At 25.3% G+C, this 72,089-nt stretch overlaps 2 protein-coding genes and 5 non-coding genes across 7 annotated transcripts; 3 read left to right on the top strand and 4 right to left on the bottom strand.

Moving 5' to 3' along the window:
- Positions 1-26,422: 26,422 nt before the first annotated feature.
- LOC145834259 (fibrinogen-like protein 1) lies at positions 26,423-32,221 on the bottom strand. The gene is made up of 9 exons (XM_082941642.1): positions 32,060-32,221; positions 31,652-31,799; positions 31,135-31,204; positions 30,584-30,690; positions 30,180-30,307; positions 28,904-29,000; positions 28,323-28,419; positions 27,169-27,236; positions 26,423-26,819 (listed from the first exon to the last, which is right to left on the bottom strand). The coding sequence occupies exons 1-9, from the start codon at positions 32,219-32,221 to the stop codon at positions 26,605-26,607; spliced, it is 1,092 nt and encodes a 363-aa protein (XP_082797768.1). The 3' UTR covers positions 26,423-26,604.
- Positions 32,222-37,572: 5,351 nt separating this feature from the next.
- Positions 37,573-37,644, top strand: Trnat-ugu (transfer RNA threonine (anticodon UGU)). The gene has a single exon. It is a non-coding gene; the product is annotated as a tRNA-Thr (tRNA).
- A 6,578-nt stretch (positions 37,645-44,222) lies between these two features.
- Trnav-uac (transfer RNA valine (anticodon UAC)) lies at positions 44,223-44,295 on the top strand. Its single transcript has one exon. It is a non-coding gene; the product is annotated as a tRNA-Val (tRNA).
- A 455-nt stretch (positions 44,296-44,750) lies between these two features.
- Positions 44,751-44,823, bottom strand: Trnav-aac (transfer RNA valine (anticodon AAC)). The gene has a single exon. It is a non-coding gene; the product is annotated as a tRNA-Val (tRNA).
- Positions 44,824-48,592: 3,769 nt separating this feature from the next.
- On the top strand, positions 48,593-48,665 carry Trnav-aac (transfer RNA valine (anticodon AAC)). The gene has a single exon. It is a non-coding gene; the product is annotated as a tRNA-Val (tRNA).
- A 455-nt stretch (positions 48,666-49,120) lies between these two features.
- Positions 49,121-49,193, bottom strand: Trnav-uac (transfer RNA valine (anticodon UAC)). The gene has a single exon. It is a non-coding gene; the product is annotated as a tRNA-Val (tRNA).
- A 4,238-nt stretch (positions 49,194-53,431) lies between these two features.
- On the bottom strand, positions 53,432-68,588 carry LOC145830155 (uncharacterized). The gene is made up of 15 exons (XM_082938053.1): positions 68,506-68,588; positions 66,560-66,778; positions 65,891-66,147; positions 65,199-65,371; positions 61,552-62,082; positions 61,180-61,300; positions 60,666-60,772; positions 59,910-60,070; positions 58,742-58,998; positions 58,199-58,415; positions 57,462-57,591; positions 55,429-55,448; positions 54,759-54,851; positions 54,437-54,519; positions 53,432-53,957 (listed from the first exon to the last, which is right to left on the bottom strand). The coding sequence occupies exons 1-15, from the start codon at positions 68,548-68,550 to the stop codon at positions 53,906-53,908; spliced, it is 2,466 nt and encodes an 821-aa protein (XP_082794179.1). The 5' UTR covers positions 68,551-68,588; the 3' UTR covers positions 53,432-53,905.
- Between the last annotated feature and the right edge of the window lie 3,501 nt (positions 68,589-72,089).

Here is a 72,089-nt window from a genome sequence, read left to right as displayed (position 1 = left end):
ATATTCAAGTTTATTGTACAGTTTTTAGTTAATTTAACTACATTTATGTTTTTTTAAACAGCTTAAGTGATAGTTTTAGAGCTATTTGTTTGATATTAAGATTTTATCTTTAATATTTGCAACAACTTGTGGTACTTAAGTTATTTAACAGCCTTAGTTTAAAACAGAACAAGTTAAAAGCTCTTGAAAATTTTCATAAACAAAATTTGTTCACGAGTTTCATCATGCTCTTATTGTAAATAAAATAGCTTAGATAAACTTTAAAAAAGAATGTAAAGAGTTCAGAATGAGTTCATTTAACGAGAAAAGTTTCTCGTTGAAAACTAACGAAGCGTAAAAAGATGATTGTGTTGTAAGGTTAGGTAGAGGTGAAAAACCTTTTGTTCATTTTTTATTTATGCTTAAATTTCACAACAAACCTAAAAGCAATGAAAGACTTATTTATTGAATTTATGTGTGTGTTATTTTTAAAAACTTTCTGTACAATTGAAATGCTTTATAACTGCAAAAAGTCTTATTACTTATATGTTTTTAATTAATATTTAAAACAATGTTTTTAACATTTTATTTTACTTCATATTATGTTGACCCTTGTATTATTACTAGTACTTGCAATTAACTTTTAGTTAAAAATAATTATGTCTTTAAAACAAACGTAATTAAAAAAAAAATTACAGTGGATCTCGTTTTTAGATGTTTTTAGTATAATGCTAAAAACAAAAACTAATTCAGATGTTGTTTGAAGAAAAATAACAATAGACGTTAAAAAAGTTAATATTTGTTTACAGTATCTTTTCATACAGCTTTAGTGAAAGGAACCTAAGATCATATGTTTTCTTAAAGTTTGTTGAGTAATGTTTATCAATGTATAGAAAAAATTACAATTTATAATAATTTATTTACAGCTGGTCAAAAAGTAAAACTTTTAAAAGCTTAATTGCAGTCTTTTATAGAGAAAAATAATAAATAAAACCATTTAAAAACTGTCAAAAAAATGTATGATTGAGTGAAATAATAAAATCTTTTTTAATAAAGCTGTAACTTTTTTTTCAGATTTTTTTGCATGTTTAAAGTAAATCAAGTTTTAGTTTAGAACGGTACAACACAAAAGTTATTGAGAAAACAAGCTTTTTGACAAAAACATCAGAAAAACTAGTCGATCGTTATTATAAAACGTACTTTTTTGTTTGTTTAAACGCTAGAGGTCGTCCTTGGGTGAAAAGCAGTTGCTGTATACTAACCAATGTATCAACTAAAAACACATCATTAAAAACATAAAAGTATGGAGACAATATTTTATTGTAAAAAGATTTATACTTAAATTTAGATAAAGCAAGTTAATGATAACTTGAAGATCAATATATTCTCAACTTAGTTCACAACAGCTTACAAAAAACTTATTTTTACTAGGTTTTTTTGCACTTTGATATTAATACCATTTGTGCATTAATTGTTTAAAACAAAACATTAAATATGTAGTATAACTAAGGGTAATAAATTAAATATGTGTTATTAGTTAATTATTTAGAGAAAATGTATATTGTTTTATTTAATGCGTCTTTTTATTGTACAGTTTAATAGTACACTTTGCAACTGAATTTTTCAATAACAAACATTAAAAAACAGAATTTGTTTTGGTGTTTTAATGCTTCTTACTTACATAGTTTTGACATTGATTTTAAAAAGGTATACTTACTTTGAAACTTTCAAAACTTATCTGCCCTCTTCGACGTATTCATAAGTCTGGCAAAATTTTCAGCTGCTAAACCTGGTCTACGGACTAGAAAAGTTGCCTAATCCTTTTGAAGGTCTTCCAAGAATATTTAATATTTATAAATATCCAAAACTTATACACACATAGACGATTTTGTGTATGTATAGCTAAAATAATCAAAATCAAAGGCTTAAATACATAACTGTTTTATCAATGTATGCGCCTTTTTCACAATGTTTACGATGTCAAAAATAATTAACCCAAGTGAATAAAACTTTAATATACATTTCCAAAACAAATGGAAATTTATTCAATACTTCTGAGTTTAGGTTACCTATTACAGTTTTAAGGAACTTAAAGGAATCTAAGTTTAATTTAATCAAAAGTTTTTCAAAATGACCCCAATTGTTATAAGTTTAATTGTATTAATTTCTTAAATTTGATGTAGGAATTTATATCAGGGAAACCTTAATCATATATGGTGTGAGGCTTTATAACCAAAAGGTCTTTCTCCACATTAATCCATTGACCATAGTTGTGAGCGTTCACATTTTTATTTTTTACTCCAGCTTTATAGTTTTAAAATTTAAGTTAAAATTCCCCAACTAAGTAACATCGCCAACCATGGACGCCTTAAGCTACCAATGGGTACAAAAGTAAGTGCCGTAGTAAAGTAAAAAAGCGCGGTTGTTTATCAAATTTTTGCCAGTGGGTGGATTATTAAATTTATTAGAACTGTGAGATTATAATTGAATTAATTAAATACAAAATATCAAACCTTATTTCAAAGTCTATAAGAATCCTGAACTTCTGCCATTCTTCAAGATAAATCTGACGAAAAATATTTTCACTGCTTGAAGTTGCTGCCCAAAATTAAATTTGGACCAGTTGTTTTAACCGATTTATTATATTGATACTGCTTAATTTATTGTTATTTATTAGTTACAGTATACTACCGCAAAAGTACGCACTTTTTTTGGTACGCACCCCGGCTTAAGTACGCACTTATCCAGAAAGACAAAAAAAAATTTAAAATTTATATATATTTTTTATATATTTATAACAAATTTAAATAAATTTATAAACTAGGATGAGTAGTCCTGAGTAGTCTAAGTGGCCTGAGATTGTGACAGTCTTGTAATTAAATGTTAATAAATTAAATACTTATGTAGTGGTTGCAGAAAAGTGAAAAGAATAATGTTATTTGATCTGTAATGCCATAAAAAAATATAGATGACAATGTTAAAAAAAACCTACAAATACAACATAGTTAAGTCATAATTTATCTTAAATGTATACACATTTATATTTTGAAAATGTTTGGTAAACAGAATGTAGTTTTTTACTTTCCCTCTAACAAAACAAAATGTAACTTAATATTCTTTTTTATATCATTGACTGACATTGAATTTCTGTATTAAATGTATGTATTAATTATGTAGAAACTTTTTATAAAAAAAAATAAATCATTTCAAAATCTATTAACAAATTTTGCAGATTATAATTATGTATTAAATGTTGTTTAAAATAAAAAGACTTGTTTATTTGGTTTAATTGTTTGGTGGCTAGATGTAAGATAAAAAAAACAACTAAATTTCATATTATACTATGTCGTCAAAAAGTACGCACCACCCGTGCTAAGTACGCACGTTTTAGTCGGGTTCAATTTGCGTATTTAAGCGGTAGTCTACTGTATATAACTTTTATAAAAACTTAAATATTCTAAAAAAACCTATGAAATTTTAATTTTTAAGTACTAGAGAGAGATTTTCTATATAGATATTGTTTTGTATTTGTAATAGTTACTAATTGTAGCTTTTTAAAAGAAAAACTACAATAATTTTTTTATATTTAGTTGATGTGTGTTTTTAAAACTAGTTTAATAAAAATGCAGAAACTTTAAATAATTTTTAGTTTAACCAAAAATGTAAAACCTCTGACCATTTGTTTTATTTGATGAGACTTCAGGTTTAATATTATTGTTTAGTATAAGTTTAAAAAAAAATATGGTATATACTAAGTTATCTGAATAAATTTAATTGTATCAAAAAATAATTAAGTTAAATATTCTTAAAACAAGTTTGACTCTTGTTTTAGCTTTTATAATTACAGTTTGACTTATTAAAAAATCGACTGTATTCGCTATAAATTATTTCATCAGTTTTTTCTTTCTAAAACTTATAAAGCTTTACATTTGAACAGTAGTAATTTTAAGTGTTTACATAAATATTTTCAAAAATATGTTTATGTAGTAAGAAACGTTTTTTATTGGTTATTGATTCAAACATGTTGAAACTGTTTTTTTAATTACATTTTTGGTTGTAATGAGATATACCTTTAAAATGTTGATTTTTATACTTAAAGTATGATACAAAGCTACGTTTACATATTTTCTTATTAGTTACTTTGAAATTTAATGCAATAAAATTTTGTTTAAATAATGACAACTTTGAAAAAATTTGCTTTGATTTGAACAAACGTTTAATGTTGGCTCGGTTACTTATTTTAGTTATTTGATATATTAATCGTTAAAATCATGTTATTAGAATTAGTAATTACTATATTCTAAGACATACATTTTTACGGGTAGCTGTCAAATTTGCACAAACATACAAAATTACACGAGGGGACAAATTTTCAAGTCGGCTAAATTTGCCCGATGGGTTACTTTTGCACGAAGACAATTTTGCACAGGTTGAATTTTTTTTTGTGATTTTTTATTAGTTTTTAATTTCTTTTAATTTTATTTTATTCATTAGTTTTTTTTCAATAACTGTTATTAGTATTTTTGTTTTTTACTATCTTTGTTACCTCTAACCCTTACCCTCAGTCAGTATTTTTTGTTTTTTTATTAAACTATTTTTAGTTTTTTTTTTTCATATACTTTATTTTCTGTTTTTACTCTCGTTCAAAAATTGTAACTTGTGCAAAACTGACCCTTGGTGCAAAATTGCCTTCATACAATTTTGTCTTCGTGCAAAAGTATCTTCGTGCAATTTTGACCCGTTCCCAATATTTACATTATTAAATGTTTGTACGTTCTTATTATTTATTGAACAAAATATTATAAGGTTGCGTAAAACTTTTAAACAAGACAACTAATAAAAGTTAATAACCTAAGATTTAAAAAAGTTTTTACATGAAAATGAGGTATATGTCATGTAGTACAATTTATAATGTAATTTTAAAATGTTTTAAAAGTTACTATCGTATTAAAACAATGATTGTTTCATAATTTCTAATTTTTAAAATGTTGACAAAGTTAATAAAACTAATTTTCTATTTAAACACGCAAACTTAAGGATTTGGAAAATAGTTTAAAAAAATTCAAAAGTTTTTGAGACATTTTTGACTATAGTTCTTAGCCTACCATTGGTACCACACCATTTCCTTATACTTGGATTTTTAGGCATTACTCTGTTGCATTTTCTACAAGAGCAATCACAAAAACTGTTTTTAATAACTTTTTTAATACAATTAAAATTATAATCTAAAAACAAAAGAAAAACACAAATTTTATATATCAAAAGTAGCTTATACTCAGTAAATCTTCATGAAAAGAATAATAATAAAACATATTGTAGTTGACCCGTTAAATTTATTTTTAAAAACTACTTATGCTTACTAATAGTATACATCTAGAATTTTCAATTTTTATCTCAAGTTAAAAAAAAAAACTTATCTACTGAAAAGTTTAGTAAATGCACTAAGTTCAGAAAAAAAACAACTTTTTTATCAATTCTCAACTTTGAAATAGTTTACAACTAATATACTGCAAATCATTTAATAAAAAAAAACATGGTAAGCAACATTTTCAAAGCTATTGCTGCCAATATTAATTCTGCATAATTGCCAACAACAAACTCTTTTTCTCTTAGTGTTAGTTTTCTACATTTTCAAATCTCACATATGCTGTCTATTCTACAGTATTAACTAAATCAAACTTAAATACAACTAATTATAGCTTAGTAAATAAAAGTTATTATTTTTGTCTGAATTACACACTATGAGCTTATGTGAATTGAAAACCGATAAATCATACAGTTACATTACAAAGAATAAAAAAGTAAATAGTTGATGATGAATGTAATTGTTTATATCGTACAACTTGAGTTTATAGGTTGCAAATGTAAATAATCAGGTACTTAAAGTAAGTCTACATGCTTATACATTATGATAACGACAGAAACTAAACTATTTAAAATTTAAGTAGAACTGATAAAAGAATGTTTATCAAGTTGGCTAAAATCAAACTATTAAAACCAGCAAGCACACAAAAACTTCAACTAAGGACTAATATTGTTATTGTTTATTGAACAACAAAAATATACGCTCGAAATGTTTGGTCCTACGACTTGGTGTACAAAAAATCTTTTGGTTATCGAGTCATACACCAGAAAATTTTAACGTCATGCCAAGGACGTTGTTTGTTTAATATTATATTTACTTTACTGAATTTACTTTTACTAAAATGTATACAGTTACTTTTACTGTAAACTAAGTATAGGGTTAAAAATTTTAACATGTTAAACTTACCTTGCTTAGTTTGTAAACTTTTAAAACTTAATTAACATACCTATTTACTGTAATTTAGAAAAATTTCAAAGCCAAATGTTGAACATTTCAGTTACTTTTCTTCAGTAAAAGTAACCGAGTGCTCTGCAAGCAAGTTTTTTTTTTTTCAAAAGTTTTGTAATATTTTTTTATAAAATTTTTTTAAGGTCAATGGTTTTTAAGGATTAACTTGTTTTTTTTTATTTAAATTTTGGGTTTATTCCAATGCACTGAAAAACATTTTTTTACGATAAGTGTGAATTTAGAAAACATGGATAAACCACAGAAGTTGTTTTGATATAATTTTTTTTTGGTGTATACTTTTTTATTTTTAATTATGCATGTAGTTGTTTACCACAAAATTGACTTATGGTGTGACAAATTATACTAATTATAAGTTTTTTAATTAAACCAGGGCTCCCCATAATGGGTGATACTTGATACTTGATATCCCTTGAAGGCGATACAGGGTATATATATAAATAATTAGCAAGGGGATTTAAAATTAGTGTAACTAATTTAACTAGTGAAGTACCAATGGGTAGCTTTTTTATTTAGCAGCGCTAATGATAAAAAGAGCTTAAAAAATTTTTATAATTACAAAAGTAAACTATTACTTTGAAAGTGAAAAGCTACTATTTTAATCACATTTATATACGTTATAAATAACATTTTGTTCACCGAAAGTTTAAATTTTGTTTGAAGTTAAAGAAACAGCTCATGCATTATATACAACAATAAAATTATGTTAAAACGTATCACTAATAGATAATACAAATTAAACTATTTGTTTCATAAGCTATTTGGGTTTTTGTTTTCTTCAAGCATAAAAACTAATTTAAGTTTGTGTTATTTAATATTTAACGTATTACAGACTTAGTATTTAGTACAAATTAAATAAAAAATTAAAATCATGTGGATGCTTCTATCAGGAATGTTAGTTTTTAACTTAAGTTCTTTTAACATAAATAATAATAACTTAGAAAGACTTTATCTGCTGTTTAAACTACAAAACGTAACAATAAAACCTCTTTAAAACAATTAACAAAAACCTGTTTAAATTATTACTTAAGTAGTTTTATAGAATTCCAAACGTTAATATAAAAAAACAAATTCATTTTTTCAGGTATTTTCTCTTTAAAGGTGTCTCTTGCAATTTATTTTTGATCATAATTATAACTTCTAATGAGTTCTGCACATTCAAACGTATATAAAATCTTTGATATTATATTTTAACAGATTTCTCTTGAACGACGACGACGGAAGAGCCCAAAGAAAAGCCGAGCTACAACGTCAATACGATCAAAAGATTGAGAGATTTAGAGAAATTAGAAAGGCTTGTTTGAGAACACACAGAAGGTTTTAAATCTTTATATTATTAATGATATTATATATATTTATACTATAATTTTATAGCCTGCCATTAGCACCACACCATTTCCTTACACTTGAATTTTACACATTACTCTCTGGCATTTTCTAAATATGCAACCATTAAAACTGCAAAAAACTGCTTTTTAATACTTAATTTTTTATATAACTTAAATTATAATATAAATACAAAGAAACTCAAACTTTATATATCAAATAAAGCTTACACTCACAAAATCTTCTAGATAAATCTTGATAAAAAGTGATAAAGTAAAAATTATTGTAGTTGACCCACTAAATTAGTTTATTAAAATTATCTCAATTTAAAAAAAAACTACTCAAAAGTATAGTAAATACACAAAAAAGCTACACATAAATTTTGTTTAATTAATTAATTGTTTAAGGACACACAGAAGGTTTGAAATGTTTGTATTAATAATATTTTAACTAACAACTAACTTTGGGTTGTTGATACCAGTCTTCTTTGCAAATAACTTTTTAAATTTGTAAAATTTTGCAACTTATTGGCTTATTTGTATCCATTGGCTCAGAGTAAACTTTTTTTTTTCTTTTTATTGATGGGGAGCTTGAGACGAATGAGAGAGTCTTGTTTTGTAAGTTCATAGAAGGTTTGGTATCTAACCATTTTATTGACAACCTATAGTTAATAGAGTAAAAATTACCTTATGCCAATGGATGCTTTTTTAAACCTGGTAAAATATTTGCACCCGTTGGTTTGGGGTAATGGTCTTCAAATTGTGCATCAGTGCACACAAAGGTACACGGAATTTATTTTGGGGTGCACGAAACATTTAGAGTGCATGAATAGTAACTTGAAAAATTATGTTAAATATTGAAACTTACACTAGATATTCTAGAGTTGACGATGAAGAGTAAAAAAAAATTAGGCGTTTTTAATGGTAGTTTTAAAACTTGTACTACGTATTATGTTAAAAATTTTTTGAAACTTACAATAGATATTTTAGAGATGATCATGAAAATTAAGAAAAAATTAAGCGATTTTATGGTCGTTTTTTGAGAAAACTTTGGGAAACCTGTAGATATTACAGGAAGTTTAAAACTTTTACTAGATAATAGCACATTGGGGTACACAGAGTTTTGATAAGCTTGAAGACCACTGGTCTAAGGCACGCACATTATTTTTGGTATCGTTTGTTTTTAAGTTCAGATATTTAATAACTATTATTCAATATTTATTAATACAGGTGGACAAAACTAAACAATATCAGACAATGTATAAAGTATTAAAGCTTTTCTCAATGTGGGTTTAATATATTGATTTTTTTATACGGATTTTTTGAAATATTTATCAATATACACGTTAAGGCGAGAAGAACTGCTCTGCAAGGAAGAAATGTCACCCCATGACGAAATGTTGGTGGAAGTCCTGAAGGACACCATCACTTTTTACAACAGCATCGTGACACTGAGCAACAGATGAATGAGCTCGTGGAAACTGCAGCATTGAGAGATGAAATTCGAAGACTCTGAAGCCTGAGTTGTAATTTGCACTTAAAATACAAGATATGTGCTAAAGACGAAAAAGCAACTTCATTTCAGTGTTAATAGACAATTTAGTTTGCGAACGTATGTTCTATTAGACAATGTTTACTATCAAAACGTTTCCAACTTTAAAATTTTGTTTTTAGATATTTGATGATTAACAGTTAACTTCATAACTTTCAAATTTATATTTTTAAGTGTTTTATTATGATATTCAATTTTTTATGACAACTGTTGTCTAAATGTACTGAGTCGTTGCTAAAAGTTTTCAAGTAAAAATTAGTTTGTATTTTTACACAGTTTAGATTGTTTTACAAAGTATTTCAAAAAAAGTTGTAGAATTAAATAATTTTTATTAAAGCTTATCTTTAACTCTAGCTTTCTGCAGAACTTGATATATTAAAGACATAGTTAAGATGAAGACAACTAAAAGACTATAGAAAAATTTCAAATATTCTTTAATAAAAGACAACTAAATATTTGCCACACGCAACATGAAATTTTAATTTGTACTTTTGTTAATGAATTATATTAGTTTAGTTTTGACAAACCTCTAAAAAAAAACTTGATGATATTTAAAGTCTGTAGTGCAAAAGATAACTTTTATTGTGGTATGACCAAAAGTTTCTAACTTCAAATATTTAAAAATCAACTTATGTTAAAAGCTGTAAACATGTTTTATTGTTTATCTGTATACTTCAATCAAAAGATCTTTGTTGAACTATTTTGATAAAAAAATGTACTGACATTAATATGAAAAATTAGTTCTTAGAAGTTTAAAATATATACTATAAAACTTTATTAGAAAAAAATATCTTAAAAATTAATGTATTTTGATTTATCTCGAAACCTTTTTTAACCTGTGCAATATATATGTGGTGAAAGTTATGATGAATCGAAATGATCAGGGATAAAATTCTAAACGGCTAAATCACTTCAAACATTCTGTTTTTATACAAACAAAGTAGTCTAACTTACAAGTATCGTGTATCTTATAAAACACATTTTCTATTGAAACTGGCAAGTTAAGTAGGAAAGTTATGAAGTATTAATTTTAACTGTTTAAACATTGTTTTTTGAATAATTTTTATATGTTTGGGTAAGGTGGGTTAAGGATTTGGGTTTAAATATATAAAAAAATAAAATAAACTTTAAAAATCTTTGCTGACTCAGCTTTTTTAGCTCAGACTACCTTTAAGTATACTTATCAGTTTTACATATTTTGTGAAAACTTTCCATAATTGGGTATAAAAGGTGTTTAAGAAAAACAAATATACATTAGTTCTTTTTTTTTCAACTTACATAAATAATAAAATTATTTTAAGATAGATTTTTTGATTTTATTAAAACGGTATTTAAATTTGTAAGTAAACAAAAAATAAGAGAACGGGTCTAAATTGCACGAAGACAAAATTGCACGAGGTTACTAAATTGCACGAGGGGACTAAGCTGTACGAGAACAAAATTACACGAGAACAAATTTGCACGAAGACAATTTTGCATCAAGGGTCAATTTTGCACGAGTTAAAATTTTGCACGAGAGTAAGAAAATACAAAAAAAAAGTAAATAAAATAAAAAGTTACTAACCGAGGGTTAGGGTTAACAGTGATAGTAAAAAAAAAACTTAATTAAAATAAAAAAAGTTAACTGTGCAAAATGTTTTCGTGCAAAAATGTCTGCTCGCGTAAAAGAGTTTTCGTGCAAAAGTGACCCTTCTTGCAATTTTGTGCCCTCATGCAAATTAGTCATCGTGCAATTTTGGGCACTCGTGCAATTTTGGGCACTCGTGCAATTTTTAGGCTCAAATTAGACAGCTTCCAAAAAATTACAGTTGCAGCAAAGCCATGATGAATAAAATACAATGAGCGTTAACTTAGCTCGATTACCATTTTTTGCAATTTAAAAAAAAAATTAAACTTTAGATCCAATCATTTTCCTTATCTTTAAAGCTAACTAGGTTTTTTTTCTAGAGAACGCTCCTTTGCCTTTAATTAAAAAAATTTCATTGGATTAGGGTTTGACTTTTTAAGTGGGACCCCTTAGAATAAAATGTTTTTTATTGATGTTTTTACTTTAATGTTAAAGGTTTTTTTTTAATTATATTTTTACTTTGCTGTGTTTTCAAGGTTCGGTTTTTCAAATTACAAGTATTTTACAAATATGCCCAATTGTAAATTTCAAAGACCCTCAATTTTCCAACCGTCACTGTAAATTTAATTTTTTTAGTACACTTAACTATGACTACTTCAAATGGTCCACGAAGTATGCTAACAAATAAATCAAGCTTAACAAGTTTAATAAACTTTCAAATAATTAGATATGTACATTTTTAAATTTAGTTAGTATGATTAAGTAATATGACCCTTAAATCTAAACAGCCAGGTTTAATTATAGTAAAATTCAAACTATTAAATTAGAAAATTTCACCATATAGTTAATTTTTAGATTTATGTTAAAAGGGGCACAGATTAAAATAACAACCACAGCTGTTAAACATTTGCAAACATAAAATCTAAATTTAGCTTAACGTTTTATACTAGCAACGACATTGTTGACAATATTGTAACAAAATCGATTTTTTATAAATTGATTCAAGATTTATTCGGGGTTTAATGTTCAAATAATGATTATTTTAGTAAAACGTGCATAGGTCGTGTATTAAATAAAAAAAAATTAGATAAAAAAGCGTGGTCCATTTAAAATAGTCATGATTAAGTGTAATAAAAAACTTTTTTGTTTTGCTAGAGTACCACAGTAAAAATTTACAATCGGGAATATTTTTAAAAGTATTAAGAATTTGAAAAAAAAACAACGAACCTTAAAAACACAGCTAAGTAAGAACATAAAAAATATTAATACAAATTTTATATTTTGGCTAAAACTTCGGTTGGAGTAAAAGTATCCAAAGAAAAGACAATTATTTCCAAGGGGTTCCACTTAAAAAGTCAAACCCAAGTTCAATAGATTTTTTTAATTAAAGGCAAAGGAGCGTTCCCTAAAATAAAATAAAAAATCCTATTTAGCTCTGAAGATAAGGAAAATAGTTAGATTTAACGTTTTGAATTTTTTTGAATATTGCAATAATATGCTTATCGAGCTAAGTTAACACATCTTTAGGAAATTATATCAAATAATTAAGTAAAAAGTGCATTGTGATTGATAAGCAAGATATTACTTTAAGTTTTGAAATTAAAGGTTTTTCAATGATTTTCAAAGATTTTTTTCCAATATACTTCACCACAAAGTCTCAAATGAGTTTCAAAACACAATTTAATTTTATCATAAATTGTTGCAAGTAGTTACTTCTTATGGTTTTATAGTCATAACTGTGCTGCATGACTCAATTACTTGAAGGTTTTTCATACATCTGATCCTAAGCCAAGTTTTTGGAGAATTCTTCATTTGTACTGCAATAAACAATAACTACTTAAGGTTTTTCGTACATCAGATCCTAAGTCTTTTGAGAGTTTTTCATTTTTGCTGCAATTAACAATAACAACAACTCCTTTAAGTTGTTAATCTGATATTAATGCTTTAAAGAGGCAAGGCTATTTAAATTCAGACCATACATCTTTTTAAGAAAATGCTTTAATGGCCATAACTCTTTTTTTAACGGTTTTAGATGTAACAAATACATGCTAACACTTTTTTTTTTTAAGTTAAAATGATTTTTGAGATAAAGCTAAAATATTTTTCAAAACATAGTAATTTTTAAAAATTTCTTATTTGTTTCAATATTTCTTTATTTTCATTCTGTTGTTACTAATACCTACAACCGGTTTCTTTTTCGTTTTTTGAAATGTTTGTTACTTTTTTAGTTGTGGCCCTTTACACAATTTTCGAAGAGCTTATATTTTCAGAATTTGAATTTAATATAACCAGGGATATTATAGACGGTAAAATTTTCGATCATTTATCAACCATACCCAAATGTTATTACCTATTCTTACACAAGACTAAAAGATTAAATAGACCAATACTTAATACAGATTTATATATATACTTTGGTATTAACAAAAACATTCATTCATTGCGCTCTATAATAAATAGTTTAATTTGTCCTACAAACTGGACAAAAACAAATTTATTTGAAATGCTTGTATTTGGCCAACGGCAGGTTGATAAGATACTTTTAAATAATTAAAATTATAATTTATTAATAAAACTAAACGGTTTTACTGAATTAACCAAAGTTACTACAACTTTACTTTCTTAACTTATTTTTATCAAAACAAATAAAGTCTTCAAATTAACCACAACACATCTTATAGATTGCAAGCGACACAAACACTTTATAGAAGTAGACAATTAAACAAAAAATTAAAACATGTCAACACAAGCCATAATAACCGGGCTGCTGTTGATAATGTGTTCAATCATCTTAAGTTTAAACAATCAGACTAATGTTTAGTTATATATAAACTTACTCTTTCATAAACTAGACACAATATATACAAGTTTTTTATTCAAAGCGACACAAAAAAAATGTTTAGCAGCAACAGTTTAGCAAGAACAAAAAAGTAAAAAAATCAAAACAAGTCGTAGTAAGTGGACTGCAGTTTCACGGCCTTCCTCAACTTTTTCTTGCTCTTGTGCTTGATCTTCCTCAGCTGCATGAACGCCTCGTTGAGGTTGCAGTAGTCCAGCCTCAGTTTCCTCTTGACGCGGAGGGTCTTGATGTATTCGGCATCACGTTCCTTGGAGTAAAAAAAATCAATTTAAAGTTGGTTACTTTAATATATTTCATAGTTTTTTGAATTGTATAATCTTAAGTAAACAACTATTTATATTTACTTATTCCTAATCCCTTTCCTGAGATAGAAAAATATTTATTTTGTTATGCTTTATAATATTTTCAAGTTTAAGATCTGGAGGTAAAAATTTTAAACTAAAATTTAAATTAAGTTAACTGTGAGGGAGCGTTTATGTATATTCTGCATTGGAAGTTTATAAAAGTTTATATTTATTTAAAATAAATATATTTTTTAAGACTATATTACTATCTTTATTAAAATATACTTCATATAGAGTTTTTTTAATTTTCCGTGATTTAAAAAAATATGCGTTTAGTTTAATACCTAATACTTAAAATATTTTTTTTAATTATGAGCATAAGCTCTTTAGTTTCATACAAATTAGTAGCTATTTTTCATACAAACTAGTGTTTAATTTGTCATATTTTTCATTTTTTTACCGAAAAGTAGAATACTTTGGTTTCATACAAACTAGTGTTCAATTTATCATATTTTTATTTTCTTACCAGATTCAGAATACATTAGTTTCATACAAATTAGTAGCTACTTATTTACTTAATTTTACTTTTTATTTACTTACCGGAAAATAGAATACTTTAGTTTCATACAAACTATTGTTTAATTTATCATATTTTATTAACTTAACGGAAAATAGAATACTTTGGTTTCGTACAAACTATTATTTAATTTATCATATTTTTTATTTATTTACCGGAAAATAGAATACTTTAGTTTCGTACAAACTATTATTTAATTTATCATATTTTTTATTTATTTACCGGAAAATAGAATACTTTAGTTTCGTACAAATTAATAGTTTATTTTATTTACTCACCGGGAAATAGAATACTTTAGTTTCGTACAAATTAATAGTTTATTTTATTTACTCACCGGGAAATAGAATACTTTGGTTTCGTACAATTTAATAGTTTATCATATTTTATTAACTTACCGGAAAATAGAATACTCTGGTTTCGTACAAAACTTTATTTAATTTATCATATATTATTAACTTACCGGAAAATAGAATACTCTGGTTTCGTACAAACTATTATTTAATTTATCATATTTTTTATTTATTTACCGGAAAATAGAATACTTTAGTTTCGTACAAACTATTGTTTAATTTATCATATTTTTTATTTATTTACCGGAAAATAGAATACTTTAGTTTCGTACAAACCAGTATTTAATTTATCATATTTTATTTACTTACCGGGAAATAGAACACTTTAGTTTCGTACAAATTAGTATTTAATTTATCATATTTTATCAATTTACCGGAAAATTGAATACTTTGGTTTCGTACAAACTATTGTTTAATTTATCATGTTTTATTTACTTACCGGGAAATAGAATACTTTGGTTTCGTACAAACTATTATTTAATTTATCATATTTTATTTACTTACCGGAAAATAGAACACTTTGGTTTCGTACAAATTTTGGCATTTCTTTTTTACTTACCGGAAAATAGAACACTTTAGTTTCGTACAAAACTTTATTTAATTTATCATATTTTTTTTACTTACCGAAAAATAGAATACTTTGGTTTCGTACAAACTATTACTTAATTTGTCATATTTCATTTACTTACCGGAAAATAGAATACTTTAGTTTCGTACAAATTTTAGCATTTTTTTTTTACTTACCGGAAAATAGAATACTTTAGTTTCGTACAAACTACTATTTAATTTATCATATTTCATTTACTTACCGGAAAATAGAATACTTTAGTTTCGTACATTCCGTTTCCTCCTTTACATTTTTTTCCTCCATGCATCGGGCTGTTTAGAAAAAAAATGTTTTGTAAATATTTCTTTTAATTAACTAATATTTTTTAAACTACTTAGTTTAATAAAATACAAGATAAAAATAATAAGGCAGTACTATAACAAAAAATTATAATAGTAGAAGTACACTCTTATTCATTCTAAGTAACAAAATAACTTGTTGAAAACTAATTTGTTTAACAATTGAGACAATAAACACCTAATAAAACAAATACAAATAAACAAATTTTAAACAAAAAACATAACATTATGTAAACCCTTACAAATGAACTAGTAAAATCTTTACAAAGTTTTATGTTTATTTAAACTCTTTTCATCAATAAAATTTGTTATAGTTAACTAGATAATTTTTAGTATAAAACATTAAACCCACAGTTCTTCGGTGCAGTATCTCACTCTCAACTAATATTTTAAAATTGGTGATGTGTAAAACAAATAAAAATTTTTAAACAAACTCATTCACAATTTTTCAGTAAAAACATAACATTATGTAAACCCTTACAAATGAACTAGTAATACCAAAGACTTTGCAAAGTTTTAGGTTTACTTAAACTCTTTTCATCAATAAAATTTGTTATAGTTAGCTAGATAATTTTTAGTATAAAACATCAATTAATATTTTAAATTAGTAATATGTAAAACAAATAAAAAATTTTAAAACAAAAAACTCACAGTTATTCAAGTGTCTCACTCTCAATTAATACTTTAAATTGGTAATATGTATGACAAACAAAAAATGACAAAACAAACTCACAGCTCTTTAAGTATCTGACTCTCAATTAATATTTTAAAATGGGTAATATGTAAAACAAATAAAAAATGTTAAAACTCACAGTTCTTCGGTGCAGTATCTGACTCTCAGCTGGGCCGTCCACTTGTGGTTGGTTCTCTTCTCGTTCTGGTAGGAAAGCGCCAACAGAGTGGGAAGCTTGTTGCTTCTCTTCTTCCCTGCAGGTCTCTTCCAGTTCTCTTGTTCTGTCAGCTTTGTCAGGTTGTTTTTGAAGGCCAGTTTCTCTTCCACCTTTATCAAATATTTAATTAGTAATTTCAGTTAGTTACCTAAAACACTAAAATTTAAACTAATTTTGAGTACGTTGTTAGACACTATGTTATACAGCAATTTATTATAGACAACACTAAGAGTACAAATATTTGTTATGCAACTTGGTAAAATCTTAGAAGTGTTTTAAAAGAAAAATCACGCCATATGTATATATATGTTTATACATATATATAAATTTACAAAAAAAGTTTTAGGTCATCACTAGGTGTATTAATACAAGGTAGTAAAGGGTACTATGGTAACTTACAATAAATAAACAAGTATTATATATATATATATATATATATTATAGTGATTATGCAAGATTGTAGTGTATATACATATATACACTACAATCTTGCATAATCATTGGGTATTGTCAAGCATTGCAATAATGGACACCACTTCAATAGTATAACAACTTGTAGTGTATATATATATGAAAATAAATAACTAATTACTAAATCACCACTTGGAATAGTGAAAAAGAAAAAAGAGAATACACGTATTTACTACATTTTTTAATATATTTATATACAATCACTCACCTCACCATTTGAAATGGTCAGACATTCTGATAATGGGTACCACGTAAGAACTATAGTAACTTATAATAATTATATTAATATTCAAATATATTATCACTAACATCACCACTTGAAATAGTCAGACATTCTGATAACGGATACCACGTGCTCCATCCGCCGTCGACAGTGTCGTCATAGTACATTACGTCATTGTCAGCAAGAACCATGATTGAGTGAAGGTAGTAGTAGTGGTCCCACCATAAATCTTTGCTCTGTTTTTTTGTTTATTTAACTTTTAAATTATTTTTTATTAAGTAAAGGTAAAAGTAGTGGTCGCATCTTAAATCTTTATGCTGTTTAATTTATTTATCAAATTTTTTATTTGAATATGTTAGTAAAAACTATGATAAAGTAAAGGTAGCAATAATGATTCCACCATATTTTTTTTTGTTTTATTATTCATTTCTTATTAATAAGTATACTCTTTTTTTTAATTAAGTGAAAAAATTAATATTGAACCCACCACATTATTTTTTAATCTTAATGTTTATGTTAGTTAATCTATATTTATATTTATTTATGTCTGATAGAGAATATAAAAAGCTATGAAACGTTTTGCAACTGTTAGAACAATTCAACTTAGAAATCAAAATGTATTTTTTCAAAGCCGACAATTTTTTATATTCTAAACAATACTAGAGTTAACCCCAAGTGCAAAAGCTTTTTAGTTGTTTAGTAATCTCAGTTATCGACAAATCTCTTATTAATTTTTGCATTTTATTATCAGTGGCCTCATTTTAAAACATAAATGTAATAATTCGATTAATACTTACACTTTCATAATCCACACTGTTGACGAAATTACTCATCAATTTTTGCATCTGACTACTAATGATCTCATTTTAAAACATAAACACAGATAAATGTAATATTTCGATAAATACTAACACTTTCAAAGTCCACAGTGTTCACGAATCCATTTATCAATTTTTGCATCTGACTACTAATGACCTCATTTTAGAATAAAAACACAAGATAAATGTAACATTTCGATTAATACTTACACTTTCGAAGTCCACAGTGTTGACAAAACCATTCATCAACTTTTGCATCTGACTATCGATGATCTCATTTTCGTATCCGACCTCGTTGTTGTAAGCGGAAATTGATGACGTCAGCAGTAGTACTGCAGCTACTAACTTGTATATCATGATAATTAAAATAATTATACCTGGAGTTGTTGTTTTAAGTAATAATATCAAATAGTTTACAAACTTTATCTAACATATTTATACATATTATATGACGTAAACAGCAATATTGCAGCTACCAACTTGTATATCATTTTGATAATGATACAACCTTTTTTGAGCTTTTTTTATTGTTGAACTACAATCTTAAGTGCCATTTAGTTTAAAAACATATTCTGAAATTAAGTTTACCAATTAAACTTCTTGAATAATAAACTTTAATATTAAAAGCTCTTTTAAGTTATAATCTGTTTTGAGATGTTGTAATAAGTTATAATCTGTTTTAAGCTGGTATTATTTGTGCTTAAAAATTGTTTATTGTGAGATTTTACTGCAAATATAAACTTGTGAATTTATATGTTATAATAAAAAAACTTTAAATTAAATATCTAACAGTTTGTTAACAAACTTTTATACAATAACCCCTTTGCTTACTTGTATATATATATATATATCATAGAATCTATACCTTAATTAAACTTAGATTTACAAAAGTTTTGATAAATTTATATTTGCTTACGTTGAACAAACTTTTTTTCGACATTTTGTTTAATCAAAAATCTGAAACAAATTACTTCAAGAAACAAAACCTCTCGTTAATGTAAAATAACAAATTAGCATGCATTATATATGTACATTTCAGAAACACTTATTAACATTTTTCTGTAAACATAAGCTTTCAATACAAATCAATCTGTTTCATATTATAACTTTTATCTTACTACAAAACTATCAACAAAACAAATTTTGCGGTTTATAAGTATACCCGTTCTGAAAAGGAAGTGAAAACATAAAAAAAATTGAATGAACTTAAACATAGTTGTATGAGGAAGAAAGAATTGTTTTTATTTACATTATTTTTTAAGTTTATGGTCATTGTGTTTAACAACAATATTAAAAGCTTTTTTTTTGTCTTGTGTGATTTTATAACTGTAAAAAAAGTGCTTATATTAACCTTTTTGTTGTATTTTAAAAACAATAAAATTTAGTTGCTATACATTCTCACATAAATTTGTTTTATTTACCGGAAATGGTAAACTTTTACGGTGCATAAAATATTAGGTTGAATTGTTTTAAACAAAAGATTTTTTACCTTGTGAAATACTTCAATATTTTTTCTTTTCATAAAAACTTATTTCAAGTTTGAAATGTCTTTTACTTTCATGTCAAAAATTAAAAGTTTCATTCAATAAATTAAGACAGAAAATACCATTTTTAAGTTATTAAACTAAATTTTTAATGAATTTATACTTGAATAAGACCAAATTTTCAGTTTGAATAGCTACTGTACTAACAATTTATGTTCAATAATTTTTACAAATGCTCATAGAGTAGACCATTCCAAATTTTAAAACGAACTAACAAAAAAAAAGGTTATTAGAACGTCTCTGCAAACACAATACAAAAACGCATAAGTGTCGCTGAACTAAAAATAAAAACTAAAGCTGATTTACCTACATTTCATTTCTAAGGTTTAATAAAGTACCTCACAAAATTTAATAATTCATACAAACACATTTTTGCTTGAATACACACTTTGTATTTTGTACTTACAACTTAATCAGGCACAGTGTTCTACATACTCAATAGTTACACACTAAAAACCTTGAACTAATTTTCTATTCCCATCGACTTTAAGTTTGTTTTTCATAAGTGTAAAGACTTTCATAAAGCAAACTCAAAAGCAATGTGAATTTTTAATATATTTGAAGTATATATACACACAAACTATTTAAAACACTTAAAAGCAAGAAGGAAGAAATTATTATCAGTTATAAACTTTTAATCTCTTTTACCACTATAACATTGCTCAAGCAAATTTAAATAATTAGTCTTACAGTACAGTTTAAATTTTTATCTTATAAATAAATCTTTTAAATCGTTGTTATAAATTTTAAATCACTTTAACTTGTTGAAACTAATTTTACTTTTCAACGCTCAAATTTTGTTCACTTTATTATCAAAAAACTGTTACTGTCATGTACTTCTTATAGTGTTATATTTCTGATTAAATTAATTTCAACTTAAACAAGTAAAGTAAATATTTAAAGACAACAATAAGCTACTTAAAATTTAACACTAAGTAAGTAATTTTTAATCTAAACAGAAATAAAAGACAAATGTGCTAAGAATACCTTTATGCAATAAAGGTTAACAGCTTTTGAATATGTAAAGATTTTTTTTCATAACTTTTTAATTCTTAAAAAATTTATAAAGTCGCTAAATTTACAGCTTAGCTTAAAATTTTTGAATAAATTAAGTATTTAAGTAAATTAAAGTTTAATTTCGTTTTATTATTAATTAAGTGGAGAAAAATCTCATTTAAAATGTAAATAAAACTTAATCCAAACATTTGCAAATAGACAAGAACAATTTACCTGTAGTAGAAATATTCTTTAAAAGTTGACGCTTAAAGTTATTTATATAGTAAGTTATTAGTATTTTTTTCAAATAAAAACTACTTGTTCAAATTTACTTGTCTGATTATACAAAAAATGAACTCGTGCTATAACAAAAATAAATTGTCTTTGTAAACAAAATAATTAAACAATACTTTTGCAAGTAGTAATAATCATGTGAGTTTTAATGAAAAAAGTTATTGAAACGCGTTGTTTAAATGTGGTATAAATCAATGTTTATAATTGATTAAATTTGTATTTAGTTTTAAAGATTAACTTTTGTTTTTGTTTAATTTACACCATAATTCATCTAACTGTTTATGTTTCAAAAAGTTTAATTTGAAGTTAAACATCTAGTAAAACGTATGTGGTCAAAATTTATATTGTAAAAAACAGCTAAAATGACCAAGCTCACGATTACAAACGTACTAATCATTTTTTAGAAAAAAATCTTATAACAGCTCTCATTATAAAAAAAAAAGTTTGAAATGTTTTTTTATCTAATACGTGCTTAACCTTACAATACTTTAAAACTATTCTTTGTTGCTCTTAGTATGGTACAACTTAACTATAACTAATAACTGAATTAGAACTGCAGCTATTTCAAAATATAATTATACAAAAAAATGTTAAAGCGTTTGTAACTTTTCAATATTTCTTTAACAGTTTTAATTACTTTTATTTAATAATGTTACCAAAAGAATTCATTACCAAAACTTAACGAAAATCTCATTGCTTTCGATTAAAAAACTACTTATAAGTTTTGAAAAGTAATAATTTCAAAAAATGTCAATACCAGTTACAAATCTTTAGTCTAGCTCTAGTGAATGAAATTTTTACACTAAGACTTGTTTAACTGACAAAAATTAAAATAAACAAACAAACTATGTTAAAATTTGTGCTACAATCTATGTGTCTACAAGTTATATATAAAACTTAACTAGTTAAAAAGTTTTAAAATGCTAAAATCTATTTGCTTGGTTTTCAACACTTAATTTATATTGTATGTTATGTATATTGTATTATATGCTATAAATTCAACTCATTACATGTAAGTTAAGCATAACAGTTTTAAACAATTCTCTTTTTAATCAAAATTCTTTAAAAATAAGTACTTTGTTCAACTTTCTTAAGAGAAAAAGTTTAGAAGCTTCAAATATCACAACGGAAATATTATATTTTATTAATTACACTTTCTTTACATAAAGTTTGTTTTACTTCCTCAAAATATTTGATAAGTTATCTAAGCTAACATTAGAAACTAAATTCAAGAATTAAATACTTCCTTGTATATTAAATTTTACATAAGTACTATTGAGCGCTTAAGCTGAAACTGTGTTTTACATGAGAGTGTTTTTATGTAAATGTATTTGAGAAATTTTACTTGTGAAATAAGCATTAATAGTATGGTTTTTTTTTTTATAAAAACAAACTTCAGTTTATTGTAACGACATATTACAGTTATTTTATGTCTTGTAGTTAAATGTTTAAAAAATTTAAACAAATTTAAACTTTATAAAATTTAGGTAAATTTGACATAGTTAGACCATTGGAAAAAAAAAATTATTTTTTTTTACATGAAATTTTTAAAAATAAAAGAAAACTAGAAAACAAAGTCGACTGCTTGTCATGTTATAAATTATAACTAAAAAATAGTTTTAAAAGTTAAAATAATCGGAACAAATAATATTTTTATGTTTAAATTCAATGTTAATTTTTCAATTATCAATATAGTTTTAAAAAGCAATTAAAAACAACTACAGTTTACAAAAGCTGTAGAAAAACAGTATAACGAAATGCAAATAATTATTTTAAAGTTTTAAATAATATTTAAAAAGGTAACAAAACAAAAATATCGTTTTTACTAAGCATAAACGTGTATATACATTTTTTTATCGTTAAGCTTTGTAAAAAAATAAAATTTAAATTATTTTTTAGCGAACGATAACTGTTTAACTAAAGACCTTACTTAAAAAACCTATTTTTATTTTTTATTGATACTTTTGAATTTACTACAAGAAAACAATACATTTAAAATACAGTATAGCACATTATTTACTTGTTTTTCTAAACGAATTTATTATATTGTGTCCATACGTTCTTAATTTTTTTACATAAAATAAACTAAAAATTTTCTTAATAAGCACTGATTATTATAAATTGAAAATCAAAACTAAAATATAGTAACAAAAAACTAGTAGATATTATAAAAATTAATCTTCTGTTTTGATAACATAAAATATTTCTTACCCAGCTTTAAATTCATATTTTTCTTAGTTATTGGCTGACTTGATTAAAAAGCAGTATGTTTTAAGCGTTTTTTTACAATAGCATGCATACTTTTTTTTTACTTTACAAGATTAATAACTTTATATATAACACTTTTTTTAATAAGTTACTTATTCTTTACATTAGTTCTAGAAGAAGACACAACTTACAGTAAATAATAGAAATTTATCAAAAACTACAATTAACTTTATTTAACAGCGTTTTCAAAAACTAACTACTAAAATTTTAGAAGAATCTTAAAAACAATAAACAAATTTTTCACTGATCTCTAAGCTATATTACTCTCAAGTCTAAGTTATGTTCCTGTATAGTTCATTGCATTCTAAAAAATTGTATTTAAATAACACAAAATTTTTAAAAAACCAATTTTACATACGAAAAAGCTTTATTAAAAAATAAAAGCATTAAAATAAGACAGCATAAACTGCATACTATACTTTTTTTGGTTTAAATATTTTCAAGAAACTTGGTTTTGAAAAAAAAAAGTAATTTAATGATAACAATTATCTTAATTTTTTTAAATAATCTCTAATCTATATTTACAATCATAACAATAATAAATTTTTGATCTAAATCTTTGTAACTGAAACCTTTTCTTTTTAATTGTGCTTGTAAAATGTTACCAAAACTCTAAAAACATATAAAACACCTATCAAAACATTTAGATCTAAAAATTAAAAATAATTGTGATGTATATGTCTGTAAAATACTAATTTTTTTTTTTGACCTTTATTTTGAACTCTGAACGTGTAGAATATATTTTCTGTTAATTTAAGGTTCAAAGGTTTAGTTTAATTAATTTTAAACCAATTAGTCTCACAAAAATAAGCAAATTAGTTGTTTTTAGTTGTTAGTTTAAAACCTAACAATTTACAATTTTACTTTGCAACAATAAACTTTGTTATTTGTCAAGTTATCTTTTACTATTTTGTTTCATTGTACTTAATACAAGTTTGTGTATAATTTTATGTCATGCTTTTATAAACTTAAGTATTTATTTGAATATTAATCGTTAGAACTAAAACATTTCTTTTCGAAAGTATAATCTCTCATAGACTGTTCAACCAAAATAAAATAGTAATATTAAAATGTTATGTTTCGATTCTTCAGTATAAAATATATACTTTTTCTTAATACTAAAAATAAATTTTTGATACATATTATTATTATGTCTTAAACTAGAAAATAAAATCCTTCTGAAGAAATGTTTATTGAATTTTTATATAAAGTACTTGCTACAGCACATAAAAAATACATCTCTTTTAGAGTAAACTAAAACACTTTATAGAAGTAAAAATTAAGTCTTATATCCTGACTTACTTTTAAGTATTTGTTAAGCTTAAAATTTAAAGTGTACTTATATAAAAAATGTTTCAACATTTTTTAACACATCATAAGCTTTTAAAAAATGTAAAATGTGAATATTAAAACATTGTTTAAGAAATTACAGCCATAAAGTAAACATAGAATAACTCAAAACAAATGAAACAAAAAATGACATTGATTACCTCATATAGTGGAAAACGTTTTATCTTTAAAAGATTGAGAAAATTTCATCATTTAATTTGTTAAGAAACCTAATTATTTAACTCTAATGATTAAAAAACTTATTTTTGAGACAAATGTTAACTCAAATATTAACTTATCATTAATATTAAATAAACGTTGTTAGATATTCTAATTTCAATTCGAAACTTTAAAACAGTTAATATTTTTATAATTTAATGTACCGTCATTGCTTTGTTTTAGAGTAAATCAATGCCAAATAATAAAAAATTTGTTTTATGTTAGTTATTCCTATTACAAATATATAGAACCTTGATATTTTTTTCTGGAAATTAAGGAAATTAAAATTTATTAAACATTTTTTGAAGTTGAGTATTGTTTCTATTATCGAATAACAACCTATTAACAACAGTTCTAACTAGTATGTTCTTTAAATATTTATTTAATGCAGAAGAATTTGAGTTAAAGTTTGATAGTATGTTTTATAATAATTATTGAGTTTTTACATTAAATTTGTTTTTTTTAAACAAATTTAAGTATTTTAAGCTGAAATTATCATTTCACATGTTTTTGCTGACATATAAGATGTTCTTGTAAAACTTATTAAGTAAATTTAGTTTGAAAAACATTTTAAGAATGCTAGCTAACACCGTATATTACGTTAGGTAAAGTATGCTTGTTTTGCGGTGTCTTTTGTTAAAAAAGTACGAAAAACTATCAAGTATTGAACTAACTTAATATTTGTAATCGTTTGTTGACGATAAAAAAAACGTTTAAAATATTTGGTCTTAGGACCTGGTGCACAAATAATCTTTCGGTTTTCGGGTCGCACACCACGGGTACCTTTTAAAGTCTTTTCCAGGACAGTAATAGTTTTACTTAAAGTTGAAAAAGTTTTTATATATATTTTTCATGTAGTTAAACTATAAAATGTACTGTATAACATAAAAGTGAACTTCATTATCAAAAGACTACTACAACTGTAAAAATCGTTTTAACAGTGATTCAATAATTTATTTAAGTATTTCAAGATTTTATTAATGAAAGTTGTCAACAATAAGTCTAATTTTGTATCGTTTAAAAGATTTTTAAAGCGTTTTGGTTAACAATTTAAAACATTTACTGTTTTATTCTAATTGATAGAATGAAACTGAAAGTTTTACTAATATTTGTTAATAAGTTCAAAGTTTGTTTGAAAGTGTTTAGTTTACTTAACAACTTTTTAAACTCTTGAGCTGTTTTATCATTGTTTAAACTTTTAATAGTATGTACGAGTTTTTTTTACATTAAACGTTTTCATCTTGATTGTTTTACAAAAAATAATGATTTTAAAAATTAAAGTTAACTATAATAAAATTCAAAATTTTTATTTATCAAAGCTATATTGTCAAAGTTTTTATTTGTGAAAATAAAAGAAATGTATAAAATGCATATATAATAAAGACTTTAGTACTAGTGTTTTATTCAGTTACTCATGTTTAAACAAATAATTACTCACTTACAAATATTAACAAACAAAAAATAGAGAATATAAAGATAACATAGCATAAATGTTTTGAGTTTTTAATATGCTTTTTTAATCACCTTTATAACAAAAACCATATTTCTCTAACATAGAAAAACTGTGCAAAGCAAGTGTAAAAATTTGAAGTATTTTCTTACAACAGGAATAAATACTTAACATAAGAAAAGTAGCATCACTAACATTTAACTGGTCTTAATTTTTACAAGTATTGATTTTGTTTAGAGCTATTTTTTTTAGTTTTAATTCAAACATCTTTTCGTAGTTTTGAAATTTACAACTAAACAAAAACAGTATTTGTATTTTCTCAAACAGAAGAAGTCAAGTTGGTTTACAAATCAAACACAGCACATAACTAGTTAACGTTTGCCAATTTTCATGGTGACTGATTTTAGCTTTCCTGTGTTTGGAAAGCTGGAGTAACTATTACCAGGAATTTCGTTTATCTGGTAACTTCCACAACTGTTAAACCACCAACCGTAATTTCTACTACTGGCACAGTTTGATGAGTATCGATCATTGTCTCTGTCCTTGGCGCTAAAAGCTTGAGAATTGCTGTAGTAAAGTCCATCACCTTAAAATAGTTCATTTATATTTGTTTTAACTAACATTTACAACAAAACTCGTTTTGAATAGGTTAATGAATGATAATGATAAATATACTAAATGACTCTAAATCAAAGTTATAGTTATTAATTATTAAAAGTCAATTAAATAATTGTATAATTATAAAATTCCATTCATTAGAACAAATAATTTAGAAACGAGTTGTTGTAAAAAACCTGTAAAACTACTAAAAACTTATTATGATAATTAAAAGCCATTGCTACAACTTAACTTTTTTAAATTTTATTTTTATTATACAAAACTATAATTTAGTCAAAAGTAATTATTAAACTAGTATAATTTTTTTTTAATCAAACCCGCATTTCCAGTGTACCCATCAACCGTAAGTGAGTATTTGCTACGTTCGTCCCCAATGTAGACAAAACTGTAAGAAAAATATAAGTATAATAAAAATTTATTGGACACAAATTCAATGCTTAAAAACATTTGCATAAGGACCTGGTCAAATTAAACATACGTACTTAGTATATGTAAACAAAACTTCAGAATTTTTTTTGTAATTTTTACATTATATTGAACAAAATGAAATAATATGCTTAATACAAATTAACTGTAATAACAGTCTGTAACATATGGCACAAGAACTGACCATTAAATTATAATCTAAACTATATTTAAAAGTTATTAGATTAAAAATTATTTATATTAACTGTTTTGTTCTAAAAATAAATTTAACATATCAAAACCAAAACGTTATATACAAATAAAATACTTGTATATAGCATAAAAAGGCTGATTGTCTTTATTGATCATTTCAATTCTCAGTTTTTGATCAAAATATATATATTATCAAACAAAAATAAAAATAAATAAAATACTTGTATATAGCATAGAAGTGTTGATTGTCTTTATTAACCATGTCAATTCTCAGTTTTTGATCAAAATATATAAATTATCAAACTAAAATAAATAAAAATACTTGTATATAGCATAGCATAGAAATGTTGCTTTTTTTATTAACAATGTCAATTCTCAGTTTTTGATCAAAATGTATAAATTATCAAACTAAATAAAAAACAAATAAAATACTTGTATATAGCATAGAAATGTTGATTGTCTTTATTGACCATGTCGATTCTCAATTTTTGATCAGAATATATAAATTATCAAACTAAATAAAAAATAAATAAAATACTTGTATATAGCATAGAAAGGCTGATTGTCTTTATTAATCATGTCAATTCTTAGTTTTTGATCAAAATATATAAATGATTAAAATAAACAAAAAATAAATAAAATACTTGTATATAGTATAGAAAGGTTGACTGTCTTTATTGACCATGTCAATTCTCAGCTTTTGATCAAAATATATAAATTATCAAAAATAAAAAATAAATAAAATACTTGTATATAGTATAGAAGTGTTGATTGTCTTTATTAACAATGTCAATTCTCAGTTTTTGATCAAAATGTATAAATTATCAAACTAAATAAAAAACAAATAAAATACTTGTATATAGCATAGAAATGTTGATTGTCTTTATTGACCATGTCGATTCTCAGTTTTTGATCGTACTTATCTGTCATTTTATGCATGTTTTCCAATCCTTTGAGTTTTTATTTTATTAAGTTTGTTTATTTATACTTAGTATGGGCATTTGTCCCAGGAAAAAAAAATTGTAAACAAGATCTTTAATTTTTTTTCGTAAGATAAAATTGTTTCTACATTAATAAACATTTTTTAATACGAAGTTTAAATAAGCCTACTAATCAAATTTTAAATAATCTCTTACTCAAGAAAAACTAACTAGAAAGTTTTATTTGTTAAAGATGTTTTAGCAACTATTAAAAAAATATATTCTAGCTTTATGCATTTAATAAACACTATTTTGTTCTTCTGTTTTTTTTTCTTTTTTGGTAACAACAAAAGTAAGTTTCAAATGATAATTTACACAGAAACAATTGAACATTTGTAATCTCACTAATCCAGTACAATCACCTTCATGCATTAAGTAAACAGTAATTTATAATATTGTAGTGAAAACAAATTATTTTATTATATTTTAAACAATTAAATATTTGTAATCTCACCAATCCAGTATTCGCTGTCCAGTGACCCGAATCCCTGCTTGTACTCGGCCCAGTTCTGATTGAAACTGACTCTGCCGTCCATGCGTCGTTGGATGAGCTGAGTTTTGTGTGAAATTTTATTTATGTATTTTTGTTTATATTATGCGTAATAACTATTAAATAGGAGAATAGAGCAACTTTAACTAGCTTGAATACTGTGTGATTTATGATGAAATAATAAGGAATGTTAAAATTTCAAAAGTTTATATGGAGCATTTAAACATGTAAGAGGTAAATATGCATTGAAGGTATGCTGATCTGCACCCAGTATGACGTCATCACCCATTATGACGTCATCACGCATTATGACGTCATCACGAATTATGACATCGCCACTGGTACAAATATGACGTTGTTAAACATCTATTTCAACAACACACTTGAATACATATAAAACATACACTTACAAAAACACTTTATTTTGTTCGGAGTAACATTCTCCCTACTAATACCGCATTTTTATCTTATGAATTCCGAAGGTATTTTAAAAGAGCGTGCTTAAGTGTGTACTAAAATTTGTTAGATAACACTCGTGCCTCGTGAACCTATTTTTTGTGTCGTTAACTTGTATAATCATCAAACATGTGTTTCATTATTATATATATAATGTATATTTTTATGTATAATTATCAAACATGTAGTTGATGTTGTTGACGTCATCGCGCGTCGCCAATTCTGTACATGCATCGTTACCAATACATAATATACTTTAATCATTCTAACTAACATAACAATTGAGTGTTTAGTGTTAGTTAGATTATAGTACATAGTTTTACATATGAACATCAAACTTAGATTAAGTTGAGGTAATTTATGTTTATCCGCGTTTATGACATCATCACGCGTTTCTACGTGTACATAAAAGTTTATAATAAAGTATATACTTATATGCATTAAAAATTTAATTGTATTTGTTATGTTAGTTAGATTATAACTAATAAGTTGTCAAAAAACTTTACATATGCAATTTCTAATATATATATACAAATTTTCACACATATATTTATATATATATATATATATGTGTGAAAATTTGTAATTATAACATTAACCTATATGATTAAAATTTATTTATATAATCAACTAACAGTCCAATACTAATGTACAATACAAAATATATACTTGTGAATATTCCTAATAACTGTTTTTAAACACTATACAAATACAGGTTATACAATTGTATTCACTTAAGACTGTTGAGTATTTGTACTTAACAAACTGAATAAAACCAACTAACAGTCCAACCCTGTTCATCGTCAATTTCACAATAAAACTCGTCAGTTCTTGCCTCGCTACTGCGCTGTTTTATCTGGTAAGTTCCGCTCTTGGCCAAAGGATCGTTTAGTTTGACCACGTGACAACTCTCTGTTTAGTTTGTTTGATTTACTTATTTGATTAACTAGCTAAGTATTAATTTATAATATATTACTTATGTGCGACTTTGCATGAGTTTTAATTATATGACATAAAACATACTGTGTGCTTCAAGTATATACAGTTTCAAAATAAAAACTGTTTAAAGTAGTACTAAGTAAACCGTTTACAGTTTAAGTTAATGAAATTAATAAAACAGTAAATAATGTTTATAAATCATTTTAAGACCTATGGTTTATTTTTTACTTTTTTGCGGGTTTAACTCACCCGGGTAGCAGACGAGCGGCTCTCTTTCGAAGGTGGGCACCACTTCTCCCTTCCTGCACTTCCTGTTGGTTCGGTTGGAAGTTGAGTACCCCTCGTCACACGTGTACCTGATAAAAAACATTAATAATGACTTACTATGATACAGTACTAGTGGAGTTCGCCAATGAACGAAAACACCTTGTTTTAAAAATCTATGAAGATATTCGCGTCCGTTGGCCCAAGGTATATGTGAAACAATATTGAACATGTCAATAGATTGCTGCTAGACTTCTGTCAACGGGCAAAAACATCTTTTTTGAAGTCTATGAAGATATTTGCTCAAGGTTGGCCCAGGGTAAATGTGAATAGTTTTTATAAAATGTCGTAAAACTACCAAGTACCTCTTGTCTTATACCTGACATATACATTTAATTAGACTTATACATTACATATATTTGTAATTACATTTTTAATAGATTCACTCAAGGTTGGCTCAAGGTACATGTGAAACAATATTGAACATGTCAATGTTGTTTAATTTTGAAAAAGTTTTGCAATAAAATTTAGCGTACCTGATGTGATCTCCGTGTTGAACCTTGCCACGAGGTGTCGTCGCGTGCTCTATCTTCGGCGGCTTGCAGTCTGGAGAAAAATATTTCGTTTATTTGACGGGTTTTTATTGTTGGTAGGTTTTTTTTTGATGGCTGTAAACAAAGCCCGCTAAACTTCAAAATACCTATTGTACCACTCTTACATTTTTTCTTGAAGAGTTTTACGTAATACGAAAGTTTCAGTTTATATTCATCAAAGACCATGTTTTAAAAAGTGTAAGGCTTTTATAAACCTCTCAGCACCTCGCATAGTTACGACTGGTTTTTAAAAAGATAGAGTAACTAATGAGCAGGACTAATTATGATAAACACATAATATTAACATTAAAAACTTTTTTTTTGTAATTTTTATACTATTTTAAAACTTACTTATAAGCAGATCCAGCAGATCCAGAAATAATAATAACAAAGCTTCAATTGATACGCAGATTGAAAAAAAAATAACAAATTATTTATTATAATTTATATATAAACAAACTTATGAGCAGATCCAGTTGCCCCTTGATAACGACGTTCTCCATCTCCAGCCCGGTCAGCCTCTCCTGCAGTTCGCGCACGTACGAGTCGTTGCAAGCCCTGCCCGGCGGTCCCGGTGGCCCGACGAGTCCTTGGGGGCCCCTGATGCCCTGTTTTGTTGTTAACTTTTTCATTGGCGAACCAATTATTAAAGTTCTAGTTTTTTGTAAAATATTATCTTTTAAAACATTCAAAAGAAAGTCGTTTTACAACGCAAGGTCGTTCTTTATTTTGTGAACTAAAAGTAAAAGGCTTTGTTGGGTCATGAGTTCACACCTTGTATTACTTAATATGTTTACACAAGCTGTCATATTAAAAAAATAACACTAAATTGTAGCTTTAGAACTTTAAAACACTTTAAATTTTCAACCTGCTTTCCGGTCAACAGCGCGGATCTTTCAATTTCGGAGTTTTTCTTGTCGTCGCACGACACCACCCTGACCTCGCACTGATCGCTCCTCTGAAGGAAACAGGTTGAATTTCGAATGCCGAACAGCAGCAGCAAGAGGGAAAGCACCGAAACGGTTTGCATGTCTTCGTTTTATCAATGTTTATACAGATCTAAAGCACGGTAAGTTCAATGAAAATAAAAACGTTGTAAAATATTTTTTTTGAATTTGAATGTTTATACTAAGATTTTTTTTATAGTAAAATTTGGTGTTTATATCGGCTGTCTAAATTACAGCAAGTTGAATGAAAATGTAAACAATATAATTGAAAAAATTTGAATTTAAACTTCCATTAAAGATACTTTTTGTTTACAAATGCCACAGACTGATCTTTAACTAAAATTGTCAATTTAGTAGCGTACAGAAAATTTCCGCATTATTTTGCTTATGCTCAGTTTGAAAATGTATAAAAGTAACGTAAACGCTTGAAACTAGTCTTTAGCTTTAAAGAAAAAAGGTTTCTTTTGTAAAAATTTCAACTTTATTTTATTTCCTTGAATTTAACGCAAACTGATTTAAAGCAGTTGTAAGATTGCAGTTGCGTTTTTTAAAAATCAGTAAGTTTATTAAACTTTATTTAAGCTTTTACATAAAGCTAATATTTTCTTTTTGTCCACCTTGAAAAAAATCAAGGTTGCTTATGTAAGTAGAAACTGAAGTTTTTACTTACATAAGCTTCGCACAAGAAAAGACTTGGCAATCAAAGAATTCTTTGTAAATTGTATACACGCCCTATAAGTAAACTGTTATCAATCACTTAACGTTCCAGTAAAAAGTTTTTAACACGTTAAGTCAAGTTATTAAAATTTTTGCACTCAAAGTTGATTTAAAAGTTTAACAAAAAATTTTAATTGAAATAGTGTTTTGTTTGAATACTTTAACTACGTCTTTTATAAAAACTTCAAAAGTCAAACTGAAAATAACAACATTAAGTAAAAGTTTTAATCAATTACGGAGCTTTTAAACAAAGCACTGTTAGAAGTTTAGGAAAAGTGTACAATTGTATAAGTGTATAAGTAAACTGTTATCGATTACTTAGCGTTCCAGTAAAAAGTTTTTAAAACCTTTAAGTCAAATTATTAAAATTCTACACTTAAAGTTCGTTTAAAAGTTTAAAAAAAAATTTTAATTGAAATAGTGTTTTGTTTGAAACCGAACTTTGAATACTTTAACTACGTGTTTTATAAAAACTTCAAAAGTCAAACTGAAAATAACTAACGTAAACAACATTAAGTAAAAGTTTTAAACAATTACAGCTTTGAATCAAAACACTGTTAAAAGTTTAGGAAAAGTCTACAAAAGCAATATTATTAAACTTTAGTAATTAATAAAATAATATATTAAGATATATTATTTTATAAACTATAAAAATATAATAAGATGTATTATAAAATAATATATATTTCTGTAAAACATACTTGTAACTAAGCTTTGCAACAATATTTAAGTTCTTTTGAACTTTTTTAAATTATTCTAAAGTTTAGCGTTTAAAAATTTATTTCATTACAATTTAATTTAGGGAAACAATTATTTATGAAACTTTTAATGAAACACAAAACATTGATTGTATTTTAGATTTTTAAAAAGTTAAAGCTTCAAAGTAACTTTTGTTTCTTAAAGTAAATAAAACTCAACAAAATCAACCCATAGTCTCAATAAACTTGTGCGTCAACTGAAGCTTTCAAGCTGTTCTATGCCGTCAAAACGTTTATGACGTCACAGCTCAGAGCTTTGTTGCGTCACAACCCAGTGTCGTTTTTGGAAGCAACCAGTGCTCTTATCTCCTCCCATATCATCCTGTTCTCCTCCTCCAGCTTCGCCACCCTCCTCCTCATATCTACTGTGACGTCACACTTGCAATCGGTGCCGCGAGGACCCCCGGGACCAGCGTGACCCGGTGGACCCTCCTCGCCCCTCAAGCCCCGGATGCGGTTGGTTTCGATTGGCGGGTCGCTCGCGTCGAAGTGGGGGCAGCCGTCCACTTTGAGGTGACACTTCTCCTCCCGCGGTTGATTTGTCGCCTGTTGAAGTGTCGCCTGTTGATTTGTCGCGTTTTGAAGTGTCGTTTGTGCCGACAGTAGCAAAAGTGTCACCAGTAAAACGTTACAAGCTATAGTTTGCATCCTGAAAAAAATTATTTGTTTTGTTGTTAATTGTAAAAGTGTTTGTTATATTTAGTACACTTCAAAATTTCACTGTATGTTTCAAGATATTTTTTGTATGGAGGGCTAATTTTAATGATACATTTACAGTTGGAATTGTTTAATAAACTGAACTGATTTTTGTCATTTCTGCTGATTTTAACACAATTTTTTTGATTAAGTATTAAATGATTTAGGGCTTATTGTAACAAACTTTTGTCAAAATATTTTTTCTAACAATGTTACTTACCTTAATGGTCTATTTTATATGTTGTTGTTAGAAAAAACACCTAATTTTTTTAGTATGTATAACTTAATTATTATTCAACTTTCAAGTAGCCTAGTTAAACATTTCTATTGAATTTTTTTTAGATATATTCTTTAGTATAAGTCTTAAACTAATTTTACTTAAAAAAGTGTCTCTAAGTGTAAAAAAAAAACTTATGTAGCTTTTTCACATAAAAAAAAATTACAGATAAAATCTAGTATAAGTAAAATACAAAACACTATAAATACTTCTATAAACTTTCTAGTTTTCATACACAAGTTAGTCTGCTTTTCTCACATTTACTTACAACAAAGTTATCAAATACTTTCAATTAATAAATAAAACTTCAACCAATAAAAACTGAACAAAAACTCAAATGGACCCCATAAGCCTTCTAAAACTTAAAACTAAACAAAACTAAAAATAAATCATTAATAAGCAAAAGTTAAATAAATAAAAACTGAACAAAAACTCAAATGGACCCCATAAGCCATCTAAAACTTAAAACTAAACAAAACTAAAAAGAATTAATTGGTAAGCAAAACTTGAATAAATGAAAACTAACCAAAAACTCAAATCAAGCAGAAAGCCTTCTAAAGCTGAAGGTTAAACAAAACTAAAAATAAATCATTAGTAAGCAAAATTTAAATAAATAAAAATTGAACAAAAACCCAAGTCGACCCCGTTAAGCCTTCTAAAACTGAAGGTTAAACATCACTTCTTACTTATTAAACTTTTCAACGTGGCAAACACGAAACTTTCTTTTTTTTCTGTTTTTTTTTTTTTCTCGTTCCGTTTCATAAAAGTTGCAATGCGGCAATGATAAAAAAATTTAAACAAACATTTCGTTAACTTGAGCCTTCCAAGGATGTTTGAATGGAAACGTGTTTTACAAGGAGACAAAAAGGGTATTTTCTAGTTTCCTTGGTTATAAAAAAACGGTTATTAAAAAAGTAACGCAAAATAAATACTTGTTGTACATTTGTAGGTTTTTTTTTACTTGTGTTGGCTTTATAAACTTTAATGGTGTTCAAGTTTCATTTTTAAAAGATAGTTTTAACTAACATAAATGATTTTATATTACTTTTTTTTTTGTTGCTTTTTGTTCTACACTAAGCTTACTTAATTTTTAAATGTAATTAAGTTGGTACTGTGTTTTAAAATTTACTTTTATTTGAAGTAAAGCCTTAGTTATTTTTGTTTCTATACTTTTGTATACGTTAAGAAATCCGTTTAGTTTTTTATTTTAAGCTCAAATAAATGATTTTTTTAATTCTATAAATAATACGCACAATGAGTTTAAATAGTTATACATAAAAATAAATTAAAAACCAAGTTGTGTACATTAACTTTAGCTACTTAAATTTATTAGATATATTTAAAATATTTTTGTTGTAGGTTGATGTTTTCTCTATTTTTTGTTTTAATTTATATTAAACCATGTTAAAGTATTTTTATTTAATGTATATAGAACTTTTAAAAGTAACCTGAACTTTCGATAACAAGTATAACAAATTCTATATAAATATTATAATAATAATATATATATATACCACAGATGTTTTTGTGTCAAAACTTTAATCCAGAGTAACGGCGTTTCACTGCTCTCAAATAAATTTAAAAACAGATCTACGGAGTCTATAAAATATTAAAACACATTCCGATAAGCTTAGCTTATCAGAATCTTCAGGATTTAACGCCTTTTAACGTTACATCTTATATATATATTATATATTGTATATATATATATATACATATATTTATTTATGTATAATTATAATTAATAAAAGCTTACTGTGCTCAACTATGAATAGAAGCAATGATAGAATAAACTTGATAAATCAAATCACTTTTCACAATATATATAGTATATTGGAAAAGTGATTTGATTTATCAAAGATATTCTATCATTGCTCCTATTCATAGTTGAGCACAGTAAACTTTTATAAATTGTAATTTTATCTAACAAGATGTCAAACTTTAAGAAGTTTGAAGTTAAGCATTCGACGAAAAATATCCCAATTGTAAGTGAATCAGAATACAAGGATGCTAAATTTTTTAACTTTATTTTGTGTGTTTTGTTTTGTGCTTTATTTTGAACTTGTTTTGAAATTGATGAGTGCATAAGCACAAAACTCGAGTCCTTCAAGTTTTACATCTTGAAATAAAACTTTATATACATGTTAATAATAACCTTATTTTATATGGATATATATATAAAAAATAAGGTTATTGTTCAAACTAAAACACCTTCTACAGAGCCCACTTGAAGAGTTTTTAGTTAATTTATAGGAAAAGTACGATTTTAAAAATACTGGTTTATTTTAATAAAGCTCAGTCTCATTTTCGTATACACCACCATTATCAATGATAATTTTTAATGGTTAGCATACCGAAATCTGAACTGAGTAGAGCTTATTGTCTATATATTTTTTTTATGTTTATTATTTATGTATATTTGTTTTTAATTCTAAGTCTGCAAACTTAAAAAATATTTTTAGAAGTTTATAAACTACTATAAAACTTAAATGCTCTCATTCTCGATTAAATTACGACTTTTTTGAATGTATGCTTAAAGCTGTTAAAATAAATTTAAATAAAGTATGTTTTAATTTAGTTTTGAACATAAGATAAACTAATTACATTTTATTAATTTATTTACGTTTTTAAAAACTAACTAAAATTTTATTACAAAACAATACTTTTTTTTAATGTTAAGATTTAATAAAAGTAGAACTTAACCTTTTTGTATTACAATAACTTTAATTTGAAACTTTGTATTAATATAGTTTTTATTATATTATGTAAACAAATATTAATTTTTCAGTAAAAAAAGTTATTTATACTTTTGTCAAAACTCACTAATTTTACAAATAAATAATGTGCACTTCATAAAAAACTGAAAATCTCAAACGAATTATACACCGCCGAAAATAGGCAAAACAAAACCCACTTGAATAAACTTGTTATGGTAATGCGAGAAAAAACTGAGGTTTATAAACGCTAAAACTGCTGAGCAATCGAAGCCGCCATAGCTCAGTGGCAGAGCGCTGGTCTTGTAAACCAGCGGTCGAGAGTTCAATCCTCTCTGGCGGCACTTTTTTAACAAAGATTGTTATTTGAAGTTTCAAGTATTTCTTTAAATCAAATGTTGTATTACCTAAGTAGTCAATAAAAATAAGCGTTCATAGTTTAAAATTAAACCTTTTTACTATACTTACAAAAATGTTTTTTAGTTTTTACAGTAATGATGCAGTGCACGGAATTTTCAATTTCAAATAAAAATAGTTGGTAACTACTAAAAAACTTTTTTAATGGTTGTTAATTTAGTTATATTTGAACTCAATTATTTTTGTCGTCATCAGTTTTAATTAAGTATATACCAAAACTATAAATAAAACTTTTTATCAAAGTAAATATCAGCTGTCTAAAAAAAAGTCTTTAATAGTTATTAAAACGATATCAAATCGTAATACATAACGTATTATAATATAATTTTTAACTTAAATTAAAATGAGAAAAAGTTTCTTAAATATTTTTTTGCTTATTTGTCAGATAGGTTAGTTATTGAAACTGCTTTACCTTCGTATTTAATAAGCAAAATAACTTGTTTATAAACAAAGAAACATTTGCTAATCTTTATTAAAACTTTTAAAAAAACTACATTAATGCTGTAAAAGTGAAATATTTTTCTAATCTAGCTCATTAATCAATCTTTTCAAACTTAGTGTACAAATTTGAAAAACATAATTTTTACGTTTCAATCATTGTCAAATTTCGATTGTAATCTAAAAATAGAAGCAAATATAACAAAAGCTTGAATAAAAGTAAATAATGCTAACTATAGAAATCAAGAAGCACTTAATAAATAGAAAGATTAAGTAATAAACGTATTTTATATTAAAATCAATAAAAACAATCAGCATAAGTTATAACTTATCATCAAATTTTTGTCCCAAATCAAAAGTAGTATAATAGCTGCAACAACTAAACGAATACAAAATCACCATTTCTTTTAATTGAAACACATTTTGAAGGTTTCTGCAAAATTAAGTGTTTTCTTCGAAAGGCACCTCCAGAATATTAGTTCTGTCGTCATAACTGACTCCATGTTCGTTGTTTGCAGTATCGTTTGTAACCCTCTTGTTCTTAAACCTAACACTTGGTACCTGTGTTGGTTCTTCCTCGTTCTCTAATATTTGTTCACCCTTGTTCAAACTGACGCTGACGTTTACTTGTTTGATTTGAGAAATTTCCACCGCTAGGGTTCCGGTGAGAAATATTGCGAAGTAGATAAGGAGCCATTCTGAAATGGAACTGAAATTGTAGTTTCCAGACTTCTCCTGAAAGTTTGTAAGAATGTTGTAAGTTTTGTTTTGTAAAATATATATAATTCATGAAAACTTAGTTTCGTACTGTTTAGACTTAAAAATCATTTTGTAAATGATTTTTTTTTGAGTTATCGTTTTTTAGTTATTTTCAAACAAAAAAATTGAATTAATAACTTTTTTACTTTTTAAATATGTAAAAGTTTGTTTTTTAAATAATAAACAACTTTGTTCTTACAAAATCTTACTTTTACATTATTTATTTTGTTTAGATCGCATTATCTATTTACTTTCAAACATGTTTAGCTTTAATAAATTACTAACATATAATATTTGAAATATAATGTAAATATTTATAACAAATAAACTAACCTTATTAGCAACTTGGAAACATAAGGCAATACCAACTGTTTTGAAAAATCAAGTTAAGAACAATAACTGTGGCATAATTGTACTCGAGTTTACAGTTAGTATTTTTTAAAAACAGCTTAATATTTTAAATAGAAAAAACTTAAATTAATTAACAATTAGATTCGCACATTCTTAGTTTCGATCTAAAAATAAAAAGCAAGAAAATTGTACATACTTATTTTTGTATTATTTGAACAACAAAAGTTTTGTTTACATGTTTAAAGTATTTTATAGTTCATTGCTTTTGAGCCTTTACTTTAACAAAGTTATAAGTTCATTATAACAAAAGTTACTGTTTTGTTTACTGAAGTCTGTTTATAATATATTATTTTACAAATCTATAGAATATATAGCGACAAAAGGATACGTAGTAATCCGAATAAAGTGTCGACAACAACAAGCACAATTCTGATCCACAACAGTATTTTCAGTTTGTTGTTCAGTTTGTTTCTGTGCTTGTAGGTCATGTAGGTTACCAGCCAGAAGTAGGTGACCATTCCTGTAAAACTAGGTGAAACAAAAAAAATCTCTACGTCATAAAAGGAGAACTAATATATTTCTTTCAAAAATTTGTTCATAAAAACATATATAGGTTTAGTTGTAAGAAAATGTATAAAGATATATAATTCTAATGGAAGATGGGTTAGTATTCCTTATAATAAGAAACTTTAAATTTAATATTTACTTGAAAAACTACTAATTAAGTAATTAGTTAATACCTGTAAAAACGTAGGTTTAATTGATAGAAAACGTAGTCTAATTCTAATAGAAGGAAAACAAATACTTTCTCAAAAGTTTTACATTAAACTAAATTCCGCTAAAATAGCTCCTTAGTGCTTTGATTAAGTAATTTTGGAAAACATTTAGAAAAAAAACAATTTTTTCCATTGATCAAGTACTAATCTAATAATAAATTAATACCTGTGGCACCATACAAACAAGTATAAAAACTATGTAAAATTTATTTTTATTGAACAATAACTAACTAAGTAAATAATTAATACCTGTAAAACCCAAGCTAGCTGCAATTGAGTGCACGAATCGTACTGTCGAAAACTGAAAAAAAAAGATTTTATATTAAAAAAAAAGGCTTTCGACAAAAAGTATTCTTCATAAAAAAAAATTAAACGAATTATTATAATTAAACTAAAAATAAAAACACTCAACAGTGTTGAAATTAAATGCACGTATCTGACTGCAGAAAATAGAGAATTAAAACAAAAAAAAAATGTTTTACAAACTAAGAATTAAAAACATTTAAAAAATGTGAAAAGTTTTAAGTTGTTGATTCAATGATAAATAAAAGTTCTACTGTGCTTATCTAAACAAGTGTAAAAATCTACAAATATTTTTAGGCAGTATGAAAAAGGTTGTAAAGAAGTTGTTTAAAATTTACTTTAATTTTATTCAATATTAGAACTGTACAAAGGCACTTTTTAACTTAACATGTGTGTAAAAATGTAACATTTTAATTCCTGACTTTAAAAGTTTTATAAATAATCAAAATTGTAAAATTATGTTTGGAATGAAATTAATTTAAAAAACTTCGTTGTAATAAATATTTATTAAAGAACATTTGAAGAACTTTGAATAAGAAAAACAAACTGTTGTTTCATAAGTTAAGTGCTTGTTTAATAAAAAAAGTGCTTATTTTTTAAATTAATAATTTCAATCAAGTTAAAGCCCTAGTGATTAATTGAAAACCTTTAAAACTTAAAGGTAAATTTTAGCAATGGCTTTTTACTTCCTCGTATTACAAAAACTTATTATATGCAAAATTAACTTGGAAAGAAGCTACAATTGTCAGACAGAAACAAGAAAAAAGTCCAACTCTGAGTGAATACTTGTTTAAATTCACTTCGCCATAAACATGTTCGGTGTATCTAAAAAAAAAAACATTACTATTGCACAAACTTGTTTTAATGAACAAGAAAATAATACAAAAATCTTTTTATATTTATCCAAAACGTTTAGACTTTTTTTGTTTAAAAAGCATAAGCTTCTATATAATCAAAGCTACTGTTAACCCAAAACTATGTTTTGTAAAAACTAAAAAAATAACAATTAAATGTATTTTCAAACCTTTTAGCTACTTAAACTTATGCATAAAATTTACAAAGTACAACTTACTTATAATACAAATAAAAAGTAGCGGAGCCGAATGCAGCAGCTAGAATTAGTAGAAACGTGAAGAAGCAGCTTTCAGGTCGGAAATCCCCAGTGTCGCTTACATATGGCCACAACGGTGGTTTCACTATGTGGTTGTTGTAGTAGCTCCAACTGTAGCTGTTGTAAAAAATGTTTGTTTGATAGAAGTGTATACTTTGATGGTTTTGCTAGTTTTCTGAAAGTGTCAAAAAATGTATGCTAGAAACCAAAATTAGTATAAAATAAAAGTTTCAAATTAAAATTGCAGATTTAATGAAAGTTAACTTGGTTTGAGTTACTAACTTGGTACGAATTCAAAACAAAAATATAATAGTAGCTTAACAGTGTCTACAAGGAAATTTTCAACAAGTCTAAGCAACAGTTTGTAAAATATTTATAAATTTTGTAAATGTTGATCAGGGACTTAAAATATTTTCATTTCAGTAGCTATGCGTTTTTATGAGAGTGATTAATAATCACACGATGTTTAACAACTTGTAAGATAATGTTTAGTTGAATAAAATTTAAACGGTATACACTTACTAAAAAAACTACTTTATAGATTTTTATTTTAATTTTAGTCTTATCAATCCACTTGGTACTGCTTCATGAGTTTTGCAAGCTACTTTTTCTTAAAAAGATCATTTTAAACATTTAATTTATAAAACTTATTTCAAATTTTTTGAGCTAAAAAAAGTTCCTACATTATGTACATACCAATTTTTAGTTTTGTTACAACAAAAAAGGTTTTTTATTAGCTGAATGTTTGTTAAATATTTGAAGAAATTAACATATTATAAAACATTTAAATAAGACTTATAAGCACAAATAAAGTTTCGTAAACCCAGAGTAATTTATTCTAAATGTTTTATGTTTCTAAACTTAAGCCAGCAATCATTTTTAAAATGAAGTTATTTTTAAACAAAAAAAGTCTTAACAGCAATTTTATACTTATTGATAGTTTTAGCTATTAAAATATTTAAAAAAGTCAAAAAAAAATTATAACTTTTTTGTAAGCATAACAGCAAATGTAACTTTTAATTTAATTTAAACGTATCACCTAATCTTTGTTTTGGCAATCTTAACTTAAAATGAAATCTAACTATAACTATTTAAGTTATAAACTTATACAAAAAAACTAACGTTACAAAAAATCCAAGTCCAGTCAGTATGACAAAAGCTATTGGTGCTAACACAAAATAAATCATCTTAGAAGTTGAAAATAAAAGCTACTGTGTAGTTAACAAAACTTTAATACTAATAAGTTGCTACTTACTGACAGCATGAAACACTTCCTGTTGATGAAAGCGTTATGAAATTATTTTCTCAAAAGTGTAGTAAAATTATGATAGGATAGTATTAATTTAAAAAAAAGAAATAACTAAAAGTAAACTTAGTTAAAATTAGTATTTAATAAAGACTTTAATAGAAGTAAGAGTATATTTTATAAGTTATTTAAATATTCAAAATCCAATAAGATTTAAGTACTTCAAAAAGTATAACAACAGTTTGTAAAGATAACAATGATAGTTATAATCGTCGCTTATTTTCAAACAAGTTTAAAGTTATTAGCTTTTGACTAACAAAATGTTTTTACCTTTAAACCTAGCAGTTTAAACATATTGTTGACATTTAAAGAACAATTGTTTTAAAGCTTGGTGTTTGAAAAAACTCATGATAATAGAAAGAAAACTTCTGGAGAAAATAATTTCAAATTAAAGCAGGTGTTACTACGGTTTATCAAACAGCAAGACAGCATAATTTTCATAGAGCTGAATAAAAGATTTTCAGTTTATTTTCATAATAACCTCTCGCTTCAAAGCTTTAGTTGGTATAAATAACTGTGTCCTAATTCTGTTGAAGTTAAACTATTTATTACTTTTTAATGAAGTTGCAATAGTGAAAAGTATAAAATGTAAACTTTATAAATTAAACACTCAAAAACATATTTTTCTGTTTGTAGTGTGACTAAAATAATAAGAACAACATGAGCTTTAAATATTTATCAAATAAATCTGAAGAGTAAGTAGAAATTTAAATAAATTATGTTTAGCTTTTTAGGTAAAAAGAAAAGATTGATAACATATATATTCAGAAAAAAATTAGTTGTTGTTAAATTTTTTTATTGTATTATAAGAAGTTGCACTACAAGGACTTACTATGAGCAATTCTCAACCAAAACTTTTAATTTGTTATAAGATTTGTTTATAAGTTTCTGTAACTTATTATAATTTTAGTGTTTTGTTAATCATTACTTCTTAAAAGAGAGCTTGGTACATAAAATAATCATTTTTAAACAAGTGTTTAGCAGTGATTGTTTCATCTAAGATATAATTTTTAGTTATATACTATAAGTATTTATTACAATTATTTAGTATGAACTTTGAGTCATCAAAATTGTTTCTTAAAAAAAAACTAACAAGCTATTTTACTTTTAAAACTGTTTAGAAAAAAGTTTAGTACAAATGTAATAATGATAGACAGATTGTTTTAGTTTCAAACAAGTTTTAAAGTATTAGCTTTTGATATACTATAAATTTTTACCTTAAAACCTAACAGTTCGAACATGTTTAGAAAATAATTGTATGAAACTATTATTTTTAAGCTTGGTTTTCGGAAAAAATCACGAGAATAGCAAAATCACTAATAGTAAAAAGAGTTTCAAATTAAAGCAAACCAAGGTTTTTCAAACAACAAAATAGCTTAATTTGCATAGAGTTGAATGAAAGTTTAGTGCAGTGTTGAAATTTATAACTTTATAAACGCAATTTCAGCCTTTCTATCGTCAGGTTCCATAGTGTAGCGGTTATCACGTCTGCTTTACACGCAGAAGGTCGCGGGTTCGAGCCCCGCTGGAACCTTTTTAACAACTAAGGTTTTATTCGAATTAACATAGTTTTAAGTAGAGCTTGCACAGTTATATGCAGTCTTTAGTCCTATATATTTTATCAACAATATAACCTCAACTGTATTTAACATATGTTGTGCAAGTAGTTTTTTGTATGTTATTAAGTTCAATTAAACTTCTAACAACTTGATGTGTTTTAAATGCAAACTTAAATAGACATTAGTTTCATTACATTGTTTTACAAGTTTTAAGAATATCTGTAATGCTAACTCACTTATTTGTTTAAATAGCTCTTTTACCAAAATATCAGTTTTTTTAAGCTTCCTTAACAATTTTACTATTTATTTTTGAGATTGCTTTAACTCCATACATAATTACATTTTTGTTAAATGCATGTTTCTTAAAATTAGTAAATATATAACACAACAATCAAGCTACACTTCTATTTAAAAATTTGGGGAAATAAAATGTTTCCGCCCGGGCTCGAACCGGGGACCTTTCGCGTGTTAGGCGAACGTGATAACCGCTACACTACGGAAACTTGTGAATAGAAAAGCCATTTAGCATTTATAAACCTCAACTCTTAACGCACAGCATACAAATGATTAAAACTTAGGTTTTCTAGGCTTATTTAAATATTAATAGTTGAACTTAAATGTAGACAATCACAAACAAAATAACTAAAAACCCGGAATAAACTTAATTTATAGTATACTAAAAATCTAAATTGTTTTAGCAAAACAAGTATTTTATTTTTAACAGGTTTTAAGTACACATGTTTGATATGGCAAAACTTTTAAAGATTTTACCTTCATTAATTTCATAATATACAAACATAGATTAATTAAATGATTTGCATCGAAGAAAAGCTTTAATTCTAACTTCACATTTGCGTATTATCAATGTTCACTTATACTAAACCAATTATTTTTTATGTAAATAAACAACTTAATAAATTATATTTTGCTACTTTTTATATTATAAAAATATTTATCATTAAATTATGTTGAAACTAACAGTTTATATACTTTTTTTTAATCTCAATAGCTAACAAACTAAGTATGCGATACTTAAAACTAAAATAACTATTTTATTATAGTTATAAATTAAAGAAAATTTATCTAAACTGTATATATATATATTATATGTATAAACAACATAAAAAATTATAGTATATTATTTTTACTACCTTATTAAAAATAGTTATAAAAGACATATAACTAAGTTTTTCAATTTAAACATAAATGTTGCTATGCCAACCATGGTTCATTAATAAAACCTAAATAGTATTGAAGTTGTCTTGAACGTTATTAGCCTTTAATAGTTTAAAAAACTAAATGACTACATTACTTATAAAAAAAAATCAGTATTTGAGAACTGCACTACTTTAATCACAGTTTTTTACAGTTACAAATGAACAAAAATAGTAGCTTAAGTTATTTATCTGAAAGCAATTACTTTTGTTCTAAATAAACAAGTTACTAAACTCTTTTTAATTTTTAAGTTTTAAAACTTTTGGCTGTTTATTTTAAACTATTTAAATATTTTAAACACTTTAAACTACTCAAAGCATATATTTTAATATTTTATTCAAGACTTATTAAAGTAAAATTTATAGGTTCTTAGATTAGATTACTTATAGTAAAGTAAACTTTTAACATTATAAACAGATACACAACTGGCTTCAGCACACAACATATGATTATAACTTTGTTAGTACAGTTTTAGTTTTAGTTTTTTGTAGGCCGTAAACAATAAAAAGATTTATTGTTTTTTTTTAATTTTTTTTTATTCCAGAATTTTTGAAAAATAAAAGAAAACAAGAAAATTGTATTTTTGGAGATACTTTTTACTTAAAAAATAATTAAATGGTTTAATATGAATAGGTTACAATTTTATGTGTTTCAGAATTATACTGATAGTTTCTACACCTAGGAATAGTCCCTGCTAAGTTTTTTTTTTCGGCTCTGATAACATTGATCGAGTCTAGCTAAACTGTAGCAAGTACTATTATATTTAAATTAATTGAAACTACTACTAACATTTCATTAATAAATTAACATTTCTTTTACATAAGTAAACTTTCAGAGTTTTTGATATCATTGCTATAAAAAACTTAAATACATAGTTAAATAACTTAACTAAGTTACTGTATAAAAATTAAAAATATCTTAGTTAGCTTTGTTTTAATTTTCTTCCTATAAAGAAATTATTGTTTTTCAAAGCAAAATTTTTTAGAACTTTGATTCCATTTACATTTGATTTTTTATGAAAGTTATTTTGAGTCAAAAATCATATTTTGTTTTGTTTCTCTCTTAGTGTGTGTTTTTATTAAACTTTAATTTTTAATTTTTGTAAGGCTACAAATTCTTTATGTTAAAAAATACACTTCTATTCTTTTTGTTATATAACACAAAATATATAAAATAAATGGTTGGTGTGTAGCAGTGGCGTCGCGTGGTCTTTTTGTTAGGGGGTGCTGCATATTAACATTGTCAAATTAAAAAACCCTAGTTTTAAACACTTAGATTAAAATCATAAAGTTATTATGATAAAATAGAAAATTTTTTAGAAAAAAAAGTTGAACATATTTGTTTAATTAAATCATAAATAAATTTAACAAAATTAGGTATTAAAAAAAAACATATCACATACTTTTGTATATCATCACCGTTTCTTAACAACTATAGCTACTTTTATTTTTGTTTATTTCCATGTAAGTTGCTGTATTTGCACAATTATGAATTTACTAACTTAATTTTATGACTTATCTAACTAGTATTAAAACACAAAAAACAACGAGTAACTTAAAAAAAAGAGGTTGCCCCTGCTCAAGTTTTTCCTGCTCGAGTTTTTCATGCTAGAATTGCTCCTGTTCGAGTTGCTCTTGGAAGAGTTTATTTCTTCTCGAGTTGTTCCTGCTCGAGTTGCTCCTGCTCAAGTTTTTCCTGCTCAAGTTGATCCTGCTCGAGTAGCCCCTGCTCGAGATGCTCTTGCTTGAGTAGCCCCTGCTAGAGTTTTTCCTGCTCAATTTGTTCCTGCTCGAGTTGCTCCTGCACAAATTTTCTCTGCTAGAGTTGCCTCTGCAAAATTTTTCTCTACTCGAGTTGCCCCTGTTCGAATTGTCTCTGCTTGAGTATTCCCTACTAGAGTTCAACTTGTCTTAGCTTTCTCGCGTTGTAGTAAATTTTACAACGATCATGATTTAATTCACATTAAGCTGCAAGTTCATGCAGCTCCAGAATTCAATGTTTCAACATTTATTGGATTAAAATCTTGTAAGCATTTAAGATGCAGCTGACACATATTGAGCTTGCATCTCCATTTAACATTTTGAACATTAAATATAAAAAATTGAAAAAAACTAATTTAGCAGGGAAATTAACGACCTTCATGTACATATTTGGCTGTATTTTATGTACAACTTCATGATTACATAACTTTCTTATTTTTTAAGGTAATAAAAAATAAATTAAAAAATTAAAGCTCAATTTCTCAACTTTAAAATAAAGTTTCTTTGGCGTAGTTTGGGGTTGTACAGTTGAAGCAAAGGCCCATTTAAATCAGCGTATTTAAAATTTTAAACTCTAAAATTAAAAAAAATAGTATAATTTTTCTTTTTTTTAATAGGAGCTACAGCTCCAGCGTTCCACCCAACTTGACGACCCTGGTGTGTAGTACAATGACCGAAAGGATTTAAACACATATAATATATATATATACAGTTTAGATAAATTTTCTTTAATTTATAACTATAATAAAATAGTTATTTTAGTTTTAAGTATCGCATACTTAGTTTGTTAGCTATTGAGATTAAAAAAAAGTATATAAACTGTTAGTTTCAACATAATTTTCTGATAAATATTTTTATAATATAAAAAGTAGCAAAATATAATTTATTAAGTTGTTTATTTACATAAAAAATAATTGGTTTAGTATAAGTGAACATTGATAATACGCAAATGTGAAGTTAGAATTAAAGCTTTTCTTCGATGCAAATCATTTAATTAATCTATGTTTGTATATTATGAAATTAATGAAGGTAAAATCTTTAAAAGTTTTGCCATATCAAACATGTGTACTTAAAACCTGTTAAAAATAAAATACTTGTTTTGCTAAAACAATTTAGATTTTTAGTATACTATAAATTAAGTTTATTCCGGGTTTTTAGTTATTTTGTTTGTGATTGTCTACATTTAAGTTCAACTATTAATATTTAAATAAGCCTAGAAAACCTAAGTTTTAATCATTTGTATGCTGTGCGTTAAGAGTTGAGGTTTATAAATGCTAAATGGCTTTTCTATTCACAAGTTTCCGTAGTGTAGCGGTTATCACGTTCGCCTAACACGCGAAAGGTCCCCGGTTCGAGCCCGGGCGGAAACATTTTATTTCCCCAAATTTTTAAATAGAAGTGTAGCTTGATTGTTGTGTTATATATTTACTAATTTTAAGAAACATGCATTTAACAAAAATGTAATTATGTATGGAGTTAAAGAAATCTCAAAAATAAATAGTAAAATTGTTAAGGAAGCTTAAAAAAACTGATATTTTGGTAAAAGAGCTATTTAAACAAATAAGTGAGTTAGCATTACAGATATTCTTAAAACTTGTAAAACAATGTAATGAAACTAATGTCTATTTAAGTTTGCATTTAAAACACATCAAGTTGTTAGAAGTTTAATTGAACTTAATAACATACAAAAAACTACTTGCACAACATATGTTAAATACAGTTGAGGTTATATTGTTGATAAAATATATAGGACTAAAGACTGCATATAACTGTGCAAGCTCTACTTAAAACTATGTTAATTCGAATAAAACCTTAGTTGTTAAAAAGGTTCCAGCGGGGCTCGAACCCGCGACCTTCTGCGTGTAAAGCAGACGTGATAACCGCTACACTATGGAACCTGACGATAGAAAGGCTGAAATTGCGTTTATAAAGTTATAAATTTCAACACTGCACTAAACTTTCATTCAACTCTATGCAAATTAAGCTATTTTGTTGTTTGAAAAACCTTGGTTTGCTTTAATTTGAAACTCTTTTTACTATTAGTGATTTTGCTATTCTCGTGATTTTTTCCGAAAACCAAGCTTAAAAATAATAGTTTCATACAATTATTTTCTAAACATGTTCGAACTGTTAGGTTTTAAGGTAAAAATTTATAGTATATCAAAAGCTAATACTTTAAAACTTGTTTGAAACTAAAACAATCTGTCTATCATTATTACATTTGTACTAAACTTTTTTCTAAACAGTTTTAAAAGTAAAATAGCTTGTTAGTTTTTTTTTAAGAAACAATTTTGATGACTCAAAGTTCATACTAAATAATTGTAATAAATACTTATAGTATATAACTAAAAATTATATCTTAGATGAAACAATCACTGCTAAACACTTGTTTAAAAATGATTATTTTATGTACCAAGCTCTCTTTTAAGAAGTAATGATTAACAAAACACTAAAATTATAATAAGTTACAGAAACTTATAAACAAATCTTATAACAAATTAAAAGTTTTGGTTGAGAATTGCTCATAGTAAGTCCTTGTAGTGCAATTTCTTAATATACAATAAAAAAATTTAACAACAACTAATATTTTTCTGAATATATATGCTTATCAATCTTTTCTTTTTCCTTAAAGCTAAAAATAATTTATTTAAAAATGTACTTACTCTTCAGATTTATTTAGTAAATATTTGTTGTATTTATTACATTAACAACTTTAGTCAGGCCACAAACAGAATGTTTGTTAGTTATGTTTTCTGAGTGTTTAGTTCATAATGTTTACATTGTATATTTATACTTCACTATTCCAAATTCATTGAAAAGTAATAAATTAAACTTGAATAGAATTAGGATACAATTATTTATACCAACTAAAGTTTTAAAGCGAAAGGTTTTTATAAAACAAACTAAAAATTTTCATTAAATTATTTTCTTAATGCAAACAAAAAAAAAATAAAGATGACTAAAAAAATATAATCGGTTTATAAAAAAACAATTATAAAAGTTAGCACAAACATCTACTTTGAAACTTTAACTCAGATTGAATTATGGTTAACCTAAAAAATTACTACAATTCTGCAGTTATTGTTTAGATTGTTTTTACTAGAGTGTAAATTTATTTTTTTAAATCATCTCAAAGTAAAATGTTGAAAAAAATATTAAAATTAGTTGTTGAAAAATAACGGTAAATATAATGAGTTCCAACGTTCGAAAGTTCATTAAACCTTAGGATGTCTAACGTGACGGCCCTGACTAATTGTTTTTAAACTAAGAAACTATACTTGAAAAAAGTGATAACTTTAATGCATTATTAACCTTTTGATTACTAGTAGCTAACTAAATATTTTAGCACCTATTTTTAATTTCCATCGTATATAGTTTTGACTTGTGGGTTAGAAAATTAACACACAGTTGACTCAACCTATTATGTTTTTGATGCAATGTACAGCTGTAAAAAATAATTCAGCAAACAAACTAGGTTTTTGGGAGAATACGGTAGCTAAGTAATAAAATGTTAATTAATTTGCACTAGTTTAACCTGTTAAACAACTTAGAAAACACGATATGATTTTTTTACAATATTAAATATTATACAAGACTTTTAAAGAACCCTTATTTGTTTCTGTAATTTATACATCATGTTTATCAGATAATTAAAAGTCTTTTGCACTTGAATCTCAACAGGCATAGGATAAAAATATTTGCTTATTCATAGAAATTAGATACTCTACGGTAGTATTAACAAGTACGAAATAAAAACCTTGGGGATTTTAATCTAAAACTTGAGATTTATTATTTACTGGTAAAATAACTACTATTACAAGATTTCAATCTTATTTTATGGATTTAAAAAAATAAGATTTGTGCTGTCTACTCGTATTTTTGTTCTTTGGAAGTACTACTTTACAAAAGCTATTGATACGTTAGACTAACTTTGAAATAAAATCAAAATAAGTTTAAAGATACTTGAAGAACTAAGCTAATATACTTAAGATATTTAATAATTTCAGTTTGTATATATATACGTTTTCTTCTTATGTTTGTTATATATTTATAACTCTTTGTCAGGCAAACAAAAAACATTACTTTTATACAGATTTTCTTATTAGACTACGTTCGGTAGTTCGAGGATTATAAACATAGTTTCTATAACTTATCTAAATTGGGAATAAAGCAAACTTTAAAAAATAACCAAAAACAATGGTATTTGTAGAAGTTCTGGTAGGTATCAGTTATGTGCTGCAGAACATTGAGTTGTACTTGAAAAATAAAATTATTATTGTCAGACCTATTGAACGTTAAAAAATAAGGGTTTTTAGAGCAAAAGTATCACATTTATTCTATTTGTTAATACTTAAAAAAAACTTTTTGCTTTTCATAAATAAAATTATGTTTCTTAGCACAACTGTAAAACACTTGCCAAATTCACTTAAAAATTTTAAAACCAAATTTAGAGCTTATAATTTCTTCTTTAGCTTAAAAACACTTCGTACATTTGACTCATACATTAAGTATGCTTTAAAACTTTTGATAAAGCTTTTAAAAATTATTGTTTAAGTGGCTATTATTTGAAAAAAGTTTGGATTATTTACAGTGATTAGAAACTAAAGCTAACAATTTTTAAAAAAATATTGCATTTTCTATACTGAACAAACTTGAGTTTATTCCAATTTAGTATTGATTTATTATGAAAATAGATGCAAATATATAACATAGAAAAATTTGTGCTTATTGGCTTTAGAGTAAACAACAATATCAAATGTTAGAATCAAAAATAAAAGTCACCATAAATCATTTAGGGACTTTATTTGTGCTCTTAAACATCAGGTAATTTTAAACTTAAAAGTTTTTAAAACGAAGCATACTTAATAAGTCACAAAAAACAAAAAAATTTTAAATATCAACAATTTCAAGAAAGATTTTTTTTGGTTCAGTAAATAAAAATTGTATCACTAACGTTAAAATATCCTCAATATAAGTGCCACTAGTCAAAAGGACTAAAAAAAATAAAACTAAATTTTGAAGAATTTATTTTTAATAACTATCCCTACTAACATAAAAATAATTTTTATTTAAAAGCAATTCTACAAAGACTGAGGTTTAGTATTTTTATATCAGTTCACAAATAATCAATAGTGTCTTTAGGATAGCACAGAACATAATTCTGTATGTAAACATTCTTTTGGAGTATTGTTACATTTGTAAGTGGAAATCAGATAGAGATACACAGTTTTTATATAAACCAACTTATATTATGAAATAAACAAGTAAATTTAGAATTCTTTTATATAAAACTTGTCCCATAGAACGAGGAACTTCGGAAATACAAATCTTTATAAAAAAATTGAACGTTTATATTTAGTAATGCAATGTGTTTAAAATTTTTGAACCTCTATTTACTAAAAAATAATTATATGCTGTCTAAAAATTACTGATATAATGTTTCTTAGTAAAGTTACTATCTCCCCACCAAGGATTGATTACTCTGTCTAGTTCTGTTTTTTACCAAAAAAGTTAATAAACTCCAGTAAATTAATATTAAATCTAAAGCAGGGTTTAAAGTACTAATTTCAAAGCTCAGTAAGATTTAAAACATTGTTGTGCAAAAAAGTGTGGTTATTATTTTTAGGAAATTATTTGATAGGCCTGTATATATACGTTTAATTAGTACACCAATATCTAAACAATAGTTATATTAATATTCTCACCACTCGTTTTATTAGCTTAGATAAGAAAACTTTATCTAAATTAAGATTAAAAATCTTATTTATTTTCATTGCAAATACATGTGACCAACTCTTGTTCTAAACTTTTTGATGCAGTAATATCTTGAACTACTAATCAGATTCAATTATTTTACGTAGATCTTATTAGTTTTATAGTTGAAATATAACGCTTAATATACAGATGTAAGGAACTTTTTACTTTGTATTTTATTTTCTTCTTTTTACATAGAAGCACTGTACAGTGCAATAAAATTAAACTATGATCAAAAAATTTTGTTTACATAACTGTTTTATAGTTCAAACAAAAAAAAAATTTTAAATAGTGTTTTTTATAAAATTAGAAAAGAAGTTAAAACACTAAAAAGTTTTAAACAATGTATTTTGACAAATTTTACACTTAAAATTTACGCAACTAAAAACATGTATACATATTATGAGCAATAAAATTAAAACTCATATTGTACTGATGACACATTTAAAAACCAGTGTGACAAATTTCAACTAAACATATCTTCGGTTAAAAATTGGTACAAATTATCTAACAAGTAGAACGCTAATTAGAATATCAAACTAGTTTCGATGTTTTCATGTTATAAAGAGAAACAAATATAGCAAAAAATCAATACAATTTATAAAAAGGTTCAAACAGATTGGTACTTTTTTCAAAAGTATGAAACAAATATTAAGTCCAAAGAATGTTTACTAAAATATTTAGAGTTTCAAACTGGGAAAACATTAACTCAACAAAGAAAAATATTGTTCTGTAATTTAACTTTTTATTTACTAAAAATAAAACGAACATTTTAGTAACCAGTATATCAACTCGTCATGATTACTAAAAAAACAAAACGATAAAACCACAATTGTAAATAAATATTTTTTTATTTTTATTTTCCTTCTTCAATTTTCACGGATATTATAGAAAGGTCCACCATGAATCTGAAATAAAAAATCGATATAATTTTTTTCAAGTTTATTTTAAATACTTTATTGCAGAAAATAATTAAGATAAAAACTTTTTTTTTTTTAATTTATCAACTATTTTCTCTAATTAACCTTATGTTAAATTGGAAAAGATTTAAAAACTTGAGAATTAATTTTTTAATATTGTAATAAAAAAAATTATTATTAGTTCTTTTAATAGTCTTTATACTAGCTTTATTGTCACTTCTCCGTAAAATTAAGTACAATTAGTTGCAATTAAATGGCTATTTTTAGTTTTATACCCTATCAGAATCTTTATAGTAATAAATAATAATTTTAAAGTGTTACATGAATTCAAAAGGCCTAGTCAAACTTTTCTAAAAACTTTAAACCTATCAACTTTCCGTGACTTGAAGTGGTTATCAGTGTAGTAATTAGCTCAAAATTTTAAATAATACATGTTGTTATTATAAAGAAAACAACTATTTATTTACCTGTTGTACTTTTTAACACACTTCTCCGCTTGCTTTTTGCTTTCAAACACGCCAACAGCTACATTCTTGTTCATGTGGAACGACTGTGAAATAATTGATGTTTTTTAAATATTTATATAATTTTTATTAAAAGAACTTCAGTTAAACTTTTAATTTAACTCAAACCTTATTCTTGCAATTGCATTTACTTAGCTGAAAAATCAAACTAGCCATAATAATTAAATATCTATTTTAGGTGATAAAAAATGTACAAAATAATAATACATTCAGGTATTACAGGTTAATCTTATTATCAGTTAAAAATATTTATCAAAACATCAACCTGAAGTTGCCCGACTGATTTCAGCATCTTTTTAACTTGATCACCGCTCGTTTGAGATGATAAATTCCCAACTATAACAGTCTTCATTGAATTCTGTTAAAATATTTATATATTTATTATTAATTAATTCGTTTGAGATGATAAATTCCCAACTATAACAGTCTTCATTGAATTCTGTTAAAATATTTTTATATTTATTATTGTTTTGTTTGAGATGATAAATTTCCTACTACTACCGTTTTCATTGAATTCTGTTGAAATATTTTCATATTTACTATTATTAATTTGTTTGAGAAGATAAATTACCAACTATAACAGTCTTCATTGAATTCTGTTAAAATATTTTCATATTTACTATTATTAATTTGTTTGAGATGATAAATTACCAACTATAACAGTCTTCATTGAGTTCTAAAAATTTATTTAAAGTACATTTTTTTAATTTTAAGCATCTAGTACATTTACTCATAATGTTGAAGGTTACTGAAACTCTAAACAAAAGTTAAATTAATGTTTATAGGAGAAATTAAAAGAACCAAGTTTGCCGTGATTATAACTTATAACATTTTTGTAGCTACAAAACTTTGAAGATAAAATTCAACAGCTGTGAAATTTTGTTTAAATAAACACAAAAATTAAATTTAAAAAAATAACAAAATAAAAAACTCACCGGATTGCTAAGCCTGGCACCTGTTCGAAAATAAATAATTTATAATTTTTTGCACAAATATTTAATTGTTTAGCTGATTTATTATTTGGTATACATTCTAACTTTAAGAATAAATTAAAATAATTAATTTTTAACTTAAGTTTTAGTAGCAACATAAAAACTAATTTAGGTTTACAGTTATAACACAATTTTTTTTTAAATAGGACATATATTTAAAAAATAGTACATTACAATTTTTTTTACAATACAATAAAAGTTTTAATGGTAACCTAATATATTTAAAAGTTTTAAAAAATTTCAGTTAGAAGTAGTTTTAGTTCTTATTTCAATAAAAATTACATACAAAATATTTAAATTAAAATTTTTTGAAATATTTATGAAGTTTTTAATTTTTAGAAATTTACAAAATGAAATATTAGCCTAAATTTTTTATCAAAACTAATAATAAATTCATTATGTTTCTTACTATTAACTTTTAACTGTAAAATACTCAAACAACAAAGTAAAAACTTTACTGGTGATAAACTTTACATTGTATTAAACAACAACAACTGATTTGAAGAATTCTAAACATACATTATTACAATAAATCATAAAACTTTTTAATCAAGTTGTTAAACTAATACTTGATTTAAGATAGTTGTTTGAATAATTATAAGTAACACAAACATTTTTAAAGCAGTAAAAAAAAACTTTAAATTCAAAAACAGATTATCAAATTCATTGTTCTTGGTTAGCTCTTTACATGTTTAAATAAACAGATTGTTTATCTAGTATGTGTAGGTTTAAACAAAACTTATGATTTTAGGTAAATTTTAAAAAAATAATTCTATTGAAAGTAAGAAAAATACAAAATTTTAAAGACTGAATAACAATTAAAGGCTTCAAGAATTCCAATAGTTCATTGCAAAAGTAAATAAAAAAAGTTTTTTTTTCAAACTACTTTGATTTTTTGAAAACATTTTTTGGAAACATTTTTTGACTTTAACATCATTTTTACATTTTTCACAACTTATGAAAAAATATATTAATAATAGAAAGCAATATGGAAAAGACTACATAACAATTACATTACAATGTGCGTAGCAAAAACGTTATATTAACAACATATGTTTCATAAAAATATAAACCATCATAAAATGTTTTAATCAAATTGTTTGATCGGTTTCAAAACTAGATTAGTAACTTCGTTGTTAATTAACAAATCATAACACGTTTCAACTACTAAATTATTTTATTTAATACTTGAACACTTTTAAGCAACACTAAAGATTAATAAGTAGCAAAGTTAATTCCTTTTTATTGTAAATAATTCAAAAAAAAAGATTAATGACAGAGTATGTGTTTAAACAACTTTTTTTTTATTTACAAAGTAAAATTTTAATTTATTCATCTTTATTTATCTTTTTTTAAATAATAAAAAAAAATTACTGCATGACTAAAAAGACAGCAATTACATTACAATGTACGTAGAAAACACGTCATTGTAAAACACATGTTTTATTTATAAATAACTTGAAACATAAATAGCTGACGTGATTAATTACAATCGATAAAGTTTAAACCAGTTAAATAAAAATTTTCTTGTATGTAAAATCAATGTTTAAAAACCTATTTAAATACTATTATCAAGTTAATGTTTTTATACTAATAATATAATTTTCTGTATTTGTACTTTTTATAACTTTATCCCTTATCTTAAGCAAACTATTTCACAAAAATTCATAAAAAGTTATATAAAATATTATATCATATATAATATTATCTTATATTTAATCATCTATATACAATTACATGAACAAACTTTTAGCACTAGCAGTATTATCATTAATTAATATAGATCAAATAGAATAAAATGTTTACATTGAACCAAAACCAATCAGGACCAGTAATTTTTCAAATAATTTTTTATTTGATTTTATAAAAAATATTTAAATAATTAAATAAATACAAAATTTTCGCACTAGCAGTATTATTACTTTTATTTCTATTTTATATTCAATAACATTTAAATAAAAAAAATAAAAACAAACTTTTCGCACTAGCAGCATTATTATCCCTCATCAGTCGTTTCCTGGATTTTTCTTCCAGAAACTTCTTTCTCCTTTCCTGCTGCTCCTCAACTTTTCTCCTGTACTCCTCGTCCACGTCGTACGACGGAGACTGTGACGTCATAATTAGTAATTAAAATAAAATTGGTAACATTACTAACAAATATATAAGTTTGAAAACTTCATTGTAATTGTGTAAACTTAAATATTATTATGTTACGGCCAACTGTTTATGAGAAATTTTTTCCGAGTTCTCTGAATTTCTTCCAGGTTTTTAAAAGTTTCCACGTTTTTGGGTTTATTTTTAGTTTAAGGTTGAAATCTGTGCTAAGCAGTATAAAAAAATTCAAAAGATAATGTAAACCTCCTGGAAAATTGATTTTGATAAAAAAAATTAAATGATGACAAAATTTTTTTATCTATATGATGGATTTTTTGGTGAAATTGAACTTTTACAACTTGCAGAAAATGTTCAAAAATCCAGGTGCTAAAATTTCTATGCTAAATTGTCAAATTCCAGATTTTTTTCAGGGTTCTAGGTTTTTTGACCACCATGTGTTATTCAATCAAAAATAAAATCAAACATAAAATCTTTATATTTCTAACACGCTTTAAAGCTAAACCGTTGTGATAAATTAAAAAATAGAAGTTCAACCAAAACTATAGACATAATAGCACAAAATTATAAGCAACAGTTTAATTTAATATAATAAACTAACTCTATCTGCACTTTTAACTTGGTTGTTGTTACTGCTAGGTGGAGGCTTCAATCTGCTTTTCACCGATTTATTTTCTAGCTTGTTTGTTTTAACTGCTGGTTTATTCGGAGACGCTTTCACTGTTTTTACAGATGCAGCAGTATTATTCGTGGATTTTTTATTGTTTTGAGTATTTTTCACAGTCTTCGTGGCCTCATTTTTCACAGTCACTTTGTTCCTGTATTTTTTTTGTAAAGTTAAGTCTTAATAAATTGTTATTATAGGCAATAAACATCTTAAATTTATTAATCTATTCACGTTTGGATAAGCAGTATTATATAATATTGGTTTATTATAAGAACACTCAGAGTACTTAACTTGACTTTAAGGAGATAAATAAAAATATCACAATATTTACAAAACAATATTTTGCTCAGTAAAGATCTTCAGTTAAAATTAAACTCTTACTTAAAGAGAATGAATTGAAGTTATATAAAAAAAAAATTTAATTAAATATAAATAAGTAAAGCATAATTTTTAAATTAAAACTGTTTTTTAACAAACCTGAGAACTTTCCTTGCAGGTTCGACTTTTCTCTCCACCTTCACCGTTCTCTTTATGCTCGTGACGTCACTCTTCTTCGTTACGTCCGTAGAACCGTTTTGTTTTGTGACGTCATTTTTAGCGGGTGTAAATTCGGGCGCGGTCGGGTTCAAAACGACATTTTGCGCCCGTGCTTGGGCCTGAACTGCTATTTGGGGTTGAACTTGTTGGGTTATTTGAGGGAAGCCTGGCGGGGGTTTGGAGAAGTCAGGAATGACCTGTGAAATTAATTAAATTTATTAGTGGATGATATTCATGGATGATTTCAGTTTTTTGATTCAAATCCTTAAATTACTTGTGAACAAACATCATACAAGTTAATGTTCAAAAACTAGTGGGTAAGAGATCAAAAAAAAAACATTTGGATGTAGATGTTCAAAGATCAAAATTGTGAAAATCATTTTTTGATTAAATCATATAATTACTTGTAAATAAACATCATACAAGTTAATGTTCAAAAACTAGTGGATAGAAATCCAAATAACACTTTAACTTAGAGATTCAAAGATCAAAAATTGATATATTTTTTCTTACTATCTTTATACTCTTACCTGTTATATTTATAGTTTTTATACAGGGTTGCCAAATGTTTTTTGCAAACTTTCTCGAGGTTTTCAAAATTTCTTTCAAGTTTTAAAAATTACACGCTTTAGGGTTTATTTTTAGTTTAAAGTTAAGTTTGAGGTAAAAAACTGTGTTGAATAGAATAATAACATTGAAAAAATAACCTAAAGATTCTTTAAATGTGTTTTTTATAAAAAAAAAATATTTTGAGAAAAAAAAAACTATCTATATGATAATTTTTTTGTGTCAAATCAGAACTCTAATTAACGTAACATTTAAAAATTGCTTAAAATTCCAGGTTTTTAGCGACTTTTGTTCAAGAGTTAAGATTTTTTTTATCAATTTTTCAAATTCCAAGTTTTTCCAGGATTCCAGCTTTTTTGCCAACCCTGGTTTATAGAATTTAGAGTACATCATCGAACTTAAGATAAAGCAAAAACTTCAAAAAAAAAAAATACTATCAAAAATCAGTTATGAAACTTGAGTTACGAAAGATATATAAACTTACAAAAGTTTCAGAATTTCGTAATATTCAATAGTACGAAAAAAACATACATATAACTACCTGCAATGGTTGCTGCTGCTGAAATGCGAACAAGTGCTGCGGTTGAAACAAGCTTTGTGACGTCAGAATGGCGGGAGGCAGTGACGTCATGATCGGTACTTGCTGGGGAGTCTTCTTGCGGAAGTTGGGGTTTATGTGGATCTTCGGTTTTGGTTTTGTTCCTGATAAAATATATTAAATAACAATTTAATTTCTTAATTAAAAAAAAGACTATTTGAATTCAAAGTTGAAGAAAAATTTGTTGGATTGCTTTTTTTCGGAAAAAGATAAGTTTGTTTTCAAACTATTAGGTTTGAATTGAAGTTTTCTAAATATTCTTAAAAGCAAAACAAAGTTTATAAACCTTAAATTAGTAGCTACAAAATTGACTTAACAACTAAGGTTGTTAGTATTTAAAATCTAACATTTCTACCTTGTTTTTGCAATACTACTTAATGCAAAATACTAATCTTGTTTAAGCTGAGGAACATAAGGTTCAGTACTCCTACTATATCAGTACTATATTTATAATATTAAATGGTACAATAAACTTTATTGGATAATAGTCAGAAAACATTGGTAAAAAAGCATATTATAAAATTTCAATAACATTCAAACCGTAACCCTGCGTTAACTTGAGACAATGTTTGTATTAATTTATAATATTAGTTAAATGATTGAATTCTAATTTATTCACCTTCTTTAAACTGAGGAAATTTTTTATTAACTATTAGTAAAATTATTGAATCAACAACTCAATCTTTTTAAAACTCTTACCTGTTTTAAACTGAGGAACATAAGGTTCGGGACTCCTTTTCCTCCTTGAACTCCTTTCGGGGCTTCCTCCGCGGATCTTGACCCTGCGACTTTGCTCTATCAGTTTCCTGTTAAAATAAAAATAAATTAAGCTTATTGTATTTGTTGGTATGTATATTATACAGTAAACTTGAAGTGAATAAAATTTGTTCATATTGTGTAAAAAATAACTATGTTGTATATGTTGGTATGTAAATTAAAAATCTTTATACATTATACAAATCTAAAGTGAGTAACATTTGTTCAAGCTATTTTTAGCACCTCAAAACTTTACAAAATTAACTACAAAAATGTCGTTATTTAACAAAACCAAACACACTTAATGCAAATATTTTTTATTTTTTAACTGACTGCTGTAAAGTATGCCATACAAATAAATATTTTCACCTACCATTACATTTTAATACGAACAACATTAATTCTAGCTAGCATTATTACGTATTCTAGCTAGAAAAGTTTTATTACTAAAAATTACCTTTCCTTCTGCATTTTAATCCTAGCTGCTTCCAATTCTTTAGAAGCTTCCAATTTCGCTTTCCTCAGTAAATCCTCGTTGTTTTGGGCAATTAGTTGCTGTTGCACTTGTTGGCTAGTAACTGTGAAAATATGATATTATAGTTAACATAAATACTGATAATATTTCAAGAATAGTTGATACAATTTCTCATTAACTTAAGATCAATAGTTAAGCAGCAATGTTTTAAATTTGCAATGATTTTTTAAATCAACTATTCCAGAAGTACACAAACATTTTTTCAAAATACAAAATGTGACACAAGTCAATGTTTTGGTTTCAAAATTACAGAAACAAGCATTTGTCAAACTTTATTCAATGAACAAAACCTACCTGCAACAGTGGGCTGTCTGTTTGTGGTCTGAAGCACCGGAATATTTGATGTTGGACCAACTTGCACATTATTGTTGGTAACCTGAACTTGGTTGCTAGTGGTTACGGGTTGAACTTGGTTGCCATGCAACGCGTTCACTTGGTTACCAGCTTGTTTCATCTGCTGGTTGACAACTTGTTGGGGTGCTTTCTTGACAACTTGCTTCATCCTGGGTTGTTGGTTGCTAGGCACTACAACTTGTTGCCTCATGTTGCTAGGGGCGACCGTCCTTATCGCCATCAGTGGTTTGGGCGGCGACATTGCGGGTTTGGGGCCCAAGCGGCTCTTCACCCCTTTCATTTGAGGAGGAGCACCCAAAATGCTGCCGCTGAAGCTCATCGGCGGACCCCGCATCATTTGGTTGCCAGGGAAACCCTGTTGCTGGGGCCTCATCATCATCTGGGGTGGCATTCGGAACCTCTGAAAGTTGTTCGGAGGGATTCCCCTTTGCAGAAAGTGTCTTTGTGGTGGCATCCTCTGCACTTGCTGACCTTTTAAATATTTCGTAAGTGCAACAAAAAATGCGCGAGAAAATTTGTGAGACCCAAAAAATAAAAAAACTTTTTTTTGTTTCATGATTAAGAATGAATTACAATGATAATTTTTATTTAAAACTTCCATTGTTTAGCTGTAAAAAAAATATTTAAAAAAAAGATTTTCGAGCCATAAACTAAGAAAAGTGCCAGAAAAAAGCTTGTAGCTATCAACTATTTGTAAACTTTGAGACATAAAAAGAGTAAGGTTCTAAAAAATATCTTTAAATGTTAAGGAGCTTAAGATTAAGACTTTAAGCAAAAAAAAATATTTAAAAAAACTGTTTTAAGTAGTTTTATAAATCGTATTACATCAAGAATACTATGTGATTTGTATGAATCTTGGAAACACTGGCTAATTTGAAAAATGATGGTCTAAATAAAATTGATAAATTGTAAAAAAATTAAAGCTTTAAAATAACAAACCCCACCTAAAGTTTTAAGCTGACATTTTAAGTTGAATTCAAAAACTAAACAATTTTCATTTGTTTAAACTTTGAAATATTCTGTCGAAGTCAAATTAAGTCTGAGTAAATTAGGAGACTGAACAACAAAATTACAATTAAGTTTTACAAAGTCTATAAAGTTTTAGAAAACTATTTAAGGAAATTATTATAATTTAGGAAACTTAATAAAAAAGCTTAATTAACAAAAATATTTCCTGACTTTTCACTTAAGTTATACAAAAACACAGACAAAATTTAAAAAAAACACAAAAATACAAAGTTGTCTTTACTGCATATGCACTGTCTTTTTTTTTTCTTTTCATTTTATTTCTTTTTTTTTTTTTAATTATTTTTTTTTGTTTTTGAACTTTTTTTTCTTTTTTTTTTTTGATTTTAGGAAATGTGAATTCAGACTAAACTATTAGTATATTTTGACATAGCTAGCTTGTTTATATAAGAAAATAAACTTGACAAATATGAAATCCTACTTAGTGACTTTTTAAATTCACAACAAATAATTAATCTAGACAAGCTAAGTTGTAGGATAAAAGATAGTCTGTTTTAAATTTATAGTTTTTGAAATAAAATTAGTTATCCAACCTAAAAAAATTTCTTAGATTACTAATATTAAATGATCAACAAATACTGGATGAGCTGTTTTAAATATCGGTGAACTCCAGGGTTGCCGCTAGTTTTTTCAAAATTTTTTTTAGGTTTTTAAAAGTACACATTTCCGGGTCTGTTTTTAGTTTAGAGTTAAGTTTAAAGTAGGTGTTAGAAAGTATAAAAACATTGCAAAGATACTGTAAAGCTACTTTAGTATGTTTTTAAATAAAAAAAATTTGATGTTAACAAAAATGTTTTATTTATATTATAGACTTTTTAATTCAAATCAAAATTTTACTACTGAACATGTGAAAATTGTTAAAATTCCAGGTTTTTCAGTGATTTTTGTTCAAAATTTAAGTTTTTTTTTTAATTTCACAAATTTCAGGTTTTTCCAGGTTTTTTTTGCCTAAATTACCAAATTCTAGGTAAAGTGGCAACCCTGAAATTCGTATAAATCTAAACATTAGAAATTTAAGTAGATCTGGAGTTACTTACACAAACATTTATATAATTTAAATGTTAACTAGATAGAACAAAATTAAACCCATCTAATACCTAATTATACCATTTAGTTTTTTAAGTTAACTTTTGAAAACCTATTTACAACATTTTGATTCATCAAAAGGCCTTATAAAACAGTTTTTTTTTAGTTTTTCAATGCTAAACAAGAAAATAAAACATGAAAATTAATGAATTCTAACTCTTTTAGAAGATATTATTGTCATGTAATGTAAAATATCCTTTATACTTATTTAATTCACAGTATTACTAAATGTTGACAAGGTTAAATCTTAATTTTGTTTAGGCAAATTTCGAGAGATCTAATAAACTTTATATTTTAAATAATTTTGGCTAAGTTTTTAAAAAATACTAAAATTAGATCTTAGTTGTAGTTCTTTCTTCATATTTCCTTTTGTTTAACTTTTTTATTGTTTTTTTTCGTTTTTTTTTAACTTTATTTTCATACTTTTTTTTATTTTCACTTTTTTTCTATTTGATTTTTTTTTTCTTTTTCTTTTTTTAAATTTTTTTTTTTTTTCTTTTTCGTTTTTTTTTTTTTGCTTTAGTGCATATGCATTGATAGACATAAAAACAAAAACAAAAACTCAATTAAAAATCTTAATAGAATAATTTAAACTTATTTAATGATATTTTGTACAACTTACATTAGAAAAGTCTAGATCAAAAAAAAATTACCCATAAATAGTTTAAATTTAAAAATTCAAATTTGATCAAAGTAAGCTTATTATTAAACTTAACAGTTTAAACGTTTACCATTCTACTTAATTATTAATAAAAAGTTTTTACATAGTTATTATTTAGAGCTTATTAATCTTTTAAAGCAAAATTTAAAGGCTTTTAATTTAAACTATCGAAAGCTATAAATAGAAGTAAGTTGCACAAACATCAGATATTAATATTATATCAAGGAAGCTTATAAATTAGTTCTATAAGTATGTGTATTAAAAAAATCTATGCCATAAGTAATATGATTAACTTTCAAACTAGTGTAAGTGAAATTAATTTTGCTATGACTGTTATAACGTAAGCAGCTAAAAATGATTAATTATTACATGATTGGTTAAAAAATAGTAGCTAATTTAAATGCTTATATATTTATACCTTTTAATCTCAATTTTTAATAAAATTGAAAGTTATCTTAAGTTTTAACACATTTTAAAAATATTTAAAACATAATTCAACTTTTAACTAAAATTTAAAATTTTAAAACTTATTTTGTATGGCTTAGGAGCAAAACTTTTTAGAGAAAACTAAAATAAGTATTTCTATCGAGCTTATTTAAAAGTAAGAAGCTGTTTTGAGCTTTTAAATCTGAAACTTTATATCTGAAAATAGCTTTTATTATTTCAGCATTTGTGAATAGGTTTGAATAGTTAGGAATAACATAAGTATAAAGTTAGGCTTGTAGCTTTAAAACACATAAGCTTTCTTGAGCATCAAAAAATATGCTCAATTACAAATAAAATACTTTTCAGCAAATTTTTATTAAACACTTACGATGCATCATAGGCATCATACCCCTGTGAGGAGGTTGTTGCTGATTTTTGTTTCTGTTTTTATTTCTTTTCTTGTTCTTTTTATTGTTCTGCTCCTGGTTGAAATCAGCCAACTTTTTCTGATCTTCTTTCGAGAGTTCGAGCGTGTCAGGAATTTCACGTTTGCCGCTGAAACTGAAATGCAAATAATTATAATTTATTAATATTTACTTGTTTTATAATAATTCTTTGCTGTGTATACTGTCATTTGTATACAGTGTTTAAGGGACTTTGAAAAAAACATTAGAAGGTGTTGAAATAAGTAGTCTACAAACTAATAAAAATTTAAAAGGTTAAAGTGTATGCTTTGTGATTTGATTTAAAATTCAAAGTTCTTAACAAGTTAAAACAGTTGCAATAAGCAAGAAATTAGGATTAAAGAATTTAAATAGACACCTTTTTAAGCTTAATGTAATAAGAGTTATAAAACCTAAATTTTGCAAAAAAACAGTTTACATAAACAACTTTAATTATTTAATGCTAATATCACAATATATGCTGAGGTATATCTAAACTCAACTAACTTATTGCTCTAGGAAGTGATAGATTTGAAAGTGATTTATCATAGTTTATCTTTATTAATTAAACTTATATATTATAAGAGACCTAAAGAAATAAACTTGAGCTTTTAGTACTAAAAAACCATCAACCAACTTATTGCTCTCAGAAGTAACAGTCTTGAAGGTGATCCTTTCAGATTTAAATTTTCCCCTCCCAGAATCACTATCCTCATCATCGCTTTCGTCATCCGATGCTTGATCGTGATTGGACGAGGCTTGTTCATCTGCGTCGTGATTGGCCGAACTCACCGAATCGTGACGAGTTGGAGGGTTCTCGTTGGCTGTTTCGGGTTCTTTGAAGGATGGTTCGTCAAAGGAGGGTTCTTCGAGAAATTCTTCTGGTTGGTTTGGCTGTAGTAATGTAAATATTTTATACTTTGTTATTTTCATGAACATAATTATAGTCATTAAATTAAAGTTAATTCATGTATAAGGACTATAATTTCATTAAACACTAAAAACCTTTACCTGACAAAACTTGTAACACACATGTACACAAAAAAGCACACGTTTAGCAACATTAACTTAACATAAATAATATATAAAAAAAACGGATAAAAATTATCACCACACATAACTAATTATTGATGCTTTATTGAAATAACATTGTTGAAAGTGGTAAACAAGTTTTTAATTTATTTGAGACAAAAATGTATAACATACAATTCAAAAGAATCAAAATTTTAACTATGCTAGTCACTAAATTAATAAATCAAAACAGAATTAATAATTTACAGTAGCAAATAATTTCTTAAATGTTTACCTCATCAAACTTTTGACTGGGTTCATCAAAAGCTTCATGCTTCGTAGGAGTCTCAACAACAGACTGGTTGAAGCTTCTTTCAACATTGAGACTTTCATCAATTTGAGGACCTGCTCCGACGTTTTTAACAGTTTCGTTGTGGGTGTTTTCCCATTTTCGATCCGCTTCCTCGTCTGAGGAGTACAGCAGTTCCTCGTCTAACTCATCCGCTCCGAAATTCTGTAAGTTGTACCGTGAAAATTTACGTTTGAGTTATAATGTTAGCCATGTTTAAATAAATCTGATCACAAAAAAATACTTGGTATATGAATTTACTTTGTGTACTTAACTTTGAAAAATAATTATAATTTGGAGATATAAATACAGTAAATCACAAATGTTGTCGGTATAATGAATAGTTTTAAATTACACAATACTTATAAAACTCAAAATGCTTCATCTTGTTAATGTTTAATAATCAGTAATTCAGACATTGTTAATTGTAATTTTTTTATATGTAATAAACGTAAATGTGCCCATCATTTTAAAAATTTCTTAAAGTCATAAGAGGGAAAGCAATTTTTTAAGTTTTCTGGTCTTTTGAAGGAGTAAAGATCTCAAACTTTGCTATAAGTTGTATTTTACTGTTCTGTAGATTAATTTTAGTTTTTTAATACATATGAGTAGAAAGTCGAAGAGTTCAATAAGTTTCTTACTCTATCTTTATAAATCTATCTTCTCTTAGAGTTTTAACAATCATACTTTAAGAAATACCTTTTTTTATGTTAGAATATTGATTTTGTTTAAAATAATTTAAAAGTAAATAAAATATATACTTTTGGTCATAATATACATATGCTTTTTTTTTTGTATACATTTTTATATTTTATCTTTAACATAAGAAAATTTTCAGGACATTTGAAGTTATTGTATTAAATTTTTGATAAATTCTTAAGTTTCTGGTAAAATTAGTAGTTCAATTTTTAATGAACTGATTTTATCTTAATACTCAAATTTTTTTTAAATGTTTTTCTAAAAGGAATTCATACTATCTAATTTCAGTTTTCAAATACATAAGCAGGGTTGCCACAGATAAAGTTGAAAAAAAAACTGACTTTAATTAAAACCAATTCAAAAATACATAACTAAAGACTTTAAATTATGTTAAGTTTTCAATCTTATTTGTATACAGGTTAAAAAAACATATTTTAATTTACTCTGAAAAATCAATTATAACCTGAAAAATAAAGAGTTGCGAAAGCAAAACTTTTTTGAAAATAACATAAGCAATATACAGTTTTTATTGATGACATTATTTTATTAAGTGTCATTTATATCAAATTTTGTGAATTTTTCTGACTTTATTTTTCCAAATCCCTTATTTTTTCCTGACTTTTGTTTTTTTATTTTACCTGATTCTGTGGCATTTTACGAAATCATAGAACCATTGTTAAACTTTTTTTTAAATGTTTAATCCCTATGGCTTTAAAAGAAGTGGAACAGTAACAAAATTGTTTACATTAATGAGCTTTCACTGTAAAATATATAAAAACTTTTTAAACAACTAAAAATTTGTAAACACATTTAAATCTGATTTTTCTCCCTAGTGTTAAATTGCTTTCTTCAATAGTAACCTCAAATTATAAAATTTTAATTTATTTTTGTAACTAATCTACACTTTATAAGGTTTGATAATGAACGATTTATTGCACTTGTGTAATTTATTTACACATTTCTGTGCAAATATAAAAATAAAACTTGAACTTTTATAAATTTACTTGGTACTTAATTTAAAACTTGCATCAAGCATTCACATACTTATATTTATTAAATAAGCTTAAGGTGATACTAATTAAATAGCAAGCAAAAACTCAGTGGTAATAATTAAAGGCTAATAGCTTAATTTTTAATTCATAATAACATGTTTTCTATATAAAATGAATTATAACAATCAAATTGAAACATACCTGGAAATCATCTCCAATCAAGTCTTCTTCTTCAAAATTTGACATTTTACTTTGCTTTATTATTATCTAACTATTTAAAATCTGTTAAAAAAATACTTTGTCAAAACATGTTTAGGCACAAAAAAAACTTAATTAATATGACTTTAAAGAAAATTTTATATGCACTAACAAAAAAAAGGAAAACAACAGGTTCAAATACAATAAAACAAACTAATAAACTTAAAAAAACTATGCATAAGTAATACAGATTTTATACATTTAAAGATGATTTTATACATAAAAAAAGGCATACTTTTCCTTAATTCTAGTAGGAACTAACACATTAAGATGGCTTTATATATAAAGTTTAAAAAAAGGTTTTTCAAAACTTCTTAAAAACAAAATATCTGTATATGTAAACAAACTGCATGTTTTTGAATCAAATAATAATATTTTAAATAGATACACATGGTTTATATATGAGCAAAATAAAAATAAATTCATGTTGTATAAGATTAATATAAAAATTATACAAGGTTTAATAGTATTAAAAAATTTCATTATCTGCAGTTTAACACAAAAGAGATATTTTATATAAAAGTTATATATTTATGCAAAAACAACAAAACTTTCAGCGAGAAATAAAATAAGATCAATTAAAATTTTAAGACTTTTAATACTCATAATAAAACTAAGTTTATTTAAAAATTCAAATTAAACAAGGCACAAATAACATCATGACTGATGTAATTTTAAAAAACTCGAAACAACTTTTTTTTCTTTCATTCAGTAATTTTATTTCTTTTAATTGATGTAATTTTAATTAACTATTACTTAACGTTTTTACTATATTGCTTTTTTCTAAAATAATACTAAATGAGTGAAACTTTGTTTCAATTCTTTTTTTACAACATAAGATTTATACAAACATTGCACAAAAGTGATATCACATACTAATAAGAGATCTACTAAAAGAAAACTTTTAAAACTATCAAACCATTTAGTTTAACAATTTTCAGAATTTAGTACCTTTAAAAATATTTTTTATGCTGTACTAATTTGCAGTTATTATGATAACTATAATGGACAACATCAAATTGTCATAAAATATCAGATTTGACGTTTTAATCAGGTGTGCTAATAACTAAGTTTGTGCAGAAAATTATTTTATAAAAAATTATAAACAAAACTAGCAAAGTTTTTTTATATATTTTACTAACTCTATAAAGTACAATATAATACTATAAAATATATCTATATACTGTATAAATGTAAATGATAGTTATTTCATAAATTGCATTACATATAACAATAACAACTTCCTTTAATTTCTAAATACAATTTTTAGTCATATCTGGTACAAATTTAAATAAAACTGTTACATAACAGATCATTTTTTAATTTAGTTTTTCACAAAGTAGAACTTTTATTTGTAATCAAAAAGGGCATAAGCTAATTTTAGCATCTAGCATGTTGGTATTTGGTACCATATTTTAAATTAAAATCAAATTATGTTGGCATTAATCTCTACTAAGTTTTTTGACAGAATACTTTAAAAATAAGCGCTTGGTCCAAAACTAAATATTTGAATTAAAAAAAAAAATATTTTGTAATACTTTTTTTTACAACTATTTACAATTTGAATTTTTTTTTTAAAGAAAGCTAGTGTCAGGATTTTCATTTAATTTCAGAATAAACTAGTACTGGAAAAAAAAATGAGTTATTTTTATTAAAAGATTTTAATAAGAATCTATACAAGCAGGATGCTGCAAGCTGTTGTACTGGTGTTTATTCTAATATTCATTAAAAGTTGTTGTTTATATCTAAGAAATAAACTTTTTTTATTCAAACAAGCCTGAGTTAAAAAAAAAAAACTAAACTACGTTATCTTGAATACAATGAAGTGTGTGGCAATGCTGTAAGCAAAAGCAGAAAGGGGGGAGGGGGGCATGGGGCCATAAACTTACACTAGATATTCTTGAGTTAAGGGCATAGGGGGGTCCAACATTTTTTTTACTAAAAATAACATTAGATCTAATGTGAAAGCTTAAAGTACAATCCACAAGCCAGTTTTTATAGAATTAGAAAATATTATTTAACTTTTAAGATATTGTAATTTTTATAAAAAGTTTCCGATACAAATGAATGGACTTCAAGTTTTTCGGGGTCAATTTTCTCAGAAATTTAAAAAATCACTAAAAACCTATCTTCTCCTTCATTTTTTGAGATATAGACCTCAATTTTTTAGGAAATGTTCCTTTTATAGTTAAAAAGACTTTGAATGTTAGAATTTTGAAAATATTAAAAAATAAAAATTTTAGATCAAAGAAACAGAAAAATAGGTGGTTTTTTTTTATTAAAATTTTTTTAAAAATGAAAAAATTCCTGCATTATATCTTTTTAAAAATTAATAATACACTTTCTGTAAAAATTTGAAGAAGATTGCTTAAAAAGTGAAGGAGGAGATAGATTTTTAGTGAAATGGTCTTTTTTTGCGGTTTTAGTTTGCGCCTTTCATTAGGAACCTATTGAGGTGACCGACTTTGACTGCTCATATTTCAAAAAATACTTTGAATTTTATCAAGCGGTTAAAAATGTCTGATAGATCAGATAAAACTCAATAAAATAAGATCAACTTGTAAAAATCAAGGTGGACCCCCTATGCCCTTAATGGTGAATAGCAAAAAAAGGTGTTAGGTGCTTAATGTTAGTTTTTAAAAAATCTTGTTGGGGGGGGGGGCTATAGCTTTCAATATTTTTTTTTCAAAAAGGGCCTTATGAAAAAAAAAAATTGGGAAACCAATAATAAGTAATTTCACGACTATCAGATAGTATTTAAAAGTTTTTAGTAGTGTTTTTACAACAACAAAATATATAGAAAGTTCTATTTTTAACACAATGTTATAGCATGGTTGCAACTCCTTGAAGCATAAAGTCCAGCCTGAGTTTATGAGAACATTTAAAAAATAAAATGTTAGCAAAATCTAAAAAAAAACTGCTGCTAAGCTTGAACACATAAAAATACTAAAACAAAAACAGCAGCACTAAATTAAAATTTTAAGAAAAAATATATTAAATTAAAAAACTAGCTTAACTTTTTCATCAAATTTCAAACTGGTTGTAGTGTGTGACAGTCCTATAATATACCCTAATAGAATAACTTTATTAAAATAGGTCTTAAATTTTTGAGCAATTTTTATCAGGTGAGAATATTGATTATTAGCTGCTTTATTATAATTTAACAAAAAAAATAAATGTTTTTCTACTTGAAATTTTTTTATTAATAATCAATTAAAAAACTATTTATTTATTTAAATCTTAGTTTATGCTGGCTCTGGATATTTTAGTGATTAAGTTTTAAACCATGTTCTGATATGTCATTTAGTTTAATTAACTGTTATGATTTAATTTAAAACTATATAACATTTAAAGATAAAAATCCACAAATATTTTTCTTTAAAAAAACTATAAATACAGAAAAAATATTAATGCAGTTTTGTAATTACACTGACAAACTGTGATAACTAAAAGCCTAATAAAAATAGTTTTGTTAAAATATTAATATCACTAAATAACGATTGAAAATTATTCAACAGCTGCTTAAG

This window comes from Thalia democratica, chromosome 1 (assembly GCF_965202585.1).
Source record: "Thalia democratica chromosome 1, ktThaDemo2.hap1.1, whole genome shotgun sequence".
NCBI classification, from domain to species: domain Eukaryota; kingdom Metazoa; phylum Chordata; class Thaliacea; order Salpida; family Salpidae; genus Thalia; species Thalia democratica.
This window is presented reverse-complemented; position numbering and strand designations above follow the sequence as displayed.

Bases quoted from the DNA above. Each gene is read 5' to 3' on its own strand.
- LOC145834259 (XM_082941642.1), bottom strand. From the start codon at position 32,221: ATGCAAACCGTTTCGGTGCTTTCCCTCTTGCTGCTGCTGTTCGGCATT. The intron at 29,001-30,179 runs GTTAGTTGGTTT...CACAAAACTCAG, and splicing joins ACGATGAACAGGGTTGGACT to CTCATCCAACGACGCATGGA. The intron at 27,237-28,322 runs GTATTTTATTTG...TTTTTCTTACAG, and splicing joins CATTTCTATGCTATATACAA to TTTTGTCTACATTGGGGACG.
- LOC145830155 (XM_082938053.1), bottom strand. From the start codon at position 68,550: ATGTCAAATTTTGAAGAAGAAGACTTGATTGGAGATGATTTCCAG. The intron at 54,520-54,758 runs GTTGATGTTTTG...ATTATTTCACAG, and splicing joins AATCAGTCGGGCAACTTCAG to TCGTTCCACATGAACAAGAA. The intron at 53,958-54,436 runs GTAAATAAATAG...TTTTTATTTCAG, and splicing joins TGTGTTAAAAAGTACAACAG to ATTCATGGTGGACCTTTCTA.